Below are 72,089 nucleotides of genomic sequence, written 5' to 3' on the forward strand. Positions count from 1 at the left end.
ACTCTGTTTTAACTTCAAATCACCTCTGCTATTATCAGCACTGCAGATAAACTTTTGGGATTAGGATTACATTAGTGATCAAGATTAGGTTTAGAATAAATATTAGTTTTAGTATTTGGCTAATTATGTTTTTATTTAAAATGGGTTTAGATTTTAGAACGGGGATTTATTATAGTAGAACCCACTCGAGTTTAACAAATCACTAAATTGCGTTTTGCATGTAAAAAAAATTGAAAATAAAATACTATCAACTTTGAAAGAAATTGTTGCTAAAATGGCTGTATAATAAGGTTTAAAAATATACCATGACATTTACCATGGTGTATAATTTCACAAATGGTATACATGAACAAGGTGATTTTAGCTTTTTAAACTGCTACAATAACCCAAAATGCAGAATAGGCCCATCAAAGTCATTGATGAAAATTCTTATTGTAAAAACTGAAATAGTCAGGTCTTTTATATGGCACTGTAACTTCGCAAATTAGTGCCCAAGGCATATATTGGGGGTATTGATTCATTCATTAGAGTTTGCTGAGCTTAATTTGGAGATTTAATTGCAATGAGAATGGGGGAAAAAAATGCAGCAAAAAAAATAAAAATTAAGCCAACAAACCAGAGAAAGAAATTGCAGCACACCGAGGCACAATATACACCATATGAGATAACCGGGAATGTCTACTTTTACAAGTGGTACATCTTGGTAGTCAAACTGCTATAATGCCCCAAAATGAGATATAAAACCCATCAAATTCATCTATAGAAATTCAAAGTGTAAAAACTGAAAAGGCCAGGTATCTATTATGGGCTCTTATGGCACCGGAGCTTCACAGGATAATTGCAACTGTATACATAAATTGTATCATTGTAATCCGAAGATGTAGCTGAACACAATGGGGTACAATTGGGTTTTGTACAGTAGTAGCACACGTTTACGAAATACTTCTTAAAATAAACTTTTTTTTATATGTGTGTATGTTGAAAATCAGAACAATTTATTATTTATTTTTACTACAATATTTAGTCGAGACTGGCAGCTAAATGGCTGCGTAAGTATCAAAATACCTTTAAATAGCCTGTGATGTCTACATTATATAAATATATACTTTTGTGTGGCAGTTTTGTTTTCTGTGACGACTATTAAAGGGACACTCCAGGCACCCAGACCACTTCTGCGCATGCGCATTAGGTCTCCTCGACCGGTGGGCGGGATCTGTCTCGCCCACCGGAGTCAGGAGGAGAAGCGGCGCGGAGGAGGCAGTGACGAAGGACATCATCGCTGCCTCAGGTAAGTGGCTGAAGGGGTTTTCACCCCTTCAGCAACTGGGCATTGGGGGGTGAGAAGGAAAGGGAACCTGCAGTGCCAGGAAAACGGATTGTTTTCCTGGCACTGGAGATTTCCTTTAAACTTACAAGACAAACATACCAACTTCTTAAATAGCTCCACATTGAAATTTTATATTACTCCTTGCACTTTGTGACCTCCAACTACCAAAAATAAACAGAAATCCTAGACATATGATTTACGCTGTAAATCACGACAAATACATTTTGAATTACTTTTCTAAAACTGCACTAATTATGCACACATTATTATTATTGCCAAAAGTGTCTGTGTGTGTGTGTAGTTTATTTTTGTTTCATTTGAGAATTTATATATGCAAATATCCCATCAAATTAAAGCCCCTTTTATCCTTTAAAAATGTATATAATGTGTTGATGCAGCAAATGAGAAAGATATAAATTGTGGTTATACACAGAGAGCAATGAAGCCTAGTCCTTAAACTACAAGAAAATGTGCATAGAAACCAGTCTGTGTAAATAAGATAGATTGTTCTTCTAAATTACATTTTAGTGGCGTAAACTGTTATTACTAAGTCAGCCAAAATTTCTCAGAACAGCCCCGCCGCTGGCCACACCCCACCCCTAAAACTTAAGAGTCCCACTTGTTCACTTGAAATACTGGGAGGTACGTCTTCATCACAACAATTTTGCCACTTAAATAAATGTGAACATGGTGACTTCAGTTCTAACAGTAGTTTCCAAAGCTACTTCATACTTCCCCACTTGTGCTGCAAATTGCAGACACACCCGGATTTATGCTCACCAGGAGTCTGGGGCTTCTAAGAATTTGGGGTAAAGAATATTGAAGATACTGCATAATTATTGGATTTCTAATTATAATGTTTTCTTTGTATTTCATTGCTACTATGTTATGCAATACTCAGCATTGCTATATGCGAATACTGTTTTCATAAATCTTAACTATTGAAAAAAATATTTCAGGTAAAGAGTTAAAGGAACGCTCCAAGCACTAAAACCACTGGAGCATACTGTAGTAGTTATGGAGTCAAATAACTGGGGAATGGCTCACTGTCGGAGAGCATCTGCAGTCAAATAACTGGGGAATGGCTCACTGGTCAATAGCATCAGCTAAATGCTCTCAGCCAATGAGTTAAGCCCTGAAGGTTTATCTCAGTGAAGTAGATTCCAGGCTGTATAGGAGATGTCTAGCACACCTCAGGTAAGTTTCCAGACCGTTCACGAATGGTTTAACTGCTTACCCTAGGAAAAGGATATGACACCACAACCACTGCAGCACACCTGGAGTTACGTAAAAGATACAAAAAAAAACAAAACAAGAAAAATCAAATAAAGCTAGCAAGGATAATGAAGTCATGGTTTGTAGCTAAAAAACCACTGTTGGAATCCATGAGAAGATCCTAATTTTTATATTTTTATATAAACTCTATGTTGAAATGGCCTTTAAAATCTTGTGGTTTGTTATTATTTAAGAACATTTTAGTGGTCATATGCCAGTATTACATAGCTTAATTATGGCTCATAATCCAGTTCAGTTGTTTGGAATCCTGTCCAGACGACCGTACGATGAAATAACAGTGCTAAACATGCGTTAACTACAGTATAAAGTTTCCAAGACAAAGTTTAATTGCATGATTATTAGAGACTCCAATATTTAGTAAGTTCTTATGAAGATAAGATTACACAGGACCAGCCTGTTAGGTTTAAGTTAATAGTCATGAACAGCATTAGGTATGAACAGCCAATTACTTAGTGACATTTACAATAAAAGCCAAACAAGCAAATCAAGCAACACATGTAAAATGGTACCAATGTCAAGCATTGACTACTGTAGTGTAGATGGTGTTTTAACAAAATGGCTCGATGCCAGTTTTCATATACATAGTGTCAAACGTTCCTATAGGTTAGTAGTGTTCTGAATAACATAAGCAGTAAGTACATATAATTTGTATACAGCTTTGTCCTTTATTAGTGTTTTCTTTAAACCTCTGCTTCCAAGATGGTACATTTAATAACAGAATATTGCAACAGGCAGGGTCATTACATATTAGTGTTTATTTTTCCATAATGACTTGTATCCATATGCCATTCCACATAGTTTTTCCTGCATGAATGGTGATTTAGTGTACAGATATTGATGCATTTTAATCCGTGGGCTGCAAACACAGCAGCTAAATAACAGCACTGAATGTATACTGTAAAATATTCTGTCCTAGACTAATTAATGAATTTAACCCAACATTATGGAAGCAAGCACCAAGCATTTCTGTCATAACAATTAAAATGAAAGTGCAAAACAGTTTTACAAAAAAAAGTCTTTAGCGTTAGATAGACGTTGAGGGTTATACCCAAGCTGTGAAGATGTTGAACAGATACAATTAAAACCATTTCCATAGTATAGCCAATGCAATAATTGGAAGACAGTCTTCAGTTTGCAATGAGTATAGCAATGCCGTATCCGACTTCCTCGTATTTCATATATATATATATATATATTAAGTTGTGTAAATTAGATTATGCACTAGTGTGATTTCCATTCAAATTCCTGCCATCAACCTTACAAAGGAAGGAAAGAGGTGATGGAAAGTCTTGTTTAAACAGTCAAATAGTAATGCTGTTCAACAGCACATGCTTAAATGCATTATTTGTTGTTGCATTAATACAAATGGACTTCCTGCTGTGTGAAGAAAAAAAAAAAGAAACGTGCAAAGAAAAAAAATAAAAATATACATATTCACCATATGTTTAGCTTACCATTCAAAATGATGGGGCTTAATTAGCTGAGATTAGCATCACTTAAAAAAAGAATGTAGTGCTATACTAGATTTTAATAAGAAATTTAGTTACAGAAAAATTAGGGTAAGAAAATAGTGTTCTTTTTTTCATTATAACAATTACATTAAAGGTTTCTCTGCCACTGTTCCACTTACGTCTCCCTTAGATTGCCAAAACGATGTCATTTTGTTAATTCCCATTATCGCCATTAGCTTTTTAATGTGAAACTGCATACGATAGGAGGGAGTAAGCTGTGTGGAGCGTTACGACAAACCTTTGCAAATTGAATGAGGTATTGCACAGATTAATAAAAAAAAGCAAAAGGCAACAAAAATATACAGCAAATTGGTAGACCATTTACATGATAATTTTACAGAATTCATAGACAGAAAGTAGTGTTTAGTATTCATTCACCTTAAAAAAAATATATATTATATATGTGTATGCTGATCAATCTTCCCATTCATCGTCATCCTCAAAATCTTCATCATCGTCTTCATCTTCATCAGAATCTATTAAAAAAAAAAAAGGAAGAAAGACACCATTTAGTATTCGGTTTATTAAATTAAATAAATATATATATAAAAATAATAATCATTATAAATGTGGTTGGTTAGTTAGCAGATATTGGATAACATTGTGGTAGGACATTCCTCATTCATAAACGAACATCTCCTTTAAGGAATATAGATATTTCATGCAGTCAGGAGAATCCAGTCCCTAAAAGCCCCTTTACAGCATTTAATGACCTGGCAGGTTCGCGGTCAGTGTTTTATATATACTGACAGCAGACAGTTTTATTTCTGTAAATGAAATCTAAATAGAGACAATGATGAAAAAATTGCGGATTTATATTTCCCAAATCAATAGTTACAACTTTTTTGCCTTTTGGAACGGTTTAACCCCAAAGTCTGTGGTTCCAGCTCCGAATCTCCCAACCTTTGTTGTCTCTGATTGACTGAGAGAGGTCACCTGACACTCTCAGCCACTGACTTCCCCCATTCATAAAAATGCAAAAACTTGGCGTTTATCAAGTATGAGTAAAATAATACAATTTAATATAGTAGGACCAAGATTGTTGTGATAAATTATCATTATTGCCAACGCCTTAACTGTACTGAAACTGTGGCACTAAAATGGAGCTGTAACTCAAAGAGCCCTGCTGAACCTGAATGATTAATCTGTGCTGTAATAATGTACAAATCATACACATGTACACACACTGCACGTGTACTGCTGTGTAATGCATTAAGAATAACATGCAAACTATATACATTATGGATAAATATGCAATTAAAACACCCACAACTTTGTTGCTAGTCAGACACACATTATATATGCAGTCAGATATCCTCTTACCCAGTCATACATATCCCAACTGTACTACGTTTGATAGTAATCAAGTGCACTTGATAATTCAATTAAGGACATGATAGTATGTGGAAAAATATTCCTTGTGGGTACTTCAGTAAGAGCAGTTTTCAAGGCATGGGATATATTTTGGTAGGGCCTATGGCAGCAGAATGGATGGAGGTAAATTCTGACTGCCTAAGAACACAATCTAAGATTTGACAACCAAGCTGGTTTAGCTCACTACCCTTGCAGTGAGAATCCTGGTTTATATGTTTAGTAAGCACAATGCGAGCAACCGGAAGTAAAACTATGGGATTCTCACCCGAGTGATTGCAGTTTTAGGTAGACCTGGTCTATCATGGAATAAAGTCATTTGTAAATGTCAATTACCTCACATTGAGTTTCCTTAGCATTCTAGTGGCATCTTAATATGAACAAAGCATTGGCCACTGATTCAGGTTTAATAAAACCTTGAGAAGCGAGTATTACAAAATTGTAATGCTACCTTTGCCTGAGGTTGGCAAACAAGTCAGGATAGACATAGAACATATTCTCCAATAGCCAGTTTGTAGTTGCTGAAAATAACAGCACAGAACATTTTCCGTCTTATACCAAGTACCTGAAGAATGAATGGCTTTACTCCTTTTCTGCATTACTTCCATCAGCGCTCCTACAATTCCCGTGGTAGGTGTAGCTGGAGTTGCCACAGTATCTGCCTCATCAGGTACCTGCATAATATAAAAACAACATCCAGACATATAAATGGATACCAACCTCATAACCATGATAAAAAAGTGTCCCAATTCCACTTAAAGGGGCAGTTTAGGAATCAGAGCAACTCCTGCTGCTGATGTAGTGGTTATGGTTCTGTTTTGTCGGTCAAACCATTTGTAGTTTGAACAAAACAAGGTGTTCCTCTGACGCAGTCAGCTGACACACCAAAATATAGATTAAATTGCTAATGTTGAAAAGTATCAGCCAAACACTTCAAAACAGTTTGTTGTGAACCAGAGGACAAAGACCAAGGAGAAATAGCACCATAACCACTATATTGCTTTTTAAAACTGATCTTTTAATATCACTAAACTCGCTGTCTACTGTAGAAGTTCCCAAAACAGCATTTATGAAAGGACAGAGATGTGAAATTTGTATTGCACCATGCCTGAGACATGCAATTTCGACTGGCAGTTTATTTATGTGTTTAACACTGATGAAGGAAGGTCAGTGTTTGGGGCAGGTAGTGTTAGCGCTATGCTTCCAGTGTATGCAAACCATGGTAAACGCTGAATCACAGTCTGGTGCTCTCTCCTGCACCAGAGCAAAGCTGACGGGACTCCCAGCATGCACTTTCACCGAGTAACACACAGCAAGCACACGCCAGGCACGCTACACTCCGCCAGCACACACCAGGCACGCTACACTCCGCCAGCACACACCAGGCACGCTACACACCAGGCACGCTACACCCCGCCAGCACACACCAGGCACGCTACACCCCGCCAGCACACACCAGGCACGCTACACACCGCCAGCACACACCAGGCACGCTACACACAACGACACCCATGCACACACTACGGAGAGGAGAGAGGAACTAAACTCCAAATATTTACACATGAAATCCAAATGGAATAAAGAGCTAGTTGTGACTATAGCAAAGTTGGAATATTTCTTTAGATCATCTATTTTGGCCTCAGTTTTTTCTTTCAGATTTAATCTGGGAAAATTCAATTTAGTGAAAAACACACATCCCTGAAAGTACCAGGTTTACTGAGCAGTTTTAAGATACAGCTACTCATTAAAGGGTCCCTGTATGCACTAGAACCATTTCATCTTATTGAACTAGTTATAGTGCTTGGAATTACCCTGGTGCTGTCCCTCCATTTAGTGTTAAATCATTTTTGTGCTGTTTAACACGAAACGAGGGTCTCTTGCCATGCATCGCGCTATGGTCAGGCATAGATAACTCACTACCTTCTAGCCATACCAGCAATGGTCGAATGTGATAGGCACTGGTGGGGACTCTCGTTGAGCATTAAAACTTTAAAAATGGTTTAAAACACAATTGAAGGACGGAGCCAGGATGTTCTGGACACTATATCCACTTCAATGAGACAAAGCTGTTACAGTCCATACACCTATTTTAACCATGAACTGCCTATTGTCCTTTATGAATGCTCCAAGAAAAACTAGGAGTGAATCAAAATGCTAAGGGACCAATTTCCCACAGAATCACAAATGTGCAGTGATGTTACTACTGCAAAGGATTCTGGGTGGACATATGCAAATTAGTTTAAAGAATCACAAAATGTATATATATTTTGCATTCAATTACTGCAGTTCATTTTTTTTCTAGTCTGCGTATATATACAAATAAAGCTTATGAAGTTAAGACAGATGGATGAAAGGAAAAATATTGGTTAGCTACTTACAGACTTTAACTGTATGCCCTGACGTATTTGGTCTAACAGTGCATCTCGTCCAGAGGACGACACGGGTCGACTTTCTTTGTTGCCATCTACTCTCCTTAGCTGGGCGCCTTCTCTAATTTGGTCAAGAAGAGCAGATTTCCCTCCTCCAGAAGATGGAGGCTGATGATCTGGATCTGCTGTGCTGCCAGGCAGAGGTGGTGGTCCAGGAGGGGGTGGAGGCGGGGGAGGAGGTGGTGCAGCTGTACCAAAATGTGACACTGGTGGAGGTGGTGGTGGAGGTGGACTTGAAGGTGCTGATGAAGAATGACCTGGCAATGGTTGAGGATACATTCGGTTAGGAGGTGGTGGTGGTGGGGCTGAGGATCCTGGTCTGAAAGGTGGAGGAGGTGGAGGTGCAGTCGTGGGAGCTCGGGATGGAGGCGGTGGTGGTGGTACTCCCCTGCCTCTTGAAGGTGGAAGAGGTGGTGCTTGTCCTGAGCTGTGTGGAGGTGGTGCAGGAGGACCTCCCCTTGACGGTGGTGGTGGTGGCGGTGCTACAACATAAAAATAAAATAAAGTCAGAAATGTTCGCCTGAATATATATAAGTTTTACACTTACGCAATCATGCACACAATCCCAAAAATTCATACACAAATTGCACTTATAAAATGTGCATGGTTTCTCTAATGTTTGGATAATGAGCTAGGAGTAAAGAAAATGTATGTCAACCATGATTAAATGATCACACACACAAAAAACAAAACAAACAAAAACACAGCAAGTTCAAAATAGTGATGAGTTAGATGTAACATGCATTTTAATCACAATATCAGCAATCAAAACACTAACAGGAGACCTGGTGGATGAAAAGAATATATATATATATATATATATATATATATATATATATACACACACACACTACGGGGGGGGAAAAACCCAAACAAAACACAAAAAACAACAGACAATATCAAAATGCAAACCCATTTACTAATAAAAAGAAATGGCAATCTGATCATGAAACATATCGCCTATATAACCAAAGAGGTACAAAAATAAGACAGAAAAAGTACAATGAGAACAGGCGACATCGGTAAAACAAAGTGAGATGGGACCAAGTATTTCTGAAATACTCAGTGGTTCAAAGAACCTTAAAGAAAAGGGCACAAAACCATTTCCATCTTTTTCTTTGCTTTAACCAAGAAATGAATTAGAAAGGTGCCTTTGGTAATGCGCAGTTTAACCCCTTTAGGACACATGACATGTGTGACAGGTCATGATTCCCTTTTATTCCAGAAGTTTGGTCCTCAAGGGGTTAAGTAATTGAACAGTGCAATCCACCAACTACCATAATTAAATACCAATATCCACAGAAAATTAGGGTGCAAATTCAAATCTTGTAAAAAATTTATAAAACAATGATAAAAGGTCTACTTACCTGGGGGGCGGTAGATTTAATTTTGATTGTTTATCCCCCTGCAAAGCTGGTACCAGTGTACGAACCCAAAGTTTATATTTTATTACAGACACTGAAGCCAAATTTTATCAGTTTGCTACTTGCCTTTTATATTAGGACATCCAACTGGACCTGAACCCTATTTTACTGAGCAGTATGTGTTATAAAGCCCTGGTTGGCACTCACCCATCTACATATAGTAATAAGTTCACTATGGAGCCGCATGACATCACTGATTATAAAGTAGCTAATCTATTCGGATATTAAAAAGCAGTGTCTGGCAAGTAGTATTTGCCAATTCCCAAAAAGTCTAGACCATGGCAATATGAAGAGAGTTTATTAGACAAAATTAATTTCCATAGCCCAAAGATGATTCAAGGCAAATTTTTGATTAACCTTTTTGAATGAAGAAGGAACTGTTTGTAAAAACTGGAATCACTCCATATCTGGTTTTAAAGCAGCCTCAGAAACAAATGTGAGGAAAGCATGAACCTGGTGGACTCTAGTATTTTTATTTTATTGTTTTCAAACTTGATTACTGTGTAGTTCTATTTCCTAATATTTTATTTTGCACAATATCTATTTTGTAATTTTTTTTTTTGTAGTAACTAAGAGTCCCATAGTCATGCAACTCTTGAATTAACAAACATATAGTTCCCAATTCCTTGGTGTGCTTGAAATTGTTAAATATTGAAGTCTCTTACTATTCAGTGCAAACTAACTTCCCATGGCTTCACACAGTCCACTTTAGAGTATGTTCAAAACTGAGAGGAAGCGTATCACTTCCGAGACATCGTAGAATGTTACGGAAGTGATATGTCTCCTCTCAGATGTGAAGGCTAGGCAGTAAAACCATGTATGCTACGGATGTCAGGGGGAAACGGTCATCTCCACCATCATGACGATAAAGCTAGAGACTGCAAGAGAATACCAAAACATGTCAAGTCTCAGGGGAGAACGTTAAATAAACAGCCATAACATGGCTCTAATGTGCTATTAAAATATAAGACTAATATGAAATGGTTAGGAGTACACCAGCCTCATCAGAAAATAAATATAAAAATAATTTGATAACACGTGGTGTGCTCTTTCCTCAGATGGGCATGCCCCTTTAGGAAATGTTCCTGAGCGGGTCCATGCAGGGTTTTATGTTAGTTTGTGCAACATCCACAAATACAATATGATAGCAGCAGCTATCTTTATGTATTTATGATAAAGTGTCTATTTATTGCTTAAGGAGTTGTTAGACTCTTAGTATTGTCACTTGTAAGTATTTCAGAAAGAAATTCAATGTCTGTTGGAATTTCACTGAAGTAGGAACCTGGTCTTTGGCAACTTTGAATGGGCAGAGGTTACGCTGGCAAATACTATCATTTCCATCAGTTGTCAACCAAACTGTTGATGGGACCCGACATCACAATGTCACTTTGGGGGAGGGTGTTTGCACAAAATAAAAAAGACCCCCAGAGTGACAGTGCCGTTTTAAACTTGACCTGACTTTACAGGTTCACTTTGTTTTTCAAACCATTTTAAACAGGTCAAAAATTTAAAGTAACGTACATGGCGGCTGTTATTATTAAAGTTATTTTGCCTATTGCGTTAGGAAAAACATGTAAACCTGGGAGAGTAAAACTGCAACTATTCTAAGTATATGATATACAAAATGGCTTCAGACTTTTATTTAAACACTAAGAGTCACATATTTCTCACAACATGCACAAGTATAATGCACAAACTTCTATACATACCACTCCAACGTGGGGGACCTACAGAGTAAACAGCAAGGGTCATTATGGTGTATTTAACTCAACTTTCAACACAGGAAAGTAGCAGAGAGTTTCAGATGTACTTTACCTGTAGAAACAAATGCTAATGGAAATCCTATCCGTAGAATTTTTAACTATATTCTTGTATCAGTGCGCTAAACAGAGCTTCAGAACTAAAGATGTCAAGTAGTACTTTAAAACGAAGCTTGGCTATTAAGGTCCATATTAAGGTCCAGAGGATAAGTTTATATATATTTTATGGGCGATACATTTTTGTGCACAACCAGATCCATTATTATTATTATTTTATAGCATTCTTTTACACTACAATAAATCCAAAAAACATATTTACACATTCACTAGAGGCTTTTAAAAAAAAATAAAAAATAAAAAAATAAAAAAAAAAATGTATAAGGTATTTATTGCAGTTCCTTTCTGTTCTTCTGGGGCGAGGTTGACAAAACATGCTATGTGCATTTAAAATAAATTGTAAAAAATAAATACATATATTAATTCTGTTACAGCTTAAGGCATCAGGTGGTGTGATGTGTAAAGTTGTTTGCTTTTACTAATATTTAGTTTAATAATAATAAAAAAGAAAAGAAAAGAAAAAAAAAAAAGTTTAGTTCCTTAAGCCATTTCCTAATGGTACTAAGCGTACCCTTTTTGCTCCAAAATTACTGATGTAATTAAAGAGGATCTGTTACTTCCCCCAATGAGAATTTCATACATTTCACTGAAATTTCAACCAAGTCAAAAACAAAAAAAATCCTTAAAGTTTACTTTGCAAAATTGAAAGCGGAAGGAAAGTGAATCAAAAAACAATGCTGTATCCATAAAGAAATGCAAAGGGGATAAACTCAGTACTGGTATAGAAATCTGACGGGACACTCCTGGGTTTATTTATTAAACTAGACCTGTCTAAGCATTATAACCAACGCAGCAATCTTTTTTGGCTGCTCATTTTTTAGTGGTTTGACAAGAAATGGGGTACTTTAAGCAAATCCCAGTACCCCTGAAATTTTAACAGCAATACAAAGTCAACACTGATTTGTAATCGTTATTCTCATTTATAGTTAAACCCCCCTTAGAATATTGTAAAGCGCTGCAGAATAAGCTGGCGCTATATAAATGCAAATAATAATAACAGTTAGCGCTGTGAGCAAGAGACAGACCCTACAGCAACTTTGTATTAGAAACTCTGAAATAATAATTAATGCTTAGAGTGCCCATTTAAGTGAGCAAAGTCATTTCTGATGCTGGGAGAGCTAAATTTAGACTCTGCATTGTGTGGGGATTTGTAGAAAAAGTCAGTTATTCTGGTGAATATAATCATCCCCCTCATTGAAACTGGAGGTGTCTCTAGAGGGCAATGTTACACCGCCATTCAGCGTCTCCATGTTCTGCATTGAGACGCTGAACTTTCCTTAGAGATGAACTGATTCAATGCATGTCTAGGAGGAGGAGGTGCTGATTGGCCAGGGTGGCGTTCGGCTCTGCCCACTGCTTCACTTTCTTGGTAATCTAAGCCAATCCAATGCTTTCCCCATAGGGAGGCATTGTGATTTCGCTATGGAAAAGCATTAGATTGGCAGAAATAATTCAATTTGGATGATGTCAGCAAAGAGGCAATTCGGGGGTAGGGCCAGCCAGCGCTGGAAATAAGGTAAGTTTTCCTAACTTTTAACAGGTTTAAGGAAGTGGAGGGGCACCAAGCCACCTAAACGATAGTGTTCCTTTAACCCCTTAAGGACACATGACATGTGTGACATGTCATGATTCCCTTTTATTCCAGAAGTTTGGTCCTTAAGGGGTTAAGGCTTTCAAAATATTTGCAGAGTTGTTTTGGGTGCCATGTGATATCACCATGCACAGTGTGCTTGACAGCAGTGGAGAGCCATTATGCAATTTCATACTTTTAGAAAGTACTATTTGGTTAATACCAGCTACGGAAAGGCACAAAAACAAATCACTTTCCCGCAGACTTTGTAAATTGCATTCTGATGATATGCGATGTTGATTCAAGCTATTATCCGACACAGATGTGGAAGGGACGTTTGGGGTTACTATAACTAGTTCTTTCGGAGAAGGTAAGACAGGGAAAACCTGTGGAAAAAACAAACCTACTCCCAAAATGCCAATAGCTAAAACTAACTGGTTTTCCAATGTGTAACTATATACATCTGGTGTCCAGAACACAGGAGGCAATCCCAGCTCAAATGTTTCTTTAAAAAAAAAAAAAAAAAAAAAAAAGAATTGTGATAGTAATATCCTAGAGATCCCTTAATGAAGAAGAATAAAGAATTGATAAGATAAAGGACAAAACATTCCACATGCACAGTTGACATTTAAGAAATACTTGGCACAACATCTCTTATTGATACTTTTGGCCAGTAGCGTGCAGAACTTACGAGAAATTTCACAAACTTTTTTTTGGTTACCAAAATCTTGTATTCCTAACACTATAGTATCTCTGCCCCCCCACCCACCCCACCACACTAAAAGAGTTAAAAACCTTTAGACATGTACCTGATTCCAGCGCAGGAGGTCCTTGGTGCAAGCTTCGTCTCTGCCTCCTCCCAAATCATCGCAAGGGAACCCTACCGCGCATGCACAGCATGATGATGCCTAGCATCGTTTCACGGAGCTAAACTCTGTGAATCACCAGGAAGTGTCTCTAGTGGCTGGTAGACAGCCACTGGAGGCAGTATTAACCCTGTAGGGTAAACTGTGCAATTCTCTAAAGAAATGTCTTACATTGCAGGATTAAGTGGACAGGGGTACATCACCCACACCACTTCAATGAGCATATGATCAACATGATCTCTCAAAATGTCAAGTTCAGTATGTCGCTATTGTGAATTTAATGAAAGAGAACAAATGCTGCCTTTGAGTGGTTTTCAAACACATTACAGACTGAAGGTTACATAGAGTGCATTAAAGGGACACAAGTCAACAAAACAACTTTAGCTTAATGAAGTAGTTTTGGTTTATAGACTATGCCCCTGCTGACTCACTGCTGAATTATCTGCCATTGAGGAGTTACATCACTTTACAGCCCTAGTCACACCTCCATGCATGTGACTAGGCGGAGATCATAATCTTGGTGATCTCAGCCAATCAAATGCTTTCCCCATCTCTATGGGGAGCATTCAGCGTCACCATGCAGAGTGTGGAGACGTTGAATGTAGGTGCTGTGCAGCACTGAGATAGGAAGCACTTCTAGTGGCCATCTGAGTAAATGCCACTAAAGGGGTTGCTAGACAGCAATACAAACACTGCCCTTTCTCTGCTTTGGAGGAACCATACCTTGTCCAAATTCACATAACCTGGTCAACCAAATAATTCAGGCTCTTTCCATCTAACTACCCACATTTTCAAAATGTATTCCTCAAACAGAAAAATTCTCAATTACGCAAGTTTAATAAAACACATGACGTAAATCAAGAGCATATACGTATTCTAAATATAGTTAGGTTCTGTGCATAGATATGCTGGAGAAGGAGTAAATATACACCAGTCGCTGTTGGTACTCACCCTGCCTGCGCAACTCATTTTTCACAGCCTCAACTCCTCCAGTTTTTTCAATGAAGTCATAAATAACCTTTGAGGTTTCCTTATCTTTAAGCTGAGCCTCTGAGATTCCACACAAGTCAAACAATTTTTTCAGTTCTGGGTCCAAATTATTGACCTAAGATTGAAAAGAAATCGGGAGTTGTTAAAAAGTAATGAACACCTGCATTTTTTAATTGATGGACAAAAACAAAACAGTTTTGAGGAAAGTTCACGCAGGCTTTTAACTGCCTTAGAACTTGAAAAAAATGAAAAGCTTGATTGTTTTTATTGAAAATAACTAATTCTGGATAATGTGCTATTAAATACATTAAAAAAAAATTAAATCAAGAAATAAAGTTGTCAAAAGATGTGACAAATCTTTGTTTAGTTTGTAATGCCTTAGGATATTAGGATCAGTGGAGCTGCTAATCAATGTCAGGAAGGTTTTATCTGTGAGTAACAGCACAGGCTGTTTAAGCACTAACTTATAAGAGGCCATTTTATGACGTGGAAGAAAAACAAACAAAAACTATAATCTCAAATTGCATTGTTGCCTCTTATACTGCTGTCCATTTTACCAATGAGGATATTGTTCAGCACCCCACAGTACTAGGGATGCCTCCCCCTCAAAGAGGTGTAAGGTCCTTCCTTATAATAGAGATGCACTGCCTTCCATGTTGTGCTTTGGCACAAAGGAATTCCGATTGAAAGCTGGGAGGGTGCAATATAGCTCTTTATAAAGAGTGAACGAGGAAACACTTAACCCCTAAAGCCCTTCAGTAATCTGAGAATATTTAGGGTTTGAAATGTTAAAAAAAAAAAAAAAAAAAAAAAAACTTGTATGTATTTATGATAACTTATTTGAAAATGTATAAATATAGAATAATTATGCAATTATGAGTTCTATTATTCACATATAAAAATATATCCTCTCTATTAGATGATCACTTGTGCAATGAATTACAGGGTCAACAATGAATATACTTACATCAAAACCTGTGTTTGGATCCCATCCCACATGTCCAATATGTCTAAAGAAAAGAAAACAAAAAAATGGGTTAGACGTTCTAAACATATACATGCAATAATGGGCGTTACAATGACAAAAAGCTACCTTATAAAACAGGCATAACACATTGTGCTTCATTCGTATACTGAAGTATGGTAATTCTGTCCTAACAAACCTGCATGAAATGTATATTTCTGAGCAATAAAATAGTGTACAGGTTAGGCTAGCTATTCTATTTGCTCACTTACTGGAAGTTACTTGGAGTTCCAATGTCTGCTTTGGTAAGCTTTTTCTTCTTGTTTTTTCCTTTTTTCTTCTCTTTGCTATAAGGAATGTTATTCACTTGTGCATTGTGTCTGTTTGTGATTTCTGGGTTTTTAATGTCAACTGTTGCCATAGGTAGTAAATTCGGGCCTGGAAAAAAAAAATGTACACTAATGCTTTTACAATGGTTTTGGAATGTCAAACAACAAATTGTTTTATTTATTATTTTAAATTGGATACCATAACAATTTTATCGCACTTAAGTTCCAGGAGATCCAGGACGTACTCTTATCTCAAAGGAACACTCCAAACACCTAAAGCACCTTTAGCTTGCTGAAGTGCTTCACGTATGGCGAGTGTCTCCTCTTTTTCATTTTACAAAAGTACAGATTTAAATAGAAATTGCAGATTTATAAATTAGCTTGTGTGCATAGGGGATCCAGAGTGTGTATAGGGAATGTAATGTATACGCAGGGGGTGCAGTGTGTTTGGTGGTAAAAGGTCTGTGTTATGTGTGGGTGAGAAGGAAGCAATTTTTATTTATTAAATAAAAAGGCTCTGGCTATGTGCGGTGTCAGAGCATTGCCGTGGTAATCACAGCAACGCTCAGTGGCCTGCTCTCGTGAGAGGTCTATTCAGCCTCTCTTCAATGGGTTGCCAGAAGTACAGTGAAGGAGAACTTTGATCTCTCCACTGGCCCGAGAATGCCAACAGCAAGGATGGCTCTGCATGGGCCAGCAAAGGAGATCTTTGATCTCCTCTGTCGGCCATCGCGGCCCACTGAGCCTGTGTATGTTAAATGTATCATATCTGAGCCTTATCTAGGGCATTAGATTGAACTGCAAAACTTTATTGGTGCAATGAGCAGTATTGACACGCTTATAACACGCGATATGTTTGTAGCAATTCAAATGTCACTTCATGTTTAGTTACCCAATACTTACCATTTGGAGGTTCTCTCTTTTTATCTGCAAAAAAAAAAAAAAAAAAGAGAAAGAAAGAAAAATAATTGTGATAAAGCAGAAAAAAATAAAAATACAAAAATCAGAAAACCCAGAACATTTTCTGTCTTTGACCAGAGGCTTTAATAAAAAAAAAAAAAAAGCCAGACTTTTCAACAATGTCTTTTTTTTTATCCTTGTGAGATCGCAGAAATTGTGCAAATACTCAGCCATATTGCAACATCTACCAACGTAAGTATTTTAATACAAGTGGGACAATAAAATGCATTGCATCAACAGATGGCAGTCGGCTAATCCATACCAGGTTTCTTCGGCCTTCTTGAAAGTAAGTCAGTAATTTCCTTCCTGAATCTCCTTGCTTCTTCTTCATTAGCAAAATTGAGACCAACTTGACATGTCTGCAATACAAAAATTATGCAACAATAAAGGTACACTCCATGCAGCATGAGATACATTATGCAAACCTTTATCAGGTTAAATCGTGTCATATTCCAAATTATTTTGTGGATTGTAATGTCATGAGAACAGGTAGCTTTCACTGTGCTCTAACAGCCAAGGTCTACTAAATAAGGGAATTCATGTATTGCCAGTAAGAACACGTTACATATATCAAGGCTCAAAATTTCCACTTACCCACTGGCGAGTGAAAATTCAGCCCGGCAAGTAGAAATGAACCAATGGTAACTGTGTCATGGGCAATCCAGTCTTAAGACTGACGTGTGACTTTCAGGCCTGTCTAGTAAATGTAGGAATTTAAACTTTGAGCCATGATATTCTGAAGTGCCCTTACAGGAATAAATTACATGGGCTAAACACGTACAAATCTTACCAATCTGATTGGGAGGGCCTATAAGTGCTACCAGATGTTTAAACAATTTTCACTGCATTTATGTTCTACAACCAAGATGCACGGTCAACGATTTTGTAGGTTCCCTCTCTAGAAGGGAACCTACAAACAGCAGTTAATGTTATCCCCATGACAAAGGCAGCTAAGTGCAAAACCCATTAAGCAGCCAGTGTGTGTTTATACTTTTGTTATAGAAGTATTGCAATATGCATGAATGTAAAAAAAAAATATATAATTTTTTTGGAGCGCTACAAAATTCAGTCATAGGAAAATGGAATAGGCCCTCTGTCTGAATTACACACTTATTTATATAATGTAAGAATACTGTTGTTTTTTTATTTTTTAACTAAGGAAGTGCTTAACCCTCAACACACCTTGTGTAAATACTTATTCCGCCAGTAGATGCTAATTATTGGATACTGAGAATATCAACACTTTTCACTGGCATTCATTATATATTTTCAAAACTGACATTTTATTATGTGTTGAGTAGTGAATGAAACTGCACCTATATAAATATATTTACTTTCACATCTTAGGATCTCAACATATAAAGTTTAGCAATTATGCATAGGGAGGAGATCACAGGAAGCATCATATATAATTTAGTATACGGATAAAGAATGAATTGAAAACTCTTCATATGCACTTTGAATGATTTGTATTTTATTTTTGCTTCATGTGAGACATGGTTTTTACACGAAATGCTGAAACTATCGTTATTTTAGTGTTATCTTGCAGTCCCAATATTTTCATGCCACGCACAACTCAGGCTTAAATTAAAGTACCGTACATTACATCTATACACTGTGCTAGCAGCACGTGCTCCCTCTTCTAATTCTGTGACACACTGGGACAGCAGCTGCAAACATATGCAGGAGTCATTTTTTCTTGTCAAATCAAGCCTGGAGTGTCTCATTACTTAAGTGACGACATACATTTAAATAGGATTACTAACTTACATCTCCAGCAAAAGTGTGAAAATATGATCTTGGGCTATTATATACAAAATTATAGTACAGCTCCTGTTCATAGAGTTGTCTGCTCTCCTGAAATAGATATAAAAAAAAAAAATTCAATTCTCACTTATTGCAAATATAATTACACTGCAATATGTATTTCATTCTGTTTAAAACAAACACACACATTTATTTTTATTTTAAATATATTCTATTGAAGTTTTATAAAAACTAAAGATGAGCAACAAAAAGAATATCACTTACATTAAAATGGAGACAAGAGTGAGGACAGATGAAAGAAAACAATATTACACGATTTATTATTCTTTCCTTATTAAAAGTCACCCTTATAAACCAAATCACATGAAAAGGGCAGATTTTGAGGCTCCATTTGTTCAGTCTAAGTAACAGATAATTGTTAACTCAGAAGGGCTAAATAAATAAAATAAAACCCATACGATTCTGTATCAAGATGGGACTACTGGTGATGCTAGAAACATTCTGTGCTTAATACAGATAAAAAGTCTATCACTATTCTTTCTGGTGCAGATCTCGATATTCTGAGCTACATTGCTGAAAGAGCTTGAGTGAAAAAGAATCTCAAGGTAGCACAAAAAGGAAGACCTAAACCAGCTGTAGCACTACCTGTGGGAGGTATGAAAGGTGGGGACGGGGGGACGGGGGGAGAGGGGGGAGTTTGAGGATATACTTTGCATGCAGCTGGAAAAGCAACACTGAATTTGCAGTTCTATAACAGCAGAGGACCTGAAGAACCAAGTGTAATCCAAATACTAAATCAGTAGCCAGAAACTTGCAGAAAGGCAAAAAGGGATTTGTTGGATGAGCACTGCCATCATGTGGTTAAATAAGAATTAGCTTTTTTTTTTTTAACATTATAGCATTGACTTAAATATATTTAATAAATTTTCTCGGAAATAACTGTACTGTTTATTCGTGACATGTTTCAAATATACAGTAATGTATAAGAGAAGCCCACATTTATTTGCCAATGTCCAAATATCTAATCTTTCGATGTACAAAAGCAGAGGATGTATTTGTATTCAAAGTATATATAATTGGTTGTTTAAAATTAGTGTAAACCATGAAATACAAAAAGAAAATGTACAGTAATTAAAAAAAAAAAAAATCCATAAAATAGGTAAAGCGTGAAAAAGGTGCAGGATCCAGAGAACTGCAAGTTACCAGAAAAGAGTTCAAGTTTAGGGATATCTTAAAGCGACACTATAGCCAGCAAAATAACTTTAGCTTAATGTAGCAGTTTTAATGTATAGATCATAACCCTGCAGTCTCATTTCCCTGTCATTTAGGAGTTAAATCACTTTGTTTATGCAGTCCTAGTCACACCTCCCTGCATGTGACTTACATTGCCGTCCGAAACACTTCCTATAAAGAGTCATCTAATGTTTACAATTCATTTATTGCAAACTTTGTTTAATTTAGACTTTGTCTCCTGCTGTGAAGATAGCTTGCTAGACCCTGGAGGAGCCCCCTTTATGTGATTAAAGTTCAATTTGCAGAGCAGGAGATAAACTTTAAAAGTAAGTTACATCTGATTGAAATTTTAACTTTTATTTTCATCCAGGCTGTGTGAGTCACAACCAGGGGAGCTGTGGCCAGGGCTGCATAAAGAGAAACAAATGTGATTTAAACTACTAAATAGCAGACAATTAAGCAGTGAGACTTCAGAGGCATGATCTATACACCAAACATGCTTTATTAAGTTAAAGTTGTTTTGGTGACTATAGTGTCCCCTTACCTTTTGTGCAGACAGTTCTACAGAAAGGCACATGATGGAAATCCGGTGTGCTCCTTAGGTGAAACAGTGTATCATGTGCCAGACAGATTGTATGAAATTCGTGCAGAAATACACTAGCAAGCACTCTCGAGATATTAAGCAGCACTTTGAAGCCAGGCCACTGGCAACACTAGATAAAAGGATATTTAGGGAAGAATCATTCTCTGCCTTGCTTTGTAATAATTATGATTTATTGTAGGAGTGTGTGGCTGTAGGTAGTTTCCTCATACATTAAAGGCAATGGGTAAGGTGCATTAGAAGGGGAAATAGAAGACTGGGATTTACTCTGTCCAACTGGAGCTTGCTCCCTAGAATCTAATCATAAGATTTCTTTTGTTTCTTCCTCTCCTAAAATGATATTGTTTCTTCAATGAAAGTCATAGTTCAAGTATAGTAATAGACAGTATAGCCCTCACATGTAAAGGGGCCTCTTTAGCTTGGGCCACAGACAAATTGACATTATGTTACTTGCTCTGATAGATTAGAGAGTAAATTTGATACTTTTATTTTCTCTGGGCTCCAAGATGTTTATTATTTTGGTCACAAGCAGTGTCCCCAGATTGTTTTCCCCCACCCCCCATTTATTAAGTGATGGCTCGTATTACATAGAAACCAACTGTCCCAGCTTCTGATTCTAACTGGAGGAAGTGACTAACACGTAGTGCTCCCTAGATAAGTAGCGGACTCCTTCCAATAGGGAGACATCAGGGCACTCCTGGTACCATAACAACTGCAGGATGCTTCAGCGGTTATGGTACTTGGAACATCTGTTTTTTTTCTAGATTTATTTTGTTGCTGTTGATAATTTTCTATCACGAGTAATCAGGTTACACATGCTGAGAGATAAGCTCCCATAGCTGAAATTTGCATTACATCTATAATGTCTTCACAAAACAGACCATATCTTATATTCTTCAGTATGACTTGCAATAATTATTAGTGTTTCATATTCATAACATTTTCACCATTAGATTAATACATGTTATAAACATAATTCTACAGATATAAGTATGAAGTTACGGGTAAAGAATAGCAATTTATTTTAATGGTTTCTTTCCGAGTGCTCACTCAAAATGTAAACTTGATTCCTTGGAATAAGCTCACTTTTTTCACTTATTAAAATGCACTATATGTAGTAAGTCTACTGCTCACAACTATTAGGTTCCATAGTAGGGGTAGATAAACGTAACATTGCAACCAGAAAGAGATCTGAATTTAAAAAACAAAACAAAAACACAACCACCACCTTTAACCCCTTAACCCCTTCAGGACGGAGTCAATAGTGCACGTTCTGATCAAAACAAAACGTAAACAAAAACTGGAATTTGCGCTATATGTCTGTTCAACCGTAATTCACCGCTGCCACATTAAGTGCACCCACACTTATTATATATCATTTTGTTCAGGAGAAACAGGGCTTTAATTTATCAATAACTATTCATATATGGAACATAACTTATTATGAATAAAATTAAAAAAAATGTGAGAAAATAAGATTTTTTTTAAATTTGTATTTCCGTCTGCCATTTTAGCTGTGAATGTCATAATACTGTTAGGTTTTACTGCACAAAAATGCACATATTTGTAATCAGCGATGTCTCACGAGTACAACAGTACCCCCCATTAACAGGTTTTATGGTGTTTTGGAAAGTTACAGGGTCAAATATAGAACGTTCCATTTTCAAATTGAAATTTGCCAGATTAGTAATGTTACCTTTGAGACGGTGTGGTAGCCCAGGAAAGAGAATTACCCCCATAAATGCATACCATTTGAAAAAGTAGACAAGCCAAGGTATTGAAAGTGGGGTATGTTTAGTCTTTTTTAGTAGCCACTTAGTCACAAACACTGGCCGAAGTTAGCGTTCATATTTGTTTTTGTGTAAAAAAAAGCAAAAAAAGATATTTGGCCAGTGTTTGTGACTAAGTGGCTAGTAAGAAAGACTGGACATACCCCACTTGCAATACCTCAGGTTGTCTACTTTTGCAAATGGTATGCCATCATGGGGGTAATTCTCATTCCTGGGCTACCATACGCTCTCAAAGGCAACGTAACCAATCTGGCAAATTTCAATGTGAAAAAAATGAAATGCAAGCCTTATATCTGACTCTCTAACTTTCCAAAACACCATAAACCCTGTACATGGGGGGTACTGTTATTCTCGGGAGACTTCACTAAACACAAATATTAGTGTTTTAAAACAGTAAAACATATTACAAAAATAATATAGTCCATAAAAGTGCCGTTCGTTTGTAAAAAATGCAAAAAAAATGCACTTTTACTTAAAATATCATTGTTGTAATACAATTTACCAGTTTGAAACACTAATATTTGAGTTCAGCGAAGTCTCCCGAGTAAAACAGTACCCCCTATGTACAGGTTTTATGGTGTCTTGGAGAGTTACAGGGTCAAATATAGTGCTTGCGAATTAAATTCTCTGCACTTTCTCCCTGTGTTGTTAGGGATGTCAATCAAATTTTAATTAATCAAATCACATAATTATGTTAAAAGATTACTTAAATATACATGTAGAATTTTAATATATATACATATATGTATTTAAATTCTACGTGTATACTAATGTAATCTTTTATGTAATTATATGTATTTATCTATATATATATATATAGATGTATTATATATATAATATATATGTAACGTCATTCTAAGTGTATTTTAATACTAATATATATATATACTTATATTAGTATTAAAATACACTTTGTATGACGTTACATATATATATAATATATATATATTATATATAATATATATACATATATTATATATATAGAAATGCATTTAATTTATTTTAGAATATGTTTAATATTTTTTTTTTACTGTGATATTTTAGACAGGCCCCCTGCTGGCAGATCCATAGCCAGCTATAGGGGGCCATGTGATCGCTCTTTGAGAGCGATCACATGGCCCCCGGGGGCCTCATTTGCCGGAGGGGGGCTGCCTGGGCTGCCAGGCAGCCCCCCAGAAGAGGATCGCGGCAGAGGTGAGTAGTTGCTGGCTCCTGGGGGCTTAAGCCGTTACGGCGTTCCATGCCGCCGCAACGGCTTTAAAGTCCATTTAAAGCGCGACGGCATGGAACGCCGTAACGGCGTTAAGGACTGAGCCAAATGTACACGTTTTGATAAAAATAAAACGTAAACAAAACATGGAATTTTACTATATGTCTGTTCAACCATAAATCACCTCTTTCATATTAAGTGCACCCACACTATTATACATCATTTTATTCAGGAGAAATAGGGCTTTCATTTAACATAAAATATTTAGCTATGAAACAATTTAATATGAATAAAATATAAAAAAAAATGGGAGAACATTTTTTTTTGTTCTGCATGACATTTTAACTGTGAATGTCAATACTGTTGGCTTTTGCACTGCAATAAAATACACGTTTGTATTCAGCGATGTCTCACATGTAAAACAAAAGTACCCCTATGTACAGGTTGTATGGTGTTTTGGGAAGTTACAGGGTCAAATATAGCAAGTTACATTTTTCAGATTGAAATTCGCCAGATTGGTTACGTTGCCTTTGAGTCCGTATGGTATCCCAGGAATGAGAATTACCCCCACGATGGCATACCATTTGTAACAGTAGACAACCCAAGGTATTGCAAATGGGGTATGTCCAGTCTTTTTTAGTAGCCACTTGGTCACAAACACTGGCCACTGTTTGTGTGTGAAAAATGCAAAAAGCTAACCTGAACGCCAATTTTGGCCAGTGTTTGTGACTAAGTGGCAACTAAAAAGGACTGGATATACCCCATTTGCAATACCTTGGGTTGTCTACATTTGCAAATGGTATGCTATCATGGGGATAATTTTCATTCCTAGGCTACCATACGGTCTCAAAGGCAACGTAACCAATCTGGCGAATTTCAATGTGAAAAAACTGAAACAAAAGCCTTATATTTGCCTCTAACTTTTGAAAACACTATAAAACCTGTACATGAGGGGTACTGTTATACTCCGACTTCACTGAACACAAATATTAGTGTTTCAAAAACGTATCACAACAATTATATCGTCAGTGTAAGTGCCGGTTTTGTGTGAAAAATGCAAAAAAAAAAAAAACACGTTACTTTCACTGATGATATCATCATTGTAATACATTTTACTGTTTTGAAACACCAATATTTGTGTTCAGCCAAGTCTCCCGAGTAAAACAGTACCCCCCATGTACAGGTTTTATGGTGTCTTGGAAAGTTACAGGGTTAAATATAGTGCTAGCAAATTAAATTCTCTGGACTTTCTGCCTGGGTTATCAGGCAGGTCCCACAAATTGTAATTAATAAAAATACTTAATTATGTAAAAATATTACATAAATATATACGTAGAAATAAAAAATAAATATATATGTAGCAAAATCCAAATAGGTTATGGTGGGGAAAAATTGTGATTGAAAACCCCTTCCACCTGAAGTCTGTGGATAGTTAATACAATGTTAAACAAAAATCTGCACACCAGTCAAGCCATAAGACTTGCTTTTCCCACAGAAATCCCAAATCTGCAGTGATGTTACAACCGCAAAGGATTCTGGGTGGGCATATGCAAATTAGTTTAACAAAGAATCACATTTTTGCGAGGCATGCCTGCTGGCGTTTAGAGCCGGGTCCCCAAGGACGGCATAGTACGCCCGCCGTCCTTAAGGGGTTAAACAGGATGAACATAAAAAATAATAAAATTAAACAAAAAGGTATTACAAAAAAAAATTGGTATATAATTTGAATATGTTAAAGGCAAAAACAAAGACAAATTTAAGCAATGTCTAGGAATTGGGAATTACATGGTTATTCTAAGAGCTTTTAGATTCTGGCTGATGTATAGTGGATAGGAACTAAAGCAGTTAACACTATGATACTCATCAAAGTGATATAAAATGGATTCATGCATTTCTTAATAATAAAATCTTACCTTGATATCATATACCCTAATGAAATAGGATCTCTGTGGATTGTCTTTCACTAGGCATACTACTCCACAGCATTTTTTTACCCATACAGAGTTGCGATCTGAGATATAAAGTTGAACAACAGCAGAATTAATTGTCTGAAAAGAAAGAAAATAACAGGGAAATATTAATTAAAAAATAGAATTCCCTATAGTAGCAATAGATATTTGAGCAAGCCTTCACAAATATTAAAACTTTATAGCTAATATTTAACATTTCCTTCCAAGGAGCAATACTGGGTGAAAACAAATTTAAAGCGTCTCTGTTACTACGTAAGGTCTTTGCATATTTTGCAAAGACCATCGACGGTGACTTGTCCTGTGGGAGTTAGGTAGCTGTAGGGTGCAGATGAAGGTGGGTTTTTATTTACCTGACTATGTCCCTTATGGCCACTGCCAAGGTCTTACTTCCGATCCTCTTCATCTGCTAGGAGCCCACAAGAGTACACACTCATGTTTATGGATCCTCCATAGACAATTACTTTTCCTCTACAGCCATCACTAAACTTGTTGGTAGTTCTGCCTTTTGCCAAGCGTAGAGAATATACTAGGACAAATAATTCCCTACTTTCTATTGGTATATCTTGTCTGACTGGAATTTTAGTAAAATTCTAACACAGCCAATGTAACTATTTCACAAACATTTCATCTTTATGAAATGCTCATTTTGGAGGAGGGTGACAGAGGCACTTTAAAGGGACACTATAGTCACCAGAACAACTACAGCTTATTGAATTTGTTCTGGTGAGTAGAATCATTACCTTCAGGCTTTTTGCTGTAAACACTGTCTTTTCAGAGAAAAAGCAGTGTTTACATAAGTGTTTACATAAGCAGTGTTACACTCCACAGATGGCTGTTATAGATCCTTCCTGGGTCATGGCTGCCTAAAATGCATCCAAACATTTAGTGTCTCTATCCTCTGCATGCAGACACTGAACTTTCCTCATAGAGATTCATTGATTCAATTCATCTCTATGAGGAGATGCTGATTGGCCAGGGCTGTGTTTGAACCATGCTGGCTCAGTCAATCCTATGGGGAGGCATTGTGATTGGATCAGGCTACCACTTCTGATGATGTCAGCAGACTGCTTGTTTTTTTTTTTGTAGGCGAACAGCATGCAGAGTTACAGCTTCAGGCTTGAAAACCGTAAGATTTTTACTATATTTATGGAGGCATGAGGGGCCCAGATGGTGGTTTTAACATTATAGGGTCAGGGATACATGTTTGTGTTCCTGACCCTATAGTGATCCTTTAAGGTTATATTTCACCACTGTTTGATATTTATATATTTTTTCTTCACCAGTAAACTATCATACATTTGTTGAATCATACAATTCTCTTTTCTTTCGCTAAAATGTTGCATCTTCAATTAAGGTTTAATAACAATATAACAAAAGACAGCTACTGTGGAAAAGTAACCGTCTAGCATTAATATGGGCCCTATACATTTAAAAAAGCAACATTCTCGATAATGGACACTAATTCATTATACATTTTTAAATAGATTTAAAAATTTACTAGTAAAAGAAAATATTCACCTGCAAATATTTTCCTTTGTAGATTCTCGCAATAAAAAGGAAATGTATTTTATATCATTTAAAATAAAAGATCACAAGAATTTCAAACTCAGGGTGCTATAATCTTTAAAGGGCCACAATAGGGTCAGGAACAAACATGTATTCCTGACCCTATAGTGTTAGAAAACACTATTTAGCCTCCCAGCGCCCCCTTGATAAGTAGAAAACTCACAGGCACTGGCCCCATCCTCAATCTGCGTCCTTGGCTGACAGAATTTATGATCTCAGCCAATCCAATGCTTTCCACGTAGGAAAGCACTGGATTGGCTGAGAGTCAATTCTGACAATCTTAGCCAGGAAAGTGGGATAGGACATGGGGGCATTACCAAACACACAGTCCAATCAGCATCTTCTCATAGAGATGCATTATATCAGTGCTCCACACTGTTCAGCACTAACCCAGGAAGCACCTATAGGAGCCATCAGAGTGACTGCCAATAGAGGTGTCTCTAGGCAGTAATGTAAACACATGTTTACAGTAAAAAGCCCACAGGGACATGCTGTAGCTGAGACTATAGTGTCCCTTTAACATATAAATACAAATTCCTCTTTTTTAGTGTAAACACCTTGCCAACACCACTTTGGTCTGAAGCACAGATTATGTGATGTGTGTGATGCTTGCCTATAAGTGGCAAAGGCAGTACCAGACAGGAAAATTATCGTATTGGCTGCTTTCAAATATTAAATTCTACTACACACCAGCCACTACATACTTTTTTTTTTTATATAAAAACATAAGGTATCTATCTATCTATATACAACACATAGCTACATGCAGATATATTTCACAAGACACCTTCAGCATTATACAGGATGCGTGGTTAGCATTTGTCACAATATAAATGCCCATTACACATTAGTACACTCCCAATGCTACAGAATGTAGCCTTTTTCCAGTTATGTTTAGGGAAACCCAATATTTTTTGGTAGTATATTAATAATGGCACGGCTTTCATTTGCAGGGCTGCAGGGGCAGCGTTAATGCTCTATAATCACACTAATAAAAGGGACGCCATAGGCACCCAGAACACTTTATCTCAAAGAAGTGGCCTTGATGCACTGCCCCTGCAATATAAAATCTTGCCATTTTGTAGAAAGGTCAGTGTTTACATTGAAGGATTAACACACCTCACACTTAGTTCTTTAGTTAACACTTCTCAGAGATCAAACCATACAAAATAAATACTCTGACAGAGAACATTTAATTGGATGAATACGACTTGCTGACAAAGAAAAGGACTTTACTAGAAACAAGGTTAGTAAAATATATTTAACTTAACATCAAGGAGGTGGGAAGGTGGGAGTAATCAAAGGGAACCTATAGTCCTGCAAAATATGTATATTTTTTTAACTATAGGTTCCCTTTAAGAAGTGACATTGACGCTTAGAAAGCCTTTATAATTTGCACAACTTACAGTGATCACAACTGCAAAATGGATCCAAGTTTTACTTACTCTATAGGGAAAAAATTTTAAACACTCAAAGATAGCATCACTTTAAAAGTCTATTTTAATTTTACAACTCTCTGTTCTCTTTAGTTTAGGAGTTCGATGCAGAGTGTATGAACGTTAAGAGTGCTAAACCAAACAAAGGGCATTCATGAAACGTAGGAGTAGGACAAGTGTAGGAAACCTTAACATATTCTGCACGCTTTTCCCACTTCCACAACTGCGGGTTATGTGAAACCCACAGGGAGAATACCAAGTGCTCTGTTTGGATTAAGTGCAAGGATGTGCTGAATGAATAGTCCATTCATTTCCGAGTTTACAATGTCCAAACCAATGCAATGCTGTGCAAGCAAATGCCGAAAGGAAAGTTCAGAACAATTCTAAAACAATTTAAGACACTAAGAGAGTCAATATCAAAGTTCCAATATTGTTCTTTGGCACACCATCTCCGCCCATTCTGTTATTTGAAATTATATTTTATTATAGCAAATGCTGATTTTAATCCAGTTTATGTAAAGGATGGTAGCAAGTTAAAAATCTTTAGGAGCTGTTAAAATGCATTTCCAAATAGATCATTATAATATAGCATAGAGAGGGCTCAGAAGTGAAACTGAGAGCCATGGTTACCTAGATTAAGCTCACACCAACTCATATTCACAAAGTATGCACCTTAAGTTGGTTTGATGGCTCATCTGATCAAATTAGACTAAAGTGTTTTTCCTTGAAACACTGCTAAAATATAAACAAATACACCCCGGCAGCTTTCAGCCAGGCTAGCTATGTCAGCTTTGTGCATGCTGGCACCAAATGCACAGCCTTTTCACTTGCAGGAGCTACCTCTGCTGTCTATGCATGGCTTACATGCACTTCTTACACAGCTCTCTCTTGGCTGACCGCAATCCAATGCTACTCACACAGAATCAGCCTAAAGCTGCCCAATCAAAATATAGGAGGATCAACTTTAGCTGCAGATATCATTTCTGCAGCTAGACAAAGCCAATTTCCTGGCACTGTAGGTTTAATAGGACCCCCTTTCCATGGGGATGAAGGGGTTAAAACGTCCCTTGGCGCTGGGTAAGGTTCTGCCGACACACTCCTCCCCTACCGACATCAACCAACAGGGAAGACCTAATGTGCATGTGCGGCAATGGCCGTGCGCGCATTAGACCACCCCATGCTTTCCTATGGGGAAAATCTGGCGCTGGAGGTCCTCATACAGACCGTGAGGATGTCCAGCATCAGATAACGGACTGAAGGTCTGTTTGGATTCCGAAAGCACCCCCAGTGCCTGTCTAGTAGACAGCCACAGAGGGCAGACAGAGCAGCAATGTAAACATTGCAGTTCTCTGGAACTGTAATGTTTTACATTGCAGCACTAAATGCAAGAAACAATGCAAGCAGACCACTACAATGAGCTACAGTGGCCTGGGTGCCTAGTGTCCCTTTTTAGAACTTTCAAAACTAATTGTTTATAGTTTATGGTTTAAGTATTTAAAAACAAATTCTTATTCATAAAGATTCGAAAATAAGCTTTTAGCAAGCTAGTGTTTTCCTTTAACCCGTTAACGCCGTTACGGCGTTCCATGCCGTCCCCATTATAATGGGCTTTAAAGCCGTTGCGGCGGCATGGAACGCCGTAACGGCTTTGAGCCCCAGGAGGTAAGTTATACTTACCTCCGCCGCGATCCTCTTCTGGGGGGCTGCCTGACAGCCCAGGCAGCCCTCCCACGGCAAATGAGGCCCCCGGGGGCCATGTGATCGCTCTCAAAGAGCGATCACATGGCCCCCTATAGCTGGCTATGGATCTGCCTGCAGGGGGACTGTCTAAAATATCAGACAGTCCCCCTGCTGGTAAGAAAGTATAAAAAAAGAAATTAAACATGTTAAAAAATAAATTGAAAATATTTATATATATATATAATATGTATATATATTATATATATAATATATATACATATTATATATATGTAACGTCATACAAAGTGTATTTTAATACTAATATAAGTATATATTAGCATTAAAATACACTTAGAATGATGTTACATATATATAATATGTATATATATTATATATATAAAATAGATGTACATATATATTATATATATATATACGTATAATTAAAATAATAAATAAATAAAATAATAAAATAAATAAATAAAATATTGAAACAAAATTTAATATAAATTATATATTCATATGTAATTTCATTCTAACTGTATTTTGTTATTAATATATATATATTGGTAACAAAATACACTTAGAATGACATTCTATATATCTATCTATATATAAAATACAAATAACCGCAAATATATATATATAGATAAATACATATAATTACATAAAAGATTACATTAGTATACACGTAGAATTTAAATACATATATATGTATATATATTAAAATTCTACATGTATATTTAAATAATCTTTTAATGTAATTATGTGATTTGATTAATTAAAATTTGATTGACATGCCTGACAACACAGGGAGAAAGTGCAGAGAATTTAATTTGCAAGCACTATATTTGACCCTGTAATACTCCATGACACCATAAAACCTGTACATAGGGGGTACTGTTTTACTCGGGAGACGTCGCTGAACTCAAATATTAGTGTTTCAAACTGGTAAATTGTATTACAACGATGATATTTTAAGTAAAAGTGACATTTTTTGCATTTTTTACAAACAAACGGCAGTTTTATGGACTATATTATTGTTGTAATGTGTTTTACTGTTTTAAAACACTAATATTTGTGTTTAGTGAAGTCTCCCGAGAATAACAGTACCCCCCATGTACAGGTTTTATGGTGTTTTGGAAAGTTAGAGAGTCACATATAAGGCTTGCGTTTCATTTTTTTCACATTGAAATTTGCTAGATTGGTTATGTTGCCTTTGAGAGCGTATGGTAGCCCAGGAATGAGAATTACCCCCATGATGGCATACCATTTGCAAAAGTAGACAACCCGAGGTATTGCAAGTGGGGTATGTCCAGTCTTTCTTAGTAGCCACTTAGTCACAAACACTGGCCAAATATTCGTTTTTTGCTTTTTTCACACAAAAACAAATATGAACGCTAACTTTGGCCAGTGTTTGTGACTAAGTGGCTACTAACAAAGACTAAACATACCCCACTTTCAATACCTTGGCTTGTCTACTTTTTCAAATGGTATGCCATTATGGGGGTAATTCTCATTCCTGGGCTACCACACCGTCTCAAAGGTAACATTACTAATCTGGCAAATTTCAATTTGAAAATGGAACGTTCTATATTTGACCCTGTAACTTTCCAAAACAACATAAAACCTGTTAATGGGGGGTACTGTTGTACTCGTGAGACATCGCTGATTACAAATATGTGCATTTTGTTGCAGTAAAACCTAACAGTATTATGACATTTACAGCTAAAATGTGAGGCGGAACTACACATTTTTAAAAAATAAATACATTTCTCACAGTTTTTTTTATTTTATTCATAATAAATTATATTCCATATATGAATAGTTAATGGTAAATTAAAGCCCTGTTTCTCCTGAACAAAATGATATATGATAAGTGTGGGTGCATATAATATGAAAGAGGGGAACTACGGGTGAACAGACATATAGCGCAAATTCCAGTTTTTGTTTACGTTTTGTTTTGATCAGAACGTGCACTATTGACTCCGTCCTGAAGGGGTTAAGAAGAGTAGCAGTTCTTTAGAAAAAATAATGTATAGTTTGTATGACCACTATATAGACAAAAGTATTGGTACATACCAATTAATGAAATCAGACCCATTGTCCCAGGTGTATTAAAAATGATTTTCTGAAGAGCTCAGTGAATTCAACACGGTACTGTGAGAGGATGCCATTTTTGCAAAAAAAAGTTATTTTGTGAATTTTCATCCCTGCTAGATATTCCACGGTCAACAGTAAGTGATATTATTGAAAGAAGAGTTTAGGAACAGAAGCAACTCAGCCATGAAGCAGCAAACCATGCCAGGTTACAGAGAACGGTTACCGTGTGCGGAGGCTCATGGTGCGTAAAAGTCGCCAACACTCTGCTGATTCCATAGCCGAATACATTATGGACAATGCTATGCTTCCAACTTTATGGGAACAGTTTGGGGAAGGTCCTTTTCTATTCAAGCATAACTATTCCTAAGTGCACAAAGAGAGGTCCATAAAGATATGGTTTGGTGAGTTTGGTGTGGAAGAACTTGATAGGCCCACTCAAAACCCCAACCTCATTCCCATTGAACATTTTTGGAACCAACTGGAACGGAGATGGCGAGCCAAGCCTTCTCGTCCAAAATCAGTGCCTGACCTCACAATTTTTCTACTGGATGCAAGTGCTAACATCCCCACAGAAACACTCCAAAATCAGATGAAAAGCCTTTTCGCAGAAGAGAGTGTTATAGCTGCAAAGAGGAGGACCAACTACATAATGTATATGTATTTAGAAAGCACAGTCATAAAAGTGCCTGTTTGTGTAAAGATCAGGTGCCCCAATATTTCTGTCCATGTAGTGTATTAGTCACATGCTAATAATGCATTGGTGCTAGCCAGTAAATCAGGCTGTGGTTGTTTTGTGTGAATGCTTAGCAAATTCTTCACAGGACTTTAAATTCCAATGTCCTCTCCCTAAGGAGGAAAAAGAAAATATTATATTTCCTGCTCCGAATGCTGACTAGTAGCAAGTATAAGGTTTTGCTCCTTTAACTGAAACGATGTGATTAAAAGGTAAGATAAACGGAAAATGCTAAGAAAATGGTTTTAAAAAACAACAGATTGTGCTACCGGTTATTTGCTATAGCAAAAAAATTGCAAATTGTGACCAAAAGATTATTATTGTTTTTTTAAACTACTTTAGGCCGCCCCTATATTATGGCAGTCTAGGCTTATCATATGTTACAAATGTAAAAAACAAATACGGTACTACAATTTAACATTTGAAGACTCAAGTCTGATGGAGCAGTAGGTTTACAAATGGTCTGTTATTTAAGCCTTTAATTAAAAAAAAAAACAGACAAATCAGAATATATGATACACTTCAGGAACCAACTTAAAGAACCACTTCATCTAAGTGAATTAGCCCTTTGATTTTACCCTGCATTGCAAAACATTGCAATGTTTACATTGCAGCGTTAAATTTAACCCCAGTGGCTTTCTGACAGCCACTAGAGGCTGTTATAACACTTGGGGGCAACCTACTGAACTGTATAAGGGTTAGTGTTACCGTTAACGAGAGTTAGCTAGTGTTAGCATTAAAGTGTTACGCTAATCAGTATGGTGACACAGATACTGTCATTTAATGGATTAACATCTCTGGGATGCAAGAAAAAGGGAATATCAAAATAAGGACGTCTCATTTGATACAATATTTTGATCCAAAACTTGGCAAGGGTACACATGCAGAGTGTTGCTGTACTCGGATGATGAAGCAGAATAAAAATCCAGTGTCTTTGAAATACACGAGGACTGCGATTTTCACTGTTAAACTTCCATATGCACGTGAAATTAATAAATAAAATGTAGAGCTTAAAACACTATAACGAGGAATGCCAACAAATTTCCAACACTAGTGTTTCCAGAGTAAAAATAATGCTTTCCCAATCAGATGGTCTGATAGAGACCATCTGATTGATGCAGTCTGGCTTTTTGTTGTGCATGCACACTAGCCTCCCAATTGTTTCCCATGGGATAGCATTGGATTATCGATCTCAGCTAAGGAGGTGGGAACAGCATGGGGACTGGTGCTGCAAGGGAAGAAAGGTAAATAAAACTTTTTAAAATTCATACAAGCAGACCTAAACTTCAAGGGACACTATAGTCACCAGAACATCTTATTGTATTTGTTCTAGTGAGTATATAATCATCCCCTTTTTTGCAGTAAACACAGTCTTTTCATAGAAAAGGCAGTGTTTACATTAGAACCTAGGGATACCTACACTGGCCACTTCTCAGATGGCTACTAGAGGTGCTTCTTGGGGCACTAGTGCACAGTGTTCAGCAATGACATTCAGTGTCTCCACTCTCTGCTAGGAGACACTGAACTTGACTCAGATGCACTGATCCAATGCATCTATATGAGGAGATTCAGATTGGCCAGGGGTGTGTTTGGCTTGTGCTGGCTGTGCCCCAGATCTGCCTCCCTGGCAATATCAGCCAATCCAAAAAAAAAAGCATTGTGATTGGCTCAGATCATCACTTCTGATGACATCAGTCAAGGAGGCAGATTAGGGGCAGAGCCAACACTGGCAGATTAGAATAAAGGTAACATTTTACTGCATTTAGGGTGGCAGATGGTGTTTTTTACACTATAGGGTCAGGAATATGTTTGTGTTCCTGACCCTATAGTGTTCCCTTAACAGTGCCCTATAGGAATCTCGATTTATATTCCTAGTGCTATACTGTTCCTTTAACCCTGCAATGGAAACATTGAAGTTTTTACAAAACTGCCATGTTTTAGATTGCAGGGGGAAAACTAATGGACCACTGTATCCATATCCAGACCATTGAGATGAAGTGGTTTTGGTTCCTTTAGAGATCTTTTCAATTTGGCCGAAATTGGTGATGAAATGGACAAGTGAAAAGACTCAAAATGCCAAATTCTAAATAGTCCAAGTTCTTTGCCTTTACAAATAGTATGTTTTGATAGGGGTAAAGTGCAGCTGGTAGTTAGAATTTAGTCTTAGCCCTGTAAATCAATTGGTGAAAATTGAAAATATATTTGAAATTCCCCATAACAATGAACACGTGAAAACCACAAAATATACTAGGTGTGCTGATGACATATGCTAAATATGCACAGAATTGGCACCTTTATGACCACTTTAACCGAGTGACCAAGGTGCTTGGAGTAACCCTAGAAAGTTATAGTCTCTACAAAACAAATTTTGCAAAGGTTTGCCTTTAAAACTGCAATTCACGCCTCACAATATTAGTCCTATAACTTCAAAAACTAAAATTGATTTTGGCTCTAGCGGTGTAGAAATAAGTAAAAACATGAACTTATTTTTTTTTTTTTTAATATGTTATTCATAAGTAATGTTGTGGATGCATTCATGGACTGTACCAAAAATGTCGTATATGTCCAAAAAGTATAACATGTATGGATGCAGTAGAAAAGAAAGTACTAAATTAAGGTGTAATAAACAAAAGGCAAAAGGTACCAACAAAAATTCTCAGTCGCAAACACACGAAATTTCAAGAAAGGCTCAGTCAAGGGGTTAAGAGTGCAACAGCCACATCTCCACACATTTTTTGCACTTTTGCCAAAGATAAAGAAATACCAAAAATACATATTAATTTTGTACTCCTCTGTTTAAATATCTCATATGCACATGATTTCCATGTAATTTTGGCAAATATTGAACTACAGATGGTGCACATTACATTTTTTTAAAGCGGTTACTTTTAACATTTCATATGCTGGCCTGCAACTTTGATAAAGGACATAGAACTCAAGCCACAAAATACTTCTGAAAAGCAGACATTCCCAAATAGTTCAATGGGGCAGAAAGCCCATTTTACCAGCAAATCTCTGCCCGTTTCGTAGTAATGCTAGTTTCTGCATTTTTCTTGCATGTCGTCATGGTATTCAGCATTTTAAGTCCATTATGTATAAATTCAAGAGGGAAGAAAAATAAGTGTCCTTTTGCAGAACAAGGCAATATCCTTCAGCTTAACATTTACTTTCCTGAGAATTAACTTTTAACATGTCCATTAGTTTCCACATTTAGTATATTCAGAATGATTGCGTAATCTGTATTTCTTATATTATGTTGTGCAGGACACAAATAGGCTATAACGATACAAATATATTTCAAAAGCAGTTAACGCAACAACAAAGTGTATTTGAAAACATTTTTGGTAGACCATTAAGCACCAAGCAAGTTCAAAATTGTTATAAAAGTTGTGACATGACCATGCATGGTCATATTTCACCGGTGATGCAATGTAGCATAGTGTAGCGGAATGCAGTGAGCCTGTCCTGCAAAATGCCTGTGTGACTGTGTTTGTATATGTTTTCCCTATGTTGAAATTGCTATTCGTGTGTGTATTATGTGAATTGTATGGTATTCGGTAGTTTCCACTTATGGAAACTACCGAACGGAGGGACCACCCCAGAGAGAAGTGTGCCGGCTATTAAAGTTCACATTCCTTCCAACCGCAAGTTAACCGGCTCATTTAACATTGTATCTGGGTGGCCGCCATTCGGCATGCGTACACGTGGCGGCGGCCATCTTACGCATGAAAATCCCAGCGGTGTTTGGTCGTCGAGTGCCTGGAACTCAAATCGGACACTCAAACAACCAAACACCGCTGAGACCTCCAGAGCTCCGTAACTGCCGAACGGAGAAACATAACGAATCCCCATTCGGTAGTAATAAAGTACCGAATGAGGGAATTACTATCCAGGTGAATGTAAATGTGGATGGCAATTATAAATGCCTGTTTTAACTGCCGAACGGAGACCACATGCCTGTAACTACCGAACCCCTGGTCCGATCTGGGTGAATTTTGGATATTATATTCACCCAGATCAGGGCTACCTAGCGGTACCCTGATATTAAGGATATGTGATGGTTTAGGGGTACATCCAAGTTTGGGGTAAAGTATGGTACAACTTAAGGGGATTATGACTCACTCTGAGGGGAGGAGATGTGTGGGTGGTAACAAGAATGGTATTGGTTACTGTCATAATTACTATAGTTCCCTCCCTTGCATGGGAGCAGGCTTTATAAGAAACCTTGGAATAAACGATTGTCAGTTCTACTCCTGAAACTGTGTGTCGTCCAGTTATTGGGAGTGCTGTGGGGATATTTCTGTACCTTTTTACCTGCTGGAAACTCTGCTGTGGATTTACTAATGACTTGTTCCTGAGCCTTCCTGGGATCTAAAGTGGAGAATAGCTGCGAGAAATCAGCTCTCCGCTACATTGGTTGGCAGCGGTGGGATCCAGACTCACAGAGGAACAAGGATTAATGGAGATTGACCTTTCTACGCTAAAAAGAACCACATTGAAAGACCTTCTAGAAGCGAAAGGTGGTTCTGCCAGCAGCAAATCTAAAGCAACGCTTATCACCGAAGTAATGGCAGAGTACAGAGCAGAAGAGGCCCAGGCCACGGAACAAAGACCTGAAACAGAACAGGAGGAGTTCCAAAGGCACTTACAATTCAGACTGGCCTTTTATGGGGAAAACCCACCAACAGAGATCATCTCTAAAACAATGACAGAGGTGCAGGAGTTTGTGATGAGAAATAGGAGACCACAAACACCGGAAAGAAGTGCAGCAGGAGCTGTGGCACAAGAGGGTAAGCCCAAAATTCCCTATCAAGCTTTTAAAACGTATGTGGAAGCAGAGGAGGATATAGATGCCTTCCTCCAAGACTTTGAGAGACTGTGTACGCTGCATAACATACCAAGGGAAGAGTGGGTACCCATATTAGCAGGACGGCTGTCAGGAAGGGCAGCTGAAGCTTACCGCACTGTGCCTGATATTGAAATTAGGAACTATAACCGGGTAAAAGAAATTATCCTGGCCCGGTATGCAATAACAGCAGAGGCATACCGGAGGCGCTTCAGGGAATTGAAAAAGGCGGACAAAGATTCACACGCAGAGTGGGCTTGCCGACTAGAAAGGGCAGCTCTTGGGTGGATGCAGTCCAGTAAAGCGCGGTCCATGGAGGACTTGTTACAAATGCTGCTGTTGGAGCAGTTTTATGAGGGGATATCCTCAGAACTACAGGAATGGGTGAGGGATCGCAACCCCACCACCCTCACCGAGGCTGCCAAAAAGGCAGATGATTTTATGGACGCTCGCAGACAGACCAAGGCAGTGAGTACCAAACCTGCCATGCGGCCACTAGGGGGGAATTCCTTCTCTCCTAACCCTCAACCCCCACCAAGACAACTCCCTCCACCAGCACCAGCAGCAGCACAGCAGAGATACCGCACACCTGCTTCTGTGCAATGCCACCGATGCCAGAAGTGGGGACATTTCCAACGAGAGTGTCCACAGTCTAGAGACCGCAACACCTGGATCCGACCAGGGCCTCCACCACCACCACCGAGAGCAGCCGCGCATCACTACCAAGATGAGGTGCCACTTCCCTACAGCTCTGCCGTTCCAGTCACGACTGTGGAACAATGGGAAGTGCTGCATGAGGCCAATCCCTTACAAGCACAGGCGGATAATCGACAGCACCATAGGCAGACCGTATATCTCGAAGGGAAGCCTATGCAGGGGCTCAGAGACTCGGGAGCCACCATCACCCTGGTGCAAAGTCATTTGGTTTCGGACAAAGCCAAACTGAATAAGACTGTGGCTGTCAGGGTTGCAGGGGGAGCCGTGTATCGGCTAGACACAGCCCGGGTACATTTGCATTGGGGTGCGGGGTTTGGGAATGTGGAAGTGGGACTAATGCCGCAATTACCTGCTGAGGTGGTCCTAGGGAATGATCTGGGCAAACTCACCTCCGCCTTTGAACCACAAACTACTGAGGAAGCACACCCAGTAGTCACCAGGCAACAGGCCCGCACCCAGCACAACAACAACGCACTGCCGGAGGTCCAGGTAAGAGATTCCTCCCCTTCCCTAGACTGTATGCCGTGGGCCCCTCCTGACGAGTTTGTAGCCGAGGTGATCACTGACCCTACCTTACAAGTATATCGAGACAAGGTCACCTCTATCCAACCTGGGGCGGAGGGGGAAAGATTTGTATGGGACAGGCAGTTATTATACCGGGAAACAAGTAAAGAGATAGCTGGGTCAGAACCCATAACTGCAAGACAGCTCGTGGTACCGCAGAGGTACCGAACCGAATTACTCCGGATAGCGCACGATATTCCGCTATCCGGACATTTGGGGGTCAGCCGTACCAGATATCGGCTGACCCAAAGTTTCTTCTGGCCAGGGATTAGCCAGGAGGTGCGCAGGTATTGTAACACCTGCGATACGTGCCAGAGGGTAGGAAAGAGGGGGGATAAGCGTAAGGCAAAGCTGCACCCCCTACCCATAATTGAGGAACCCTTTCATAGGGTTGCAGTAGACATTGTAGGCCCCTTCCGGAAGCCTAGCCCATCAGGCAAACGGTAAATTTTGACCGTAGTGGACTACGCCACTCGCTACCCCGAGGCGGTAGCTTTAACGAATATACATGCAGAGACGGTGGCTGAGGCGCTGATGCAGATTTTCTCCCGGATGGGGTTACCCAGGGAGATCATCTCGGACCAGGGCACTCAGTTCACGGCAGAGGTTACCCAACAACTCTGGAAGTTCTGCAAAATTAAGCCCATAATTAGTGCTCCGTACCACCCCCAGACTAATGGGCTCTGCGAACGGTTCAATGGCACCTTAAAACAGATGCTCCGAACCTTCGCCGAGACTCACCGAGACTGGGAAAAATTCCTGCCGCACTTACTGTTTGCTTACAGGGAGGTGCCGCAGGAATCTACAGGATTTTCCCCCTTTGAACTGCTGTTTGGGAGGAGGGTAAGGGGACCCCTAGACTTGATTAGAGAGCACTGGGAGGGAGACCGTAGCGTGGACGGTACCCCTATTGTACCATATGTGTTGGCCCTCCGAGATCGCCTGGAAGCCCTCACCAAGACGGTAAAGGAGAACCTACAGGCAGCTCAGACGCGTCAGCGCACCTGGTACGATAGGGGCGCCAGGGACCGCAGCTTTCAGGTCGGACAGAAAGTTTTAATTTTAAAACCTGTCCGACACGATAAGCTACAGGCCGCCTGGCAAGGCCCTTATAAAGTGGTAGAACAAAGATGTGACACCACGTATATAATTGGCCACTGCGCAGGGAATGGGGGGCGACGCATGATCCATGTGAACATGCTGAAACCTTACCAGGAGCGTTCAGAGGAGGTGACAGCTATCTGCGCTCCCACCTCTGAAGAGAGCGACAGCCTACCCCTCCCCGATCTGTTAGAAGATGGACAGCTGGCTGGGGATTTAGGAGCAGTCGTACTGGGGGATCGGTTGAGCCCACAGGAGCGTATCGAGGTACAACAACTCCTGCAGGAAAAGCAGGAGACCTTTTCTAATGTACCTGGATACACCCCTCTGGCCACCCACCGAGTAGACACCCCAGGTCAACTTCCCATGCGCCAGACCCCATACCGCATCCCTGAAGCGGTACGGGAGAATATGCGCAAGGAGATTGAGGAGATGATACAGTTAGGAGTGATTGAGCCCTCAGATAGTCCCTGGGCATCTCCCGTGGTCCTCGTACCAAAGCGGGACGGCACGACCCGCTTTTGCGTGGACTACAGGAGACTGAATGAGAAGACCGTATCCGACGCATACCCGATGCCTCGGATCGATGAGTTACTAGACCGGATGGCCAGGGGACAATACCTTACCACGATTGATCTGTGCAAAGGGTATTGGCAGATTCCCTTAGCCCCGGAAGCCATCCCTAAGTCCGCCTTTGTCACCCCATTCGGCCTGTACCAATTTAAGGTCATGCCGTTTGGGATGAAAAACGCGCCGGCTACCTTCCAGCGGATGGTGGACCGCCTCCTCGATGGGTTCCAAGACTATACCTGCGCATATCTCGATGATATTGCCATATTTAGCGATACCTGGCAGGAACACTTGGCCCATATAGGAGCGGTTCTAGACAGGATCCGGGAGGCTGGTTTGACCCTAAAACCAGCTAAATGTAGTATTGGGATGGCCGAGGTACAGTACCTGGGCCACAGAGTGGGCTGTGGTAAGCAGAAGCCGGAACCCGCCAAAGTAGAGGCAGTATCACAGTGGCCTACCCCGACAACTAAAACCCAGGTGTTAGCCTTCCTAGGGACAGCAGGGTATTACCGGAAGTTTGTCCCCAATTATAGTGCCCTGGCCAAACCCCTCACTGACCTGACACGTAAAAACCTTCCCCGCCAAGTAACCTGGACCCCGGAGTGTGAGCAGGCATTCCAACACTTGAAAGATGAACTTGTTAATGCCCCTGTCTTGGCCGCTCCCAATCCAACTAAACGTTTTCTTGTTCACACAGACGCTTCTATGTTTGGATTGGGGGCAGTATTGAGCCAAGTCGGGGCCGATGGCGGAGAACATCCCGTGGCTTACATCAGTCGCAAACTTTTACCCCGGGAAGTAAGCTACGCCGCCATCGAGAAGGAATGCCTGGCTGTGGTGTGGGCCTTGAAGAAATTACAACCCTACCTGTACGGACAGGCTTTTTCGCTGCTCACGGATCACAACCCGTTAGTCTGGCTGAACCGGGTGGCTGGGGACAATGCCAGGTTGCTGCGCTGGAGTTTGGCGCTGCAGCCTTTTGACTTTAACATTCAATACCGCCCGGGTAAGCAAAATGGAAACGCCGACGGGTTGTCGCGACAAACTGATCTGGAGAAATGATCCGTGAGCACCCCGGTCATCCCCAAGCCGATCCGTGTGGGATCAGACTGTGTATGCCGGCTTGTGGGCAAGGGGGAGCAGTGTAGCGGAATGCAGTGAGCCTGTCCTGCAAAATGCCTGTGTGACTGTGTTTGTATATGTTTTCCCTATGTTGAAATTGCTATTCGTGTGTGTATTATGTGAATTGTATGGTATTCGGTAGTTTCCACTTATGGAAACTACCGAACGGAGGGACCACCCCAGAGAGAAGTGTGCCGGCTATTAAAGTTCACATTCCTTCCAACCGCAAGTTAACCGGCTCATTTAACATTTTATCTGGGTGGCCGCCATTCGGCATGCGTACACGTGGCGGCGGCCATCTTACGCATGAAAATCCCAGCGGTGTTTGGTCGTCGAGTGCCTGGAACTCAAATCGGACACTCAAACAACCAAACACCGCTGAGACCTCCAGAGCTCCGTAACTGCCGAACGGAGAAACATAACGAATCCCCATTCGGTAGTAATAAAGTACCGAATGAGGGAATTACTATCCAGGTGAATGTAAATGTGGATGGCAATTATAAATGCCTGTTTTAACTGCCGAACGGAGACCGACCGCAGGGCCCATTCTCATGGAACCCTTTTCGGATACCAACTCGTGTGCGGTCGGTCAAACTTCACATGCCTGTAACTACCGAACCCCTGGTCCGATCTGGGTGAATTTTGGATATTATATTCACCCAGATCAGGGCTACCTAGCGGTACCCTGATATTAAGGATATGTGATGGTTTAGGGGTACATCCAAGTTTGGGGTAAAGTATGGTACAACTTAAGGGGATTATGACTCACTCTGAGGGGAGGAGATGTGTGGGTGGTAACAAGAATGGTATTGGTTACTGTCATAATTACTATAGTTCCCTCCCTTGCATGGGAGCAGGCTTTATAAGAAACCTTGGAATAAACGATTGTCAGTTCTACTCCTGAAACTGTGTGTCGTCCAGTTATTGGGAGTGCTGTGGGGATATTTCTGTACCTTTTTACCTGCTGGAAACTCTGCTGTGGATTTACTAATGACTTGTTCCTGAGCCTTCCTTGGATCTAAAGTGGAGAATAGCTGCGAGAAATCAGCTCTCCGCTACACATAGGTAATCATAAAATAGAAGAGCAATGTTTTAAGGGGAAAAAAAAAACAAAAAAAGTGCAACAGGTGTCTGTCTCTTCCTAGCCTGGGCAGAGTTCACAGGGGATTTACAGTGCAGGAAATTAAAATGTGCATTGTTGGTTTATTTCTTAAAGGGACACTATAGTCACCAAAACAATCTCAGCTTAATGAAGCAGTTTGTGTGTATAGATCATGCCACTGAAGTGTTAATGCCATTTAGGAGTTAAAGCGATGCTATAGTGCCAAGTGTCGTTTTTCTAGCAATATAGGTTTATTAGGTCCCCCACCACTCCCTCGCGAAACCCCTTCAGCCATTTACCTGAATCCAGCGCCGATGTCATCCAGCAGAGGAGACCTAATGTGCATCAATGGCCACGTGCATGCATATTAGACCTCCCCATAGGAAAGTATTATTCAAAGCTTTCCTATGGGGAAAATTTGACGCTGGAAGTCCGTGAGGACATCCAGCATCAGGTAACAGACCAAAAGTCTGTTTGGATACTGGAAGCTCCCCCAGTGGCTGTCTGGTAGACAGCCACTGGGTGCAGACTTAGAGCTGCAATGTAAACATTGCAGTTCTCTGGAACTGCAATGTTTTACATTGCAGCACTAAGTGCAAAAGGGTCACAGCACCCAGACTACTTTAATTAGCTGAAGTGGTCTGGGTGCCTATAGTGTCTCTTTAAGTCATTTTTTTCTGTTTATGTAGTCCTAGCCACACCTCCTCTACCTGTGACAAACAGCCAGCATGAAAATAAAATGGTTTCATTTTCAAACAGATGTAACTTACTTTAAAAGTTTGTATCTCCTGCTCTGTAAATTGGACTTTAATCACACACAGGAGGCTCCTGCAGGGTTCAGCAAACTATTAACAGAGCAGGAGATTCTAAATTAAACAGAATTTACAATAAAGAAAGTGTAAACATTAGATGATTATTTGCAGGAAGTGTTTAGGAAGGCTGTGCAAGTCACATGCACAGAGGTCTGCCTGAACTGCATAAACAATGTGATGTAACTCCTTAATGACAGAAAATTGAGCAATGAGACTGCAGGAGCATGATTTATACACCAAAACTCCTTCGTTAAGCTAAAGTTGTTTTTGTGACTATAGTTCCATTAAAATATTATTAATACATTATCTGCATAAAGCATTATAAATGATGGGTAAACTTCAGCCTGGATTGTCCCCTTTTATAAGCAATGTTACTTGAACAAAACAAATATTTTTAAAAATCCACTTTTAGTAATAAAAATACAACCCAACAATGTAGGAATGCTGGACAATCAGACTCTCCTCTAGTCTTCAATAATTTAAGAAGTGTCTTAAAACCCATCTCTTTAGGAAATCTTATGGCCTCTTAGAGTAATCTCTACCATACATACCTGTCGCTTGCTCTCTCCTAAAGGGCAGCACTTTACTCTCTCCTCTACTCCCATCTTATTTGATTGATATTTCTGTCCTAATGTGTTTTATACCCCATATCCTATAGACTGTAAGCTCGTTTGAGCAGGGTCCTCTTCAACCTATTGTTCCTGTAAGTTATCTTGCAATTGTCCTATTTATAGTTAAATACACCCTCTCATATTATTGTAAAGTGCTACGGAATCTGTTAGCGCTATATAAATGGCGATAATAATAGTGTCCTTGCAACAAACTGTAAAATGCTCCCAAAATTTAACTATAAAGGCACTGTCACTTTGAATAGCTAACTTAAAGTTAACCATTGGTTGTGCTAATCGTAAAAAAATAAAAATGTATACATGACCTGCAGGGCGAGGCCTGTAAATTAGTTAACCCCTGCAATACACAGGCCCTTGTACAGACTCTCTCAGTATATGGTCAAGTGAGTATTAGCAGACTTAAGGGATCAAGGGATAGCTTCACTACCGACAATGCGGAAATGCAATGCTGCTTTATTCACCAAAGTAAATGATAGTCTTTACAAGGGTAATGGAAGGATGCATTGTCACTTCCACTATAAAACAAACTGTTCTTTTTAAAATATCCATATGATAAAATAAATAATTAAGAGAGCAAGTGGGTTTATAAGTAGAATATAAAATGGACATAGAGTCAGTGACCATTTTATATGTGTTGGCCTCTTAGGATGTTGCAAATTCTTAAAGGGAAACTATAGTCACCAGAACAACTACAGGTGTTTATAGTATGTTGCTGCAGGCATATTCATTTAGAGAAAAGTCAGTGCCTACATTGTTCCCTAGTAACACCTCGAATGGCAGTCACCCAGACATCCACTAGAGATGGTTCCTGGGTCAATGCTGCACAACGTGCAGCACTGATGTTCAGCATTTCCACACTCTGCATGCAGGCGCTGAACTTTCCCCATAGAGATGCATTGATTGGGAGATGCTGATTGGCCAGCGCTGTGTTTGGCTCTGCCCAGCCTCCTTGACGAAGTTTATCAGAATTATCAATCATGTATCTTTGTGATATATGGTGTATGCAATGTATATGGGAGCAATTTCAGATAAGTAATTATTTCATAGCAGGTTCACTTAAACAGAAACTAGTTCAATAATAACTGTATACTATGTGACACGAGGCAGCAGCTACTGGCAAGGACATAACCATTAAAGGGGCATCTAGAACCACAACTAATGCGGCTTGCTGTCATTCCATGGCAGCCTCCTACAGTAAGAAGTCAAAAAATGTTTTATTGGTTATAATTTTCTGCTAAAATTCCTACTTCCACTGTAGTAATGTCAATTCCACACCTATTTGGACGGAATTCACTGGGTGAGAGCAAGCTGACACTCTCAGCCAATAGATTTAGCAAAAATATGGATGAAATGTGAACATTTATTGTGGAAGTGAAACCACCATAACTATACCTTTATATATAATCACAAATGGACAACAGACTGGAGGCATCCAGGAGACCCAGTTAAGTGTCAAAGAGTGACTACTTACTGTGGGATGGCACCAGAGGTCTACCGTCACTATACTGCTCGAATGTGCTGTAGTTGTTATAGAAGATTACATGCCAAGAGTGTACATAAAGTTAGGAAAAAAAATATTTTCCTAAAAAAAAAAATCATTAGTGAGTTAATGATTAATTGAAAAGCAATACTATCACTTAAATGGATGTTCTTTCACTGTTGACTATTTTTACTTTATACAGAAGTTTGTGCATGTATTTCAGGGCCCCTCAGGTATAAGCACTGTTCAACTTTGAAATTTAGATTAGAAAACTACAGAACCTGGTTTCAGTCTATAAAAACAAAGCAAAGAAAGAAGTCATTAAATATTTAATGATTACTTTACACAGAAAATCATTTAATATATCATATATTAAATGAAATTTGTGCTATTTAAGCCGTTTAATTGCATGTCTGCATTGCTTTTACACAACCTTAAATGCTATATGAAACAGTGCTCAGGAGAGCCTGAAGTAGAACATGGTTCAATCAAAAGTCAACAAGAAAATCAGGTAATGCATGTTTCACGTGCACAGTCACCTGTCCAGGTGGAATGGAATCCAAGGGAGTGTTTCCTGCTGGTAGAATGAGCTCATATGGAGAGGGAGGAGGCAGAGCAGAAGGGGTAGAGCACAAGAAACCCGGAAATACAATATACAACTCAGATAAATGAGCAGTATCAATATACACTCATCTAAACAGTGAGATGGTTTGTGATAAAACAAGAAATAAAAAAAGCAAAACAAATCTGCAGCATCACAAAGAAATTAAAATAAAAATGAAACAAAATGATATATGTAAATGAGAAGGATACAATTAACAACTATGTGTTCAATAGGTAGAGGCAAGGGAAGAGTTATAAAGGTAATATGCTGATTTATACTGTTACCATAGAGGTAAGGAAGCTGCTTATTTTCTTAGCCAAGAGTAAACATTAGGCCTGCTACAAACCAAAACTAGAATCTCTATAAATAGTGTAGTGGTTAAGTGGCTGGACATCCACAAAGGGTCATGCATTCACTACTTGCTGATGGCTAGCTACATGGCATGACTACCATATTAGGTATAATATGCTAGATTAAGCGGGTTCTTAATTATATGCATTAAATGTTTCCTTACTCTCGCCAACCCCTACATCTGATAATGACATCCTCAACGATTTACATATGGGAACAATACAAGACACCACCATTTGGCCCCCAACTTATTCCATGATATTGACTTGACTTAATTGTGGCTAAAATTAAGGATCTTAAAATATGAAACTGATTTATATATTATTTGTAGCCCTATTCTACTAGCCGGGCCTTAAAATTTACACACAGTCACAGCCTACGCTCCAGGGGTGAATTTCTACTGGACAGAACTACAATTTTGCCAATGGCTAGTGAAACATTGGACCTGATAGATACATGGGCTTGTAAATTGTTCTTACTACTGTACTGCAGTTTTACAAAGGTAACATATTGCCAAGTGCAATAATATTTGCAAGTGAATATTTAACCTAATACCAGACGATATACCCAATTATGAAATATCTGGTTAAATATTTTAAATATCCCTTCACGAATCTGACAATGCAAGAAGATATTTTGTACACTAGATAATTGTTTGAGAGTACTTCGTGTGGAATTGCTTTTTTTGTGCTTTTAGTTCATCGACCATGCAAAAACTTCAAAGGAAGAGTGGGTCATGTTTTCTGTTGATAAATTATGATCAAAAGCATTACAACAGAAACCTCACTCCCTTTGTAACACAGACCTATAATTTGCATTCATGAACAAGCAACATATACATGTGTCTAACTGTGCATCATGCACCCAAATCACAAAACTCTTGAGCAATCTTGGACACTTTCCTTAGTATCTCTCGATCTCTCATTTAGTCACAATTTGTTATGTAATCTTCAACTAAAAATTGTATCTTAGCCAACATAGAATTCCTTATCATATATATATATATATATATATATATATATATATATATAGTATTACAATTTTTCCATGAACACAACTTAGAACTAGCTAGAGATGTGCCAATGCATTACAAAGTAGTAGATTGTACCCAGTTCATGTAAGCATACGTATTTATTTATTTTAAATTGCAGTAGTATTGTGTACTAGTCAGCAAAAACAAAATATTGAATCAGATTCAAATAATAAAAAACACGCAAGTGAGTCCAACATTCAGAATTGTCAGGACTATTTGTCTCAAACCATTAGCACAGTAGTTTTCTCATTGATTTTGTTTAGAAGATTTGGAAAAACAGCAGTGCCATAAAGGAAGGAGACCATCCAACTTTGGGTATAAGTAATACTGAAACAAAATATCTATTACCTCAACAAGAAAAACAGAAATAACAATATTCTAGACAATTTAGAGCTAATTTGTCTTTGTAGATGTTAAGGAATATAGGGGTGCGGGTAATATTTTTTTAAAGGGATTCTATATCCCACCTTTGTATACTCACCTGATTTCAGCGCTGATCTCCCTTGGCACTGGGTCGGCGCGCTGCTTTCTCCAACATCATCAGGAATTGTTCGAGTGGATGTCTGATTGACAGCCACAAGAAGAAAACCGTGCCTTCCAACGTAAAACAATGATTTACATAGCAGGACTAAGGGGGAACTAAAGGGGACTAGTATCCCTTTAATGAGTGTTATTGATTCTCAGTGAGGACCCAGTGATCTAACTTTCCCATAACCTAAATTTAGAAAAATCAGTAAGTCTAACTAAATTCAGTAAGTCTAACTAAATTCCTCAAATATAATAGATGTACTTGGCATGTGAGCATCTTGGCGTGTGAGCAACCCATACACGAGTTACAATTCATCAATAAAATATACAAGTACTCTCTCATAATACATTCATGGAGATACATTTTTCTGTCTACAATGTGTTCTTTTTAAAATTACTACCTAGTGGAAAATTCCATGCATTGAATCAATGGAGATAGTGAAATTGCAGAAAAGCCAAACACCAGTGGTCTTGATAGACAAAACACACGCATAAATAAAACATACACAAACATATAAACACAGCAAAGCTCCATATTGGTTACATGTAAGCTGCACTGAGAGTTGAGTGAGGCATTGAGTAGAATTGCTAGCTATTTTTTTGGTACTCCACTTGTTGTGGACTACATTTCCCGTGATGCACTGCTCCTGTGCTGGATCAGTCCCTGGTACACAGACACCCAGCACTTGTCACTCCACCCCCCTCAGCTGATTGTAGACTGCAATTCCCAGGACGCTCAGCCAGCCCTGGGCTGATTGGTCACCAGGTGATGGGAGTGGGAGTAGTAGGAGGGATGTCAGGCTAGGCCAGCGCACTCAGTGACAGCCAGGGGTGTCCAAGCCTGGCCCTCCCCATCCCATTACCCTCAGCCAGCCCTGGGCTGACTGGGCACCAGGTGATGGGAGTAGGAGTAATGTCAGGCTAGGCCAGCGCACTCAGTGACAGCCAGGGGTGTCCAAGCCTGGCCCTCCCCATCCCATTACCCTCAGCCAGCCCTGGGCTGACTGGTCACCAGGTGATGGGAGTAGGGGTAGGAGGGAGGTCAGGCTCGGACAACGCACCCAGTGACAGCCAGGGGTGTCCAAGCCTGGCCCTCCCCATCCCATTACCCTCAGCCAGCCCTGGGATGATTGGTCACCAGGTGATGGGAGTAAGGGTAGGAGGGATGTCAGTCTCGGCCAGCGCACCCAGTGACAGCCAGGGGTGTCCAAGCCTGGCCCTGCTCTCCCGTCCCACCCCCATCACCCTCAGTCATCCCTGTGTACGGCGCTGCGGCCTAGGTTGGCGCTAACTCACCACGCATTTCTTTCCCAGGCAGCCGAAGAGCGTGTCGTTCTCGGTGGCGGTGAGCAGGAGGGAGCCGCAGTGGGCCGCCCTCTTGGCGGTTCTGTTGTTGTTGCTCATGGCTGCGGTGGGGCCGCTCTCCTTCCCGTGTGTGCAGGAAGTCAGGGCCGCTCCATATCCCGGCTGCTGTGGCTGTGGCTGTGGTGGGAGGGTCCGCGCTCGCTGCCTCCTCCCTCCGTGACGGCCTGAGCAGGGCCCGAGCTGGGGCTGCGGGGGAGGACGACGTGCGCGCTCACCGTCGAGCCGCAGAACCAGGCCGAGGGACGCAGACACGCGCGAGCGCGCACGCACTGGCGAGAGCGAGGGGGAGCGCCGGCACGACAGGAGCTTGCTCGCGCGCATGCGCACCGCCATGCCACCAGCGCGCGCGGACAAAAAAAAAACTCTAAAACGCACTTTGTGACCCTTGCCCGGCTTCCGTCCGTTTCATTGTTTACCTGTCAGTGACTGTTACCAGACCTGAGGGTTATCATGGTAACAGCTCTGATCTTTGCCCCCCTCCCCTGCAAGCAAGCAAGCCAGCCAGGGGAAAACCACAGGGAGGGGGGGTTGTATGCTTGGATCAGTCAATGGGAAATTATTTATTTAGTAAGCGCCAACATATTCCGCAGCGCTGTACAATTACAGGAACGTACAATATACACAGACAAATACAAAGAGCAAAGAGGGCCTTGCCCGTTACCTGGGATCTAGATATATAGAAGCTCTTTTATATTATTATTATTATTATTATTATTTATATTATTGCCATTTAGATAGCGCCAGCATATTCCGCGGCGCTGTACAATTACGGGGAGAACATACAATATACACAGACAAGTACAAAGGGTAAAGAGGGTGCTACGTTACCTGAAATCTAGATATAGAAACTCTTTTATATTATTATTATTATTATTTATATTCTTGATATTTAGATTGTGCCAACATATTCCGCAGCGCTGTACAATAACTGGGAGAACGTACAATATACACAGACAAATACAAAGGGTAAAGAGGACCCTGCCGTTACCTGGGATCTAGATATAGAAACTCTTCTATATTATTATTATTGCCATTTATGTAGCGCTAAGATATTCCGCAGCACTGTACAATTACGGAGAGAACGTACAATATACACAGACAAAGGGTAAAGGGGGCCTTGTCCATAAGCTGGGATCTAGATATAGAAACTATTTTTATACAAACTGTTTAGCTAGGTAGCCTGTGAGCTTACAATCTAAAGGCCCTGAATGATCAGATTTACAACGTTTGCAGAGTTGGAGAGTTTTTCCAGTTATTATTATTAGTAGTATCATTTATAAAGAGACAACGAAATTCCACAGCGCTGGGTGCAGTTGAGCATTTTAGCCTAACATTAGAGATTCACTTTGAGTTCCTGTCAAACCACAATTTAGCGAAGAACTCTGTAAACTTCGTCGGGAATCCCCAGGGCAGTGACAGGTTTTACATGAGAATAGCCAAGACTAACGTTTGTTTTTCCCTGGTGAATTAGTGACATAATTTCCTGTTGGGTGACATTGAAAACTGAATTGTGAAATTTAAAGGGACATTATAGGCACCCAGATGACTTCATATCATTGAAGTGGTCTTGGTGCAGTGTCCCTGTCCCCTTAGCCTACCAAACAGCAACTAGAGGCTCAGTGAAAGGATGCCGGATGTCCTCACGCTTTGCATGAAGACATCGAGGACCTTGAAGAACCCCATAGGAAATCATTGAGTCAGTGTTTTTTTCCTATGAAGAAGGCCTTATGCACATTAGGTTCCGGAATAGCCGTGGTGGAAGAGGAGCCCCACCCAGAGCTGAGGGACATTGGCACTGGAATCAGGTAAGTGAAAAAAGTGTTTTTAACCCTAATTTATTTGCAGCCAGGAGGGGTGGCAGAGGGTACTATAGTGTTAGGAATTGTCAGGGTACTCACCTGTGAGACAGACGGCAAGACGTGGTCGCTCCTGGAATTACCAACAGGGGACTTGAACCGGGGTACTTGTCTATCCCAGTCCTGCTCTCTACCTCTGAGCCACAGCGGCTTTACCTGAGACTTCTGATTCCGGCCTTGTTCATTCTGGCTTGGCTACTACACCGGGGGCTGCACCATGACTTGCCTGCTTCTCACCTGACTCTGATCTCCATTAGCAGGGTATTTAAACCCAGCCTCGCCCTGCACTCATTGTCAAGTCTTTGATCTTTGTTCCTGTGTCGTACCAGTGTTCCTGTTTATTCTGCTTCGTGTATTTGACCTCGGCTTGTGACTACGTTTATTCTACCTCTGGCATCCTTTGACCTCGGCTATCCCTCGACTATCCTGCTGGTTCTGTCCTTGCCTGTCCTGCGAATTTGGTACTGCATCCTGCACAGCCCCCGTGCACAGACCCACAGGCCAGGTGAATTCTTACCTGACCACCTCGGCCTGTGGCTATCTGCAAGGGTGAGCGTCATATCTGCGCTACAGACTCCCAACTCAGGTAAGACCCTGACAGGAATATAGTTTGGTATTCCTAACACTATAGTTTTTTTAAGTCTTTAAAAAATAAAAATCTCTAACTCACTAATAGCCACAGCCAGGGCCGGACTGGCCCACCGGGATACCGGGAAATTTCCCGGGGGGCTGTCGGCACCTGGGGCCGGGCAGACATCTGGGTGTGCTGGCGGCCACTGGAGGAGATGGCATGGCGGCCGCTGGAAGAGCTGTTCTGGCGGCAGCGAGGGAAGCTGTGCTCTCTCTGCTCCCCAGTGCGCTACTTAATGAGGCTCATTAAGTAGCGCGCGAGGGCGGGGGAGCAGACACAGCACAGCTTCCCCTGCGGCCGCCAGAGCAGCTTCTTCAGCGGCAGCCATCCCATCTCCTCCAGCGGCCGCCATCCATGCTCCTTCTGCTGCCGCCATCTCAGCTCCTCCAGCGGCCACCAGCACACCCAGCTCTCTGCCCTGCACGACCACAGGTAATATATGTAATTCTGTCAGTGTATGTGTGTGTGTGTCTGTCTGTCATGGTGTGTGTGTCTGTCTGTCATGGTGTGTGTGTCTGTCTGTCATGGTGTGTGTGTTTGTGTCTGTCTGTCATAGTGTGTGTCTGTGTCATGGTGTGTGTGTGTCTGTGTCATGGTGTGTATGTGTATGTCTGTCATGGTCTGTGTCATGGTCTGTCTGTGTCATGGTGTGTGTCTGTGTCAAGGTCTGTCTGTGTCATGGTGTTTGTGTCTGTGTTATGGTGTGTGTTTCTGTCTGTCATGGTGTGTGTGTGTGTCTGTGTCATGGTGTGTGTGTGTGTGTGTCTGTCTGTCATGGTCTGTGTCTGTCTGTGTCATGGTGTGTGTCTGTCTGTGTCATGGTGTGTGTCTGTCTGTATCACGTTGTGTTTATGTCTGTATCATGGTGTGTGTGTGTGTCTGTCTATGTCATGGTCTGTCTGTGTCATGGTGTGTGTCTGTCTGTGTCATGGTCTGTCTATGTCATGGTGTTACTCACTGGTCTCACCAAACCAGATCTCATGGCCTACAAGCTTGGACAGCGCGAGGGAGACGGCCGCTCCTCTGCCACTATATCCTGATGCACTCACCAGCGTGGGTCCCCACCGACCCCATGCGCACGACTACGCTGCCTCCTCCACACCAGGCCTAAAAAAAAGGCGGGCACACCCTGGTCATCAGTGCACACATCTCAGCAATTGAGTGACATCTCTGAGGACAATGCAATGACACGGCTGGAGAGAATATTTAATCAGTTCTGGGAGAAACTGTACCAGCACATGGCTCAACTGCCACAGCCTCATACCCATGAGACGGAGGTGAGGGGGATGGGGGGGCAAGTCACCTGGCCACATCACAAACCCGAGCAACTGTCCCACAGGATGATAGCCCACCAAAGCTGAAGGTCGCCCGGGGAACTCCTCCGAAGCATCGCCCACAACACCATGGCCTTCCGCAGCACCCGCAGAGGGAAAGACACGGCCTCACAGAGCTCCCGAAACAGAGTACCCGGAACTGGGGAGAGGCCTCTGCTCACCTAGGCTGCACCTCCACCATAGAGGACCCCAACAAGCCTTCCATCACTTTGCCCAGCAGGGGAATATGCTGACCATGGACATTCTGACCAGCGAGCTGTAACATGCGGTACTCCCACAGAGCACGGCACTACCAAGATAGGGTGCACTCTCACGTAAGCTATTTAACCAAGTGTTACCACGAACTCGGCTTTGCTGACCCATATTACGTTGATTTACTTTCCTATGTCTAGCACAGTCAGAGCAGCACAATCAATAGCGAATGTTGGGTCTGGGGGGGCCGGCAAGTTACACTACTCTAACTCATAAGGCAGTCTTGACAGAGAGGGCAGGGCACCGGTGGCTTCATTGTTATGCTTAACCATTTTATTGATCTGTCTAGCACATAATGCAACTGTTTATTCCTGATAATATTCTCCGCCTAGTCAGACAAGTGTTATTCTTGCCCTCTTTACGAATCAGTCCAGCATGTAATCAATCGTTTATTCTCGTTCACACCCTTCGCATAATCAGTCAGTATAGCCAGATTTTTATAACATGCCGCTGACTGATTTCCCTACTCATGTAATTGAAAAAGCACAGTGACTCTACCATACCTTTGGCAGACCGCCTGGCACCCCGACTGGGTACCTCCGCCAATCGTGCTTCCTAGTATCACTAAGTACTACAGGGAGTGCAGAATTATTAGGCAAGTTGTATTTTTGAGGATTAATTTTATTATTGAACAACAACCATGTTCTCAATGAACCAAAAATATCATCAATACCATTAATCATCAATACCAATACCATCAAATATCATCAATACCATTAATATCAAAGCTGAATATTTTTGGAACTAGTTTTTAGTTTGTTTTTAGTTTTGGCTATTTTAGGGGGATATCTGTGTGTGCAGGTGACTATTACTGTGCATAATTATTAGGCAACTTAACAAAAAACAAATATATACCCATTTCAATTATTTATTTTTACCAGTGAAACCAATATAACATCTCAACATTCACAAATATACATTTCTGACATTCAAAAACAAAACAAAAACAAATCAGTGACCAATATAGCCACCTTTCTTTGCAAGGACACTCAAAAGCCTGCCATCCATGGATTCTGTCAGTGTTTTGATCTGTTCACCATCAACATTGCGTGCAGCAGCAACCACAGCCTCCCAGACACTGTTCAGAGAGGTGTACTGTTTTCCCTCCTTGTAAATCTCACATTTGATGATGGACTACAGGTTATCAATGGGGTTCAGATCAGGTGAACAAGGAGGAGATGTCATTAGATTTTCTTCTTTTATACCCTTTCTTGCCAGCCACGCTGTGGAGTACTTGGACGCGTGTGATGGAGCATTGTCCTGCATGAAAATCATGTTTTTCTTGAAGGATGCAGACTTCTTCCTGTACCACTGCTTGAAGAAGGTGTCTTCCAGAAACTGGCAGTAGGACTGGGAGTTGAGCTTGACTCCATCCTCAACCCGAAAAGGCCCCACAAGCTCATCTTTGATGATACCAGCCCAAACCAGTACTCCACCTCCACCTTGCTGGCGTCTGAGTCGGACTGGAGCTCTCTGCCCTTTACCAATCCAGCCACGGGCCCATCCATCTGGCCCATCAAGACTCACTCTCATTTCATCAGTCCATAAAACCTTAGAAAAATCAGTTTTGAGATATTTCTTGGCCCTGTCTTGACGTTTCAGCTTGTGTGTCTTGTTCAGTGGTGGTCGTCTTTCAGCCTTTCTTACCTTGGCCATGTCTCTGAGTATTGCACACCTTGTGCTTTTGGGCACTCCAGTTATGTTGCAGCTCTGAAATATGGCCAAACTGGTGGCAAGTGGCATCTTGGCAGCTGCACGCTTGACTTTTCTCAGTTCATGGGCAGTTATTTTGCACCGTGGTTTTTCCACACGCTTCTTGCGACCCTGTTGACTATTTTGAATGAAACGCTTGATTGTTCGATGATCACGCTTCAGAAGCTTTGCAATTTTAAGAGTGCTGCATCCCTCTGCAAGATATCTCACTATTTTTGACTTTTCTGAGCCTGTCAAGTCCTTCTTTTGACCCATTTTGCCAAAGGAAAGGAAGTTGCCTAATAATTATGCACACCTGATATAGGGTGTTGATGTCATTAGACCACACCCCTTCTCATTACAGAGATGCACATCACCTAATATGCTTAATTGGTAGTAGGCTTTCGAGCCTATGCAGCTTGGAGTAAGACAACATGCATAAAGAGGATGATGTGGTAAAAATACTCATTTGCCTAATAATTCTGCACTCCCTGTATAAGCCTGCTAGCTGCCGCAGCTTGGCTGGGGTCTCGCTGTCCCTTCCCATCCTGGATAAACTCCTCCCCTGTGCATGAGAGAGAATTGAGTCAGGAACTGTACAAACTCAATTATTTCCAGGTACAGAAAAACATACAATTTACAAACAACCCAAGAGTACCCCTAAAACACATAAAACCCCCACACAAGTTACATCCCCATGATAGCCCTGATCTGGGTGACTGACATATCCAAAAATCACCCAGATCAGGTCAGGGGTTCGCGTTTTCCATGGAAGTCATAATTTGACCGACCACACACATGGTCCTATGCCAAAACAGTTCCAGGGAAAAAGTGGTTGCATACCGAACGTAGTCAATAGTCATACCGTGGAACTTGTTCCCCTCATCCAGACGAACGATTCCACCGAACAGTGCCCTTCCAGGTGGTATAGAAACCAGCGTTGTTTGGGAGTTTCAGTGTCCAATTTGAGTTCCATGAGCTCGACGCCCAAACACCGCTGCCTGCGTTCACGGGAACAAGATGGCCGCCACCTCGTGGTTGTTTATACGAACTGCGGCCACCCAGACGAACAATTAGAACATTGCGGGTAAAATCGTTAAAAAGCTCTTGGGTGGTCCATGGTTTGTGCGCCTGTTCGGTTCCCGAATGAATGGCTTGAACCAAGTCTTTTCACATGGCTTTTACAAGGCCCATAGTCCTGGGGCAAGAGGCTGGCAAGCAGCCTCCTCCAGGAGCGCGCAACGAGGTTACTTTCGCCACAATACCCTTAACATAAAATATTGTGCTGTTTCCTCAAAATGATGCATAGCGTTATCGCTAACTGCTAAAGGCATTAATTGTGGACCCTAGGGTAGTTTTCAGGCCAATAAGACCAAAATTACAATAATCAAGGCAGGGAACAATGCATTGACATACATTTTGGTTGTGTGCTGAGTGGCTGGGGCTGCATAAACAAAGTGATTTAACTCCTAAATGGAAGAGAATTGAGCAGTGAGACTGCAGGGGCATAATTTATACACAAAAACTGCTTCATTAAGCTAAATTGTTTTGGTGCCTATAGTGTCCATTTAAGTCATCTTCTTCCCTAATCTCACTCTTTCCTCAGTAGATATATAATTCCATATACTCTAAACTACAGCCTGTATTTTATTTGTTAGGAGCATATATACCTAAGCTCCTAGGCCTGGGGTAGGCATCCTTAGGCACCCCAGATGTTGTGGACTATATCTCCACCGAGGCATTGCCAGTGTTATGGCTATGAGAGCATTGTGGGAAATGTAGCCCATAACATCTGGAATGCAGAAGGTTCTCTAACCCTGACCTAGGTCATAACTAAATCCATAAACATTATTACTACATAACCAATACTTCTAGCCTTGAGGCACAGAGGAGGATGCTTTTCCTTAAGGTGGCTATCTGTTTCAGGCAGAGAAATTGGTGCTAAATTAGTCCAAACGCTATGGAGGTTGTGTATAAAAAACGTGCCTGCTTTGAAAAGTGATGCAAACATGGAAAAGAGTCACCAATTAAATGGTTCCACTGGTTTCCATGGTGACTGCTCCATTTATAAGACTTTAATTCAGTTTTCAGAACACTGTGTTTTTTTATACATAGCGCCCTACGTTCTTCTTGACATCTGTCCAGGCAGTCTCTTCCAGTTGGTCAAGCAGTGCAGCCGAAAGTCAAGACAGTACAGTTTTGTGCCTGTAATAAATAACTATTAGAGTTTGTGAAGAGCGTTAGTCCTGTCTTTACCAAATTTTTTTAATGTAATTAGTAGTATTTTATTTCACTTGCACTCGATGTGAGTATAAGAAAGACAAAATACGTTTAAAAAAAAGTTAGTCTTTTTTTGGTACTATTTTGTTAAACTATTTTCATACAAAACAATGTTTAAGTACATGAAATATATATACTGAATAAGAGTAAAAACTAAATTATGCCTGGATGGACAGTGTAAATGCCATAATTTCTGTGTCCGACATGCAAGACATTATCAAAATTGCATGGACTTCAAAGTGTTAAGTATCTACAGCATATTTAGTTATTGAAGGGACATTTTGGGGGATCTGTATTTGTAGGACGCATGATGGAATGCTAATGATTCCATTCTTGTGAAAATAATTATTGTCAAACAGGATCTGGGATTGACCTTTACAAAGCTTTTCTGAAATTCTTTAAATGTCTAAAGGGCCTAATGCCAGTAACTTGTTTGAAACATGTCTAAAATCTAAAACGAAACCACATATTTTCTGTTCCATAATGTAAGACATGTAAAAAACAAAAACATCAAGAATTTCGTTATTTAATAAATATGTTCACTTTTCCTGGAAAGATTACGACATAAAATAGTAACTAACTTACTGCTTGTTGACCGACATCTGATGTTCTTGTCACTATTATAGTATATTTATGTGAGTAGAATGGACCCTGAATACAAAAAGAAGGAAAAGAGTGGCAAATGCATTTTAAATGCCCTTAAAGGTGGTCAGGTGGTTTAGGGGGAAATAGAAACTACCGAAAAAGGTCACAAAGAGCATACAAAGGGACAAGTCAGGGAAGCAGAAATCAGGAGAAACTTCACAACCAGACAGAACAAAACAAACATAACAAGCCAGAGTCAGGAGAATATAAGCAAAAATAGCTAATCAGTGAGCTAAGCCACTAATCAGGAGAAAACATTAATACAATATAACAGCACTCCGAACACCATAATCACATAATCTTGAAGGAACATTCTAAGCACCAAACAACTGTAGCCTAATGAAATAGTTTAGTAATCTCTCTGCTCAATTCTGCACCATTTGGAGTTGAAGAGACTGTGTAAGTGAAGAGACTATAATAATATAATCTCAATGAATTGGTTATAGTGCATAGAGTCGCCTCCATTCAGTGTTTAACCATTTCTTGAGCATTTTAACTGCTTGAAGATGAACCTAGAATGTTTGTTCTACCATTTCTATTTAAGTTGTATTTTAAAAGACAGAGGATGCTTTAAAAAACTATATATTTTATATATACCTAACACAACATTAAAAGATCACTATAGGGTCAGGAACACAAACATGTATTCCTGACCCTATAGTGTTAACACCACCATCTAGCCCCACTGGGCCCCTCATGCCTCCATAAATATAGTAAAATCTTACTGTATTCAAGCCTGAAGCTGTAAATCTTCATGCTGTTAGACTCAGAAAAACAAGCAGTCTGCTGACATGTGGTAGCCTGATCCAATCACAGTCATAGGATTGGCTGAGACTGACAAAGAGGCAGATCAGGGGCAGAGCCAGCATGATTCAAACACAGCCCTGGCCAATCATCATCTCCTCATAGAGATGAATTGAATCAATGAATCTCTATGAGGAAAGTTCAGTGTCTGCATGCAGAGGGAGGAGATACTGAATCACAGGATGCTTTGCACAGTGCTGACAGCAGATCTGAGTGGATGGAGGCATATTATGCCTTCATCAACTCCGAAGTCCCTCTGGTTCACTCTGAGTGACTGCAACTGGAGGTGTTCCTAGCTTTCAATGTAAACACTGTATTTTCTCAGAAAATACAGTGTTTACATGAGAAAGGCTGCAGGGAGCTATAGTTCTCACCTGAACAACCTCATTAAGCTGAAGTTGTTCAGGTGACTATAGTGTCCCTTTAATAGTGAATAAAATGCTAACAATTGGATTTTGCTTCACAAATTTGCTCATAATAATTTTTACATATCCAGGGCAACTAAATAAAGAGAGCTCAAAATAAATTCCAGCATCAGTCCTAATTGTTAAATACCTCATATGTTTAGGATCTAAAAAAAGTTATAGTTGAGATGGACAAGCGGCGACTCGAGGTGATCGGACGCACTACTCAGGAGCTCCGCGACAAAATCGGAGAAAACTCGCCTAATTAACGCCAAGATCACCACCGCTCCTTGTAAGCAAGTACCCCACAAGCCAAATGGGACGCAAGCATAAGAAGAAGGCGGCAGATGTAACAACCCCAGGGCTCACGATCGGGGAAATGTGGAGGAGAGCATGTGGCCCGAGTGAAGCCAATATGGCGGCGCTCCACGGTGGCTGCATGGACCTCTCGGACGATTATTCTGAGGAAGCAGAGGAGGAATACCTCCCACCTTCAGACCCGAAACCAAAGCAACCCTCCAGCAACGTGAGAAAAGACCCTGATGCCGACCTGGTGACCACGGGGGTGCTTAAGGCCCTCCTGGCAGACCTGCAAAGCAATATCCTCACGGATGTCACGGCCTTAAGGGGCGAACTGCGAGGTCTGACAGGCCGCATCTCTGTGCTAGAGGCCTCCTCTCAGGAACACAAGAGCACCATCGCTACCCTGCAAAGTGACCTGCGGGAACTGCACCGCAAGAATGCGCTGCTGGAACGGCGCCTAGATGCCCAGGAGGACGCGAAGAGGCGATTCAATATCAAGGTCAGGGGGCTGCCAGAAGAGCTACCGGAGACAGAAGTTCCGCGCACGGTCAAACGCCTTCTGACCAGCATACTGCCTCCAGGTACTACTGCACCTATTGAGCCCACAACTATATTCAGGGTCCCAAAATCGGCCAAAGCCCCTACCTCAGCCACAAGGGACACCATCCTTACCTTTCGAAACGGAGCGGACAGAGCGTCGGTCCTTACCGCCCTCCGGGGAAAGACCCCCCTGCAATTCGAGAGTAGGAAGCTGACTTTCTACGGAGACCTGTCAGGGGGCACCTTGGCGTGGCGTAGGTCACTCCGACCCCTCACCATTACGCTTCAGCAGCAAAATATTCCATATCGCTGGCGGACCCCCAACTCACTCCATGTGCAGCACGGAGAGAGAACCCACAAGATCCATGACCCGCTAGACGCAGCGGAACTACTACAGACCCTGGGCCTCACATGGGACTCACTCCTCCAGGCGGGCCCCGCAACCTCCACCACACCGACCCACAGTTGGAATCCAGCGGGCAGTGCCCCATTTGTACCCCGAAACCTTACACCAGTTACATACGCCGCAGTTACCACATAAACCGAACTGAGGCGCCTTCACCTTCTCTCCGACGTTGCCCCCACCTGACTAGACTGGGCCCCACCACCAACCTCTATCGAGCAACTCCAAATCTCTGGGACCTAATAGATCACCTACCGGATTGTTATCCCACCCATTGCTGGACCCCGACGCGGCCACCAAGAGACCACGACTCGTTCCAGCCAACCGGACACAGACTCTCTCTCTGGGAATAGATCTCTGTGGATGGTCGTGACGGCCCAACTTACCGCCCATGCTGCAGCCAACGGAATGTACTGGTATCGGGTTTGCTCCAGAAGCGGACTACATCCATGTCGGCCCCAATTCCGGGACACTGTATGATGAACATAGTTCTATATTTATCTATGATTTGAGATTAGCAACCAACATCGAATTTCTGAGCGCTGTTTATTCATATTCATAGTAGTGTTGGTTTTTGTTTGTTTTTTTATTTATTTTTTATTTTTTATTTTTTATTTCCTTGCTTTGCTCCCGAGCCATTGCATGCCTATATATTCCGCAGCTATGTAAAGGTTAAATATCCTCATGTGTTCAGCAGACATGCACCTGAATAACAGACCAGCACTGCACATTGTAATGATATCTTACTTAGCTCCCTACCAAGTTAATCTAAACACTGTGCCCGTATATCACTATCATTATCCTGCCCCTTACTTAAAAGTGTGGAGCTAACCAGTGCACATACTCAGCATGTTTCTCCCACGCATGTCCGAATTGTGCAGACATGTGTACCCAACATCTTATTTGATTGCCATATGGCAGTTTAAAGACGTGCTGGACTATAGATAAAACTTTGTTTCACCAGGCAATCTCCCTCCTGACGCCCAATGAGTAACAAGCCTACTGTATCTAACCACAAAATGTATTAGCCCAGTCCATCTAAAATGTTTAAAATTTGTTTTGCCCTTTGAATTAGCCGTTACTTCTGCTATTAACCCGCATGCAACAGATAATGCCCTAAATAAGCCTGTGCCTTTAAATCCACAGGCAGTCAACACGTCACCTTTAATGGCTCCCCGTTTGCCCTACCTGATCAGGCATGACGTGCGGATCTTAAACCTGATATCTTTCCCTGCTGGACACACATGCAACCCACTCTAGGCACACAACGATTAACTAACGGACAGCTTCACACCGTTGAGCTTCTACAAGCCGACAGTAGCACGCAGTGCACAACTACCACAAAATGTGACATACCCATTCACCTGAACCCATTGTATAACTTCACCAGACTGCATACCCACACTAAGCCCTTGTCCAGGGTGATCACAGAGTTTACTCCTGCATAGCTAAGCGAACTCTCTCACACTTAAGTACCAATATATGCATTATGTTTTACTCGCTGACCTCAACGTGACCCACTACATTAATCGTACTTAGCCTTCATTCAGCTTGCACTACACTATTCATAAAATTGTGCTTCTTCCTTATAAGCCAAGCAAATGTTCAACTCTATCATTATATGTTTATAAGCTAGCTACGCATTTATTGATTTAAATACGTTATGTTAATACTCTTTCAATCAAAAGCGTTCAGTAGTGAATGACGTTAATTTTCTCTAAACACTCAAACGTGACTAGCTTTGTTAAAGGATTAATTATTGTAGCATGTTATGTAAGCGTTTCTATTAGCCTGTCAACTTTATTCAAAAAATGTGCCGACTAAACTGCCACAATGTAAACTGCAATAACTATGCTTGTGGATGCTGTTGTGGCTCTACTTGCTTGTTGTCATCATCTGCACACGAAAAATAAAGAATTTAAAAAAAAAAAAAAAATAAAAAATAAAAAAAATAAAAAGTTATAGTTAGTTAATAGTGATGTCGCGAACATAACATTTTCGGTTCGCGAACGGCGAACGCGAATTTCCACAAATGTTCGCTAACGGGCGAACCGCCATAGACTTCAATAGGCAGGCGAATTTTAAAACACACAGGGACTCTTTCTGGCCACAATAGTAATGGAAAAGTTGTTTCAAGGGGACTAACATCTGGACTGTGGCATGCCGGAGGGGGATCCATGGCAAAACTCCCATGGAAAATTACATAGTTGATGCAGAGTCTGGTTTTAATCCATAAAGGGCATAAATCACCTAACATTCCTAAATTGTTTGGAATAACGTGCTTTAAAACATCAGGTATGATGTTGTATCGATCAGGTAGTGTAAGGGTTACGCCCGCTTCACAGTGACAGACCAAACTCCCCGTTTAACGCACCGCAAACAACCGCAAACAGTCCATTTGCACAACCGCAAACTCCCCATTTGCACAAGGTTGGATACCAAGCTAGCCATGTCCCGTTCCTTGTCCTCACTGATGTCATTGAAGGTCTCTTCCTCCACCCAGCCACATACAACACCAAGGGTCCCTGAAAGGTGACAACAAGCCCCCTGTATTTTTTTTTTTTAAATGTACACTACTGTTACACCAGATATGAGTTGCACTGGTGTGACACTGTGCCCTGGCAGGCCCTGAAACGCAAACGTGTGAAGGAAACTGACTGCTATTATTTCACAATCAAATTTCTAGGTTTTTTTTAATGTCCACTACTGTTACACCAGTGATTGTCCCACGTCATGCCTACGCCCCCAAAACGTTTGTGTGTGGGGGTGCTGGAATGGCGTGGGTCAATGGGAGCCTTGTAGCGGAGCGGCAGGGGTTAATCCAAGGGCTCTCCGCTGGTACTCAGGATTCATCATACAGAAGGCAGGACACACAGCATAATCCCCATTCCCAAGGACCACATGACACATAGCCTGGGAGTCAACTGACAATTTTTATTCACGGCTCCAGGAGTTAACTGTCAACTGTCAACTTTTAAATGTTCTGCAATGCAGTAATAGCAAGACATACACAAGGGAAAACCATCACAGTACATATTGGAGACACAAAATATAAAACCAAACCTCTGAATACTCAGGGGACATGGCACTTAGTGGCGATGTCCCGCCACATATCTCCCCCTTGTCCACTCCCGGCAGCCCCAGCCTGACTCACACGGGTCAGCTGGCTGCTGCCCGGAGTGAACACAGTCTTTTAGTGCCATGTCCCTCTCCATGTCTTCCTCCATTAATTCTATTATATTACATTTACTGCCCCTCTCCAATAGTCCTTGTATTACACACAGTATCTCTGTATTACACACTGTATCTCTGTATTAGTTAAAACATACATTTAAAACATACATTCTACCCAACTTTCATGACTTTAAACCCATACATCCAATATTAATAACAGTTACATTATTAATCAGCACAGTCCAAATACAAACATACCCAAAAATCATACAAATCCGTTCAGCCATTCAGGAGATAGGTATAAGTCACTTTTGATCGACTGCAGGCACATTTTCATGCCCAAAACAGTTCCACAGATTCAGGCTGTGCGGTCGGTCTATTTCTGCCCTGAAAATAACAAAGTCCCATCCGAAGGCGGCGTTCGAATTGTCGAACGCACTTCGACTTCTGTCAAAGTGTCGAAGTGAAATCGGGGTTGTTTCTGTGGTGTTATATTGTCTACCAGAGGTCTATTTTACACCCAGAAATGACAAAGTCCAGCCGCAGTGTCGAAGGGTAGGGGAAGGTACAGCTCACCGCGTTCGACTGGATTAAAATGGCCGCCGCCACGTGTTCGACTGTAATGGCGGCCACTTCGACGACTTCGGCACTTCGATGACGTCGGCATTTCGACTGCATCCGAAGTGCCAGTTTAAAAGTTGTAATACTGCTCCACAGTATTTAAAGGGCCAGGAACAGCATATAAACATCCATTGTGCCCAAATACCCTTCTTACAGGGTTAATACACCCCAGGGCCATAGTCGCAGGGCAGGAGGCTTCTCCAGTTCACAGTGGTAAGGTTGGTTCTGCCACAATATCCCTGTATTACACACTGTATCCCTGTATTACACTCAGTATCTCTGTATTACACACAGTATCTCTATATTACACTCAGTATCCCTGTATTACACACATCATCCCTGTATTACACTCAGTATCTCTATATTACACACAGTATCCCTGTATTACACTCAGTATCTCTATATTACACACAGTATCCCTGTATTACACACAGTATCCCTGTATTACACTCAGTATATCTATATTACACACAGTATCCCTGTATTACACTCATTATCTCTGTATTACACACAGTATCTCTATATTACACTCAGTATCCCTGTATTACACACATTATCCCTGTATTACACTCAGTATCTCTATATTACACACAGTATCCCTGTATTACACTCAGTATCTCTATATTACACACAGTATCCCTGTATTACACTCAGTATCTCTGTATTACACACAGTATCCCTGTATTACACTCAGTATCTCTGTATTACACACTGTATCCCTGTATTACACACTGTATCCCTGTATTACACTCAGTATATCTGTATTACACACATTATCTCTATATTACACACAGTATCCCTGTATTACACTCAGTATCTGTGTATTACACACTGTATCCTTGTATTACACACTGTATCCCTGTATTACACTCAGTATCTCTATATTACACACAGTATCCCTGTATTACACACAGTATCCCTGTATTACACTCAGTATCTCTGTATTACATACAGTATCTCTATATTACACTCAGTATCCCTGTATTACACACAGTATCCCTCTATTACACTCAGTATCTCTGTATTACACACAGTATTTCTGTATTACACTCAGTATCTATATATTACTCACAGTATCCCTGTATTACACTCAGTATCTCTATATTACACACAGTATTCCTGTATTACACTCAGTATCTCTGTATTACACTCAGTATCTCTGTATTACACACAGTATCTCTATATTACACACAGTATCCCTGTATTGCACTCAGTATCTCTGTATTACACACAGTATCTCTATATTACACACAGTATCCCTGTATTACACTCAGTATCTCTGTATTACACACAGTATCTCTATATTACACTCAATATCCCTGTATTACACACAGTATCCCTGTATTACACTCAGTATCTCTATATTACACACAGTATCCCTGTATTAAACTCAGTATCTCTGTATTACACACAGTATCTCTATATTACACTCAGGTTACTGGCTATGGGAGGATAATGTATAATAATAAACACACGTTACTGGCTATGGGGGATAATGTATAATAAACACAGGTTACTGGCTATGGGGGATAATGTATAATAAACACAGGTTACTGGCTATGGGGGGATAATGTTTAATAAACACAGGTTACTGGCTATGGGGGATAATGTATAATAAACACAGGTTACTGGCTATGGAGGATAATGTATAATAAACACAAACACAAAAAAATAAAAAAAATAATAATACAAAAAAAAATAAAAAATGAATGCAGCTTCAGAATTTATCTAAATTGTATGCTGTCTAGGAGGTGGGAGGGTCTGTGAGGGAGGGTCTGCTGCTGATTGGCTGGAATGTGTCTGCTGACTGTGAGGTACAAGGTCAAAGTTTACTCAATGATGACGAATAGGGGCGGACCGAACATCGCATATGTTCGCCATCCATGGCGAACGTGAACAAGCTATGTTCGCCAGGAAGTATTCGCCAACAAACCGTTCGGGACATCACTACGGTATACGAACCATTTCCTAACACTATATCAACCCTACCGCTAAATTTACACTGACGCTAATCATATAGCTTCCCTAACCTTAATTCTACACTATCCCTAACCTTAAACCAGCATTATTCTAACCTATTATTAACCCTTGCCTTACCCTAACACTAACTCTACAACTAACCCTAACTCTACCCCTACCACTAAGGTAACACACCCTAACATTATTAAGGTGTAAAATGAGCACTCCAAAAACCTGAAGCACTTTTGCTAAAGTGCTTTATATGTGAAGAGTGTGTCCTCTCTTCCTCATGTTACAAAGAGTACAGATTTAAATAGAAATAGAAACTGATACTTTAATAAATTAACCTTGTTGCACCCCCTTGCTGTCAATCAGTCAACCATCCTGTTACTTCCTGGTTTATTTACTACTGTGAAACTAATAGGCAGCACTTGCCCAGAGTACCTGTAAAGACTTCTCATTGAGCTGCATTTGGAAGTCTGTGATTGGACAGCCACAGAAAGTCTATGTGGGGTTAGAAAGGGAGGACTTGCAAAGGTTGAAAACAGCACATTTGCATATTTTGCAAGCTGTTTTAAAAAATCACAATTGAATGTATGCATGTTTTCTTTAGTGGTATATATTTCTAAATTGTTCAAAATATATATATATATATATATATATATATATATATATATATATATATGTAAAAAATATGTATATATTCTTACATATTATAACCATAATAAATAATTAATTAATCGGTCAGTCGAAACTCTCAGCCAACCACTGCTGCTCATTAGCTTGAGCAGCAGAGAGGGGATGAAATGATGGGAACTCTTGCTCAACATTAAAACATTAATGGTTTATCACCGAACAGATAGACGGCTCCAGTGGACTCCAGACGCTATAACCACTTAAATGAGATGAAGCAGTTACAGTGCTTATGGTTTCATTTAGTTGATATTTGTGGCAAAACCAACCTCGCCACTGTGAACTGGAGAAGCCTGGTTGCCCGCCTGCTGCCTTTGGATTATGGACCGGCAGTTAAACAGTTAATTTTACTGTGCAGAAAGATTTATTCCTTCCTTTCTGCACAGCTGTTCGGTAGATTCTATCTACCGAACAAACAGCCTTCTATTAGCCTCCCCAGAGCCGTGGGAAGTCGGCCAGCGCCGTTAATTGGCCACCTAGATGCTGGTGTGTGCCCTCCATCTACCTCCCTGAAGCCGCGGTTAACCGCGGCTTAACGAGTGTGTGCCGGCAATTGACCACCCAGTAGCTGCGGTTAAAAGCAGCTTAATTGACTGTTACTGGGTGGTCGCGGTTACACCTAGCAGCCAACGCTTTTCTGCCCAGCTTTCATGCACTAAAAGCAGACACTTTTACGTGCAGGCACCGCTGAGCCTACAGCCCCCTGGTTCCTATTCGGGACAATTTAGCCAAACCTTTGGAACTTCGGTAGTTTAATTTATGTGAATGTTTTAACCCAGATAGCTATGCCATGGAGCCTATTCGTGTAATTAAAGACTTTGGCTCCATGGCAATTAAACTGTATTCGTGTGGTCTGAGTGCCATTCACCTAATAATGTGCACTCAGACCTGAGCTATCCGGGGATATGTTACATGTCTATGTTTTATGTGCAAAAAGTAACTTTGTGTATTTTAAAGTAATATTGTATCTGTGTTCACAACGTGCATAATGGAGTCTTGCCTCTGTCCTGGGAGATAATTGAATTACTTCTCAATTATCTCCAGGGCAGAGGGGAGGAATCCAGGATGCATCGTGGGAAAGTATTGTGACTGTATGTCCTAAAATGATACATGTCTGTCTGTTGTTACAGTCTCCCATTTGGTCCCCTAGGGGAGTGTCCAACAGGTGGGAGACCTGCATAAATATTGGGCAGGTAGCCCTCATTAAACAGGTTCTTCTTAAGCCTCAATACGTAGCCTTGTCTCGTTATTGGAGGGAACTGCTATATCACACTGGGGATTGCTATGCTCTGCATACTCCCTTGAGCTTTAATCACTTAGTTCTTCCGGTTATGCTCTTCTTGGAGGAGAGGTCTTTCCCACATGGTCCTGAATGCTGGAGGTTCATTCAGGGTGGAAGGAAGACGGCGCGGCTCCAGTTAAGCTACGGCGGGTGTGGAGTCTGCGGTGGTTGTGGTGTTGTCTGCAGTGCTGGGAGTCCTCAGGAAGCGCTAGGAGCATCCGTCAACGGAAGTTGATCCGTTACAATATTAATGGTCAGGGAAAGTGTGTCAACCTGGGAATAATAGGTGGGGGATAACCCCATAGTAATTAAATGTCAAAAGATAATGGTACAAATTAAACAACTATCCAGTCCAGAGCTATACAAATATAACTTTTATTATATTAATGAAAAGATAATGATCAAAATAGATAACACGTACATAAATATATCACCTAAAATGAAATTAAATACAACTATATATATATATATATATATATATATATATATATATATATATATAAGCAGTAATCTATAAGCAACTAAATAATTGGTTTGGACTGGGTGGACCTAAGAGAAGATAAGTATCACTAGTGCAGCATACATACCAGGATTACAGCTATATATTTGGGAACACCTGTGCTAAATTCAAAATCATACCTGGAGACAATCTATATGGTATAAAATGCTTAATTAGCACCCTGCAACGAGTATGAGCACAGGGAGGGTTAACCTAAAAAATATGCTCAAATTGACAAAACTAATGGAAATCTTGCAAATCCCTGATAAACACAAAAATTTGTAAAGAAAAGTCTACATGAGAATGAAAGTAAAAGCAGATCAATGTGTGGTAAATCTATCGATGCTGTGGTCAATTATAATAAGTTTTAAAAAAATGACAATACATGTCTCAACCAAGCACACAAGCATAAGCCTCAACATGCATTCGCCTCTGGCAGGTTCTTCAAGATACTTGCAATATTATTAGTCTTTACATACCACCTGTTTAACATTAATCATTTATTTGCAAATATTTCCTGGAGACATTTATTTGTGAATTTGAGCATATGTTTAACTTAACTGTAGCCCCTCCCCCCCATCAAAATGTGTGAAAAACAAGTATACATTTTAACTTCCCTTATTGCACAGTGTGTTTAATTTAGAGGCTTACCTTCTGCTCTTTAATTACCTGCCTTCTGTGTTAGATGAAAGTTCAGTTAACAGAGCAAAAGATTAGAACTTCTAAAGTAAACAAAATTTTCTGTAAAATGGTTTGAAAAATGAAACCTTTTTTTTTTTTTTCATTAAGGCTTTCATTTGCCCCATTTCAAAATGGACTCTATACAAATTCCGATCCGTAAAAGAATCCATACGAGAAGGACCTGAAGTGACATCATCAGAGTGTCGGAAAGGGCATACAAACGCCACCAGGAAGAGGCGAGGTCAGGAGTACGTAGGAAGAAGTGGAACGGCATGTCAACAGGTGAGCGTACTGGAGAAAGTATAAGAGCATTTAAATATGCCACAGTGGGACAAATGGACATATTCTGCACTGAGGAAGACTTATTATAAGTCGAAACGCGTTTGTTTTTGCTTTTTTTTAAAGACGTATCCATTTTGCGGTAGTGTATATGTCTATTTGTTGTTTCTTTTGCACACTGCTGGATATTGTCCAAGTGTATATTTTTTAATTGTATGATTCTACACAAAGTCTTTTTATTGGAATAAATAACATTAAGAATTACTCCAAGTCCTCTGTAGATGAATAATCAAAGCCAGTATGGGCACCCTAAAGCTGTTGATATAGAGCCTGGCACGGTTCTTTACTTGTGAGTTTGCCATTTTATTAAGTACTCTCATTATTTAAATGCAGATTACACTATGTGGATTTGCACCTTTTTTTTTCAGATTCCTGCTGGTTCTATCTATTGGTATCTGTATTGAAGATTACCATATATTGTAAAGTATATGTATTGTTACTTAGCCACTTAGAGGTGTATGCAATTAGTTGTTCAAAACCTGACAATAGGCTCAAATGACAACTGACACCCCAAAACTATTTTTTAATAAAATATTTTTTCATTTAGCATATGTAAAAAAAAAAAAAAAGAGACAAATTCATCGCTAACATTAGTATATAATAGGATCATTCAGCCATATACATACACCTTGGGTCAGATAGTGTTGGAAAATTGACCGTTTCTGTAGATCTTAGTGAATAACTCTCTGTTTTCCAACACTGTCTGACCCAAGGTGTATGTATATGGCTGAAGGATTATGTCCTTTAAAATTCTTACTGATTCATTTTTCTCATTTATTTATGTATCTACATACACTTGATTAAAAAAAAAATACATTTCCTTTCAAAACCTGATGAAAGGATTATTATATTAAAAAATAAAAAAAATAGTTGTTTATGTGACAGTTGTCTTTTAGGCAAAGTTATATTTCAGTTGTCAATCAAATCTACCCGCAATCCATCTGTCAAACGAATCCCACAGAAGGCAAACGGGAAACATCATGGGCAGAGGGGAACAAAATCTATCTATCTATCTATCTATCTATCTATCTATCTGTATGTCTGTCTGTCAGTCTATCTATCATCTACCTATCTATCTATCTATCTATCTATCTATCTATCTATCTATCTATCTATCTATCTATCTATCTATCTATCTATCTATCTATCTATCTATCTATCTATCTATCTATCTATCTATCTATCTATCTATCTATCTATCTATCTATCTATCTATCTATCTATCTATCTATCTATCTGTCTCTATCTATATCTGTCGATCTGTCTATCTTTCTGTCTCTGTCTGTCTATCTATCTGTCTGTCTCTGTCTGTCTATCTATCTGTCTGTCTCTGTCTGTCTATCTGTCTGTCTGTCTCTGTCTGTCTATCTATCTGTCTGTCTCTGTCTGTCTATCTATCTGTCTGTCTCTGTCTGTCTATCTATCTGTCTGTCTCTGTCTGTCTATCTATCTGTCTGTCTCTGTCTGTCTATCTATCTGTCTGTCTCTGTCTGTCTATCTATCTGTCTGTCTCTGTCTGTCTATCTGTCTATCTCTTTAAGGCTAGTGGAGAGTGGACATTTTGAGCCCTAGTTTAGTGTATTAATTTGAAAAAAAAAAACCAACCGGATATATTTTTATGATTTTCTGCGAATTAGTTCGCGGCTCTTTTTATGATATGGCATTTAAAATATTTGTGAGCTGTACACTCTTTCAACCTTCTCACGTGACTTAAAGTGTTTACTGAAAGTCTGTGTGGATAATTAAAGATTCGGGGAAATAAAAAATAAATAAAAAAAAAACAGAGAGAAAGCACTTTATCCTGTACTTATACCGTATTACGTTTTGTAGTCATAGGGATATCATTGGCAGATATATACAATAAATAACA

The 72,089-nt window shown here is 40.2% G+C and overlaps 1 protein-coding gene across 2 annotated transcripts; it reads right to left on the minus strand.

Moving 5' to 3' along the window:
• Positions 1 to 3,360: 3,360 nt before the first annotated feature.
• On the minus strand, positions 3,361 to 50,031 carry WASL (WASP like actin nucleation promoting factor). Of its 2 annotated transcripts, XM_063446812.1 has the most exons (12): positions 49,759 to 50,031; positions 25,429 to 25,563; positions 18,685 to 18,771; positions 17,177 to 17,273; positions 16,858 to 16,881; positions 15,898 to 16,063; positions 15,629 to 15,671; positions 14,623 to 14,776; positions 11,068 to 11,085; positions 7,884 to 8,416; positions 6,071 to 6,179; positions 3,361 to 4,610 (listed from the first exon to the last, which is right to left on the minus strand). In XM_063446812.1, the coding sequence occupies exons 1-12, from the start codon at positions 49,864 to 49,866 to the stop codon at positions 4,549 to 4,551; spliced, it is 1,536 nt and encodes a 511-aa protein (XP_063302882.1). In that variant the 5' UTR covers positions 49,867 to 50,031; the 3' UTR covers positions 3,361 to 4,548. The 2 variants fall into 2 exon arrangements, with proteins under 2 accessions (XP_063302882.1, XP_063302883.1); XM_063446813.1 differs by lacking the exon at positions 11,068 to 11,085 and having other exon boundaries at positions 49,759 to 50,030.
• Positions 50,032 to 72,089: the final 22,058 nt, after the last annotated feature.

Source organism: Pelobates fuscus, chromosome 3, assembly GCF_036172605.1.
Source record: "Pelobates fuscus isolate aPelFus1 chromosome 3, aPelFus1.pri, whole genome shotgun sequence".
Lineage (NCBI taxonomy): Eukaryota > Metazoa > Chordata > Amphibia > Anura > Pelobatidae > Pelobates > Pelobates fuscus.

Coding starts and splice junctions, on each gene's coding strand:
- WASL (XM_063446812.1), bottom strand. CDS start 49,866: ATGAGCAACAACAACAGAACCGCCAAGAGGGCGGCCCACTGCGGCTCC. Junction 17,274..18,684: donor TTCACACTTTTGCTGGAGAT/GTAAGTTAGTAA, acceptor TTTGTATTGCAG/ACATGTCAAGTTGGTCTCAA. Junction 15,672..15,897: donor GGAACTCCAAGTAACTTCCA/GTAAGTGAGCAA, acceptor TCTTTTCTTTAG/ACATATTGGACATGTGGGAT.